General features: G+C 42.6%; 4 protein-coding genes and 1 pseudogene across 9 annotated transcripts; 1 reads left to right on the top strand and 4 right to left on the bottom strand.

Moving 5' to 3' along the window:
- The first annotated feature begins 320 nt into the window (after positions 1-320).
- LOC120066572 lies at positions 321-8,868 on the top strand (annotated as a pseudogene).
- Positions 8,869-22,669: 13,801 nt separating this feature from the next.
- On the bottom strand, positions 22,670-26,403 carry LOC120066122 (ras-related protein Rab-19-like). The gene is made up of 5 exons (XM_039017249.1): positions 26,338-26,403; positions 25,857-25,943; positions 24,896-25,084; positions 23,982-24,165; positions 22,670-23,740 (listed from the first exon to the last, which is right to left on the bottom strand). Exons 1-5 carry the CDS (start codon positions 26,347-26,349, stop codon positions 23,475-23,477), a joined length of 738 nt encoding a protein of 245 aa, XP_038873177.1. The 5' UTR covers positions 26,350-26,403; the 3' UTR covers positions 22,670-23,474.
- A 468-nt stretch (positions 26,404-26,871) lies between these two features.
- Positions 26,872-31,096, bottom strand: LOC120066121 (coiled-coil domain-containing protein 34-like). 2 transcript variants are annotated; one of them, XM_039017246.1, is made up of 7 exons: positions 31,031-31,096; positions 29,654-29,918; positions 29,234-29,375; positions 28,942-29,049; positions 28,641-28,799; positions 28,135-28,261; positions 26,872-27,950 (listed from the first exon to the last, which is right to left on the bottom strand). In XM_039017246.1, exons 2-7 carry the CDS (start codon positions 29,908-29,910, stop codon positions 27,742-27,744), a joined length of 1,002 nt encoding a protein of 333 aa, XP_038873174.1. In that variant the 5' UTR covers positions 29,911-29,918; positions 31,031-31,096; the 3' UTR covers positions 26,872-27,741. The 2 variants fall into 2 exon arrangements, with proteins under 2 accessions (XP_038873174.1, XP_038873175.1); XM_039017247.1 differs by having other exon boundaries at positions 31,047-31,075.
- A 10,882-nt stretch (positions 31,097-41,978) lies between these two features.
- LOC120066105 (tripartite motif-containing protein 16-like) lies at positions 41,979-47,697 on the bottom strand. Of its 3 annotated transcripts, none has more exons than XM_039017225.1 (6): positions 47,076-47,697; positions 46,217-46,312; positions 45,878-46,111; positions 45,612-45,759; positions 45,362-45,421; positions 41,979-42,887 (listed from the first exon to the last, which is right to left on the bottom strand). In XM_039017225.1, the coding sequence occupies exons 1-6, from the start codon at positions 47,556-47,558 to the stop codon at positions 42,337-42,339; spliced, it is 1,572 nt and encodes a 523-aa protein (XP_038873153.1). In that variant the 5' UTR covers positions 47,559-47,697; the 3' UTR covers positions 41,979-42,336. The 3 variants fall into 3 exon arrangements, 2 of the variants coding, with proteins under 2 accessions (XP_038873153.1, XP_038873154.1); XR_005478737.1 differs by having other exon boundaries at positions 42,864-42,887; positions 45,362-45,454; XM_039017226.1 differs by lacking the exon at positions 41,979-42,887 and having other exon boundaries at positions 45,383-45,500.
- A 2,049-nt stretch (positions 47,698-49,746) lies between these two features.
- On the bottom strand, positions 49,747-54,129 carry LOC120066113 (kxDL motif-containing protein 1-like). Of its 3 annotated transcripts, none has more exons than XM_039017236.1 (5): positions 53,933-54,129; positions 52,264-52,406; positions 51,581-51,733; positions 51,016-51,062; positions 49,747-50,630 (listed from the first exon to the last, which is right to left on the bottom strand). In XM_039017236.1, the coding sequence occupies exons 2-5, from the start codon at positions 52,392-52,394 to the stop codon at positions 50,368-50,370; spliced, it is 594 nt and encodes a 197-aa protein (XP_038873164.1). In that variant the 5' UTR covers positions 52,395-52,406; positions 53,933-54,129; the 3' UTR covers positions 49,747-50,367. The 3 variants fall into 3 exon arrangements, with proteins under 3 accessions (XP_038873164.1, XP_038873165.1, XP_038873166.1); XM_039017237.1 differs by having other exon boundaries at positions 52,264-52,362; XM_039017238.1 differs by having other exon boundaries at positions 52,264-52,345.
- Positions 54,130-55,983: the final 1,854 nt, after the last annotated feature.

Below are 55,983 nucleotides of genomic sequence, written 5' to 3'. Positions count from 1 at the left end.
ACAAAGACGTTGCCTCCGATCACCACTCTCCCTCGCTTGGGCAAGGGACATTGAAGGTACTGTGTACACTGGGATGTGACGATGTAAAACGTCATTCAAGGGCTGAGGGTTTAGGGCCGAGGGCTGTCTATTTTGAGTTTGAAACGCAGCCAAAGTATATTGAAAGCAGGTGCTTCCACACAGGTGTGGTTCCTTTGTTAATTAGGTAAGAATTGTGTTGCATTCCTCCAATAAAGTTCCAGACACTTGTAGTGTGGTGGCCCGAACGCCCTATTAATACACATGTATTACAACTAAATTTAAATCTGTTTAAGATCAACATGATGGAATCACCAACAAGAGACCATGTTTCAGACGGGTAAGGAAAGGCTACCTATTGTATAGCTAGCTATGTTGCCTCTACCACTGCCCCAGAGGACATCATTAGTGAACCACCTCCTAGTAACTTTAATCTCAGAATAATCACCATTGTTGTCTAATTCCCATACTACTCTAATCTGAATCTAAGGAATTGTTCCTAGATTGGGTTTATCTGTGTCAGTTTAGTGGGATAATTTCCTCCCTTCTGGGTTGTCTCCCCTTCCAGGCAGACGGGCTGCACCCCTGGGGTGGAGGACTCTCCCCAGCCCCCTATCACGGAACGCCTGGCGCAACTGTGTTCCTCCAGAGAGCTGCTGGAGTTCTACAGGGGGAAAGTCGCCCAGTTTGATGGAGTACACGAGGATCTGTTGGAGAAGTACATATGCACTACAGAGGACCAGGTAAACGGTGTGTATTCATCTGGAGAAGTACAGAGCAACCAGGAGGGGAGGGAGGTGTTATTGATAAACCGAAATCACACGGGGCTACGCCGTCAATGGGGTAAACATTTGGGCGCGAGAGTAGAACTTCCAAAACACATTTTTACATATATATATACTGACTTTAGCATTGGCAAATTGGCTTAGGCTCATAGTGAAAAGCCTATAAAACTTTGCTAGATTCATAAACACTTTTTTGCAATTCTGAAATGTGTTGAAATTAACTATAAAATTAGCTAGCTAGCTAAAGTTACCTGACAGGAGTGCCAGGTAGATACGTTAACTTACTAGGTACATTAATAACTTTAGGTTGGTTGTTTTTTAAACTCAACTTCAAGATTTCCACCAAGGATGTTGCCTCTCCAATCACCACTCTCCCTGGCTTGAGAGTTCCAGACACTTGTAGAGTATATGCCAAGGCGCATTGAAGCTGTTCTGGCAGCTCGTGGTGGCCCAATGCCCTATTAAGACACTTTATGTTGGTGTTTCCTTTATTTTGGCAGTTACCTGTAGATGGTTTCAAATTGAATAAAATATGTATTACAAGTCAGTTTAAATCTGTTTAAGGTCAACATGATGGACTCGCCTCCAAGAGACCATGTTTCAGACGGGTAAGGAAAGGCTACCTATTGTATAGCTAGCTATGTTGCCTCTACCGCTACCCCAGAGGACATCATTAGTGACCAACCTCCTTGTAACTTTAATCTCAGAATAATCACCATTGTTGTCTAATTTCCATACTGCTCTAATCTGAATCTAAGGAATTGTTCCTAGATTGGGTTTATCTGTCAGTTTAGTGGGCTAATTTCCTCCCTTCTGGGTTGTCTCCCATTCCAGGCAGACGGGCTGTACCCCTGGGGTGGAGGACTCTCCCCAGCCCCCTATCACGGAATGCCTGGCGCAACTGTGCGCCTCCAGAGAGCTGCTGGAGTTCTACAGGGGGAAAGTCGCCCAGTTTGATGGCGTACACGAGGATCTGTTGGAGAAGTACAGGTGCACTACAGAGGACCAGGTAAACGGTGTGTGTATTCATCTGGAGAAGTACAGAGCAACCAGGAGATTGTGTGTGTGTGTAAACGAAATCAGTGATATGCCTTCAACAGGGTAGAAATTTGGGTGTGAGAGTAGAGCATTTCAATTTACGTACACTGTGTAGCGTATACCAACTTAATTCTCATGAGAATTCATAAACCGTTGTATCAACAAAGGTAGGCTGCAGTTTTCAGGAATGTAGCATATTTGACTGATTAACCTTAGCTTACAGCCCTGTACACAGGTGCGTCAGGCGTTTAACTACATCTTTAGTCTACTTAGCATAGGGAAGATAATAACAATTCCTCTCATTACTTTTCTACAAACGACCCACACAATTTATCTGCTTATTTTACCAGCGTTGCTCCACATAGACGCGAGAGAAATGGGCTTGCTTTCGAATTTTCTACGCTATGATGCCGTTGATGCTCGCGGGTTTATCGCGTCTGTTTTCTCTCGTTCACTCCTGTGCCTTCTATACTGAACAAAAAAATATAAACGCAACAATTTCTAAGATTTTACTGACTTACAGTTCATATCAGGAAATCAGTTAATTGAAATAAATTCATTAGGCCCTAATCTATGGATTTCATATGACTGGGAATACAGATACCTTAAAATTGCCATCGATAAAATGCTATTGTGTTCATTGTCCGTCGCTTATGCTTGCCCATACCATAACCCCTCTGCCACGATGGGGCACTCTGTTCGCAACGGTGACATCAGCAAACCGCTCGCCCACATGACGCCATACACTTGGTTTGCGGTTGTGAGGCCGGTTGGACGTACTGACAAATTCTCTAAAATGATGTTGGAGGTGGCTTATTTTAGAGAAATGAACATTACATTCTCTGGCAACAGCTCTGGTGGACATTCCTGCAGTCCTCATGCCAATTGCATGCTCCCTCATCTTGAGCCTTCTGTGGCATTGTGTTGTGTGACGACAACTACACATTTGTGGCTGTTTATTGTCCCCATCAGAAAGGGCACCCGTGTAATGATCATGCTGTTAATCAGCTACTTGATATGTCACACCTGTCAGGTAAGCCGGATTATCTTGGCAAAGGAGAAATGCTCACTAACAGTGATATAAACAAATTTCTGCACAATTTGATAGAATTAAGCTTCAGGGATCTTTTATTTCAGCTGGTGAAACATTGGACCAAGACTTTACATGTTTATAGTTTTGTTCCGTGTAATTCCAGCCCGTTCACGCACGTAAAAAAAAAAAAAAAAAAGCTTTTTGTTTGCTTTGGGCTTTAATCCCCCTCTCTCCCTGCCCTCCAATAGAAGCTGCAGTGGGAGGTGGAGGTCTCTGAATTGCAGGAGGCTCTGAGAGAGAAGGAACAGGCACTGTGCCTGTACTCAGAGAACAACGTACTCCAGATCAGGTGAGCTCTCATTTGATTCACAATTACACTTAACCATTGCAATTGACATTTCCAGCTTTACATTTGAGACTTTTTCAAAATAATGTTTTTCTATTGTCTTTGTGTGCAGAGAGCGGGAGGACAGCAAGAGGATCCAGCACTTGTTAGCCCTGGTGGGGCCAGACATTGGGGGGATAACTTACTTCCACAGCGACCCTCCATACAAGGTGGGAGGTCAGTCTCCAGGATCTATTCTACCCCATTGTCTTATGTCACATTACATGACTTTGGACAGGGAGCGATATCTAGTTGGCCACTTGAAAGACTGTTGGCTGTCTGCTGTAGGTTACCATAGCCCAGAAGGAACTAGAGCCCAGGATTCTGGATCATCGGGAGACCACAAAATCAGGAACTGGATGTGAAAAAGGTTGGAGATATATCTCAAGTCATGAAAAATATTTTATGTTATGCTGTTGAAGGTTTTTAGGTCAAATCATTCTAGATGGCATTTGCTTAAAATGTTCTCAAACTACCTAGCTAAGAGTTACAAGATGTTGCTTACTTAAGATAAACTGAAGCCTAAGGAGGGGAGCTACTAAAGTCTCATTAAGTAGGATTACAGTGGGCTCTTAGCACAAATCAGTTTACAGGAATGTGGAATCTGTTTGGAGTGCAATATTTCTCTGTGCCGACTTCTGTCTGTGAGGAGAGGGTAACCAGAAATCTAGATCAGAGGAGGGAGTGGTGAATGGAGGAAGCCCAGAGCAGTACAGAAGAGACAACCAGACCTTAGTACTACAGGTAGTTACGCATACACACACACAAAAACAACTAATTAAGCTCTTTGAACACTTGCTGTAAGTTGAACTGGTGTAATGTGCCTACCTGTGCAGGTGGAGGCGCTGCCGGTTCAGATGGAGGAGCAGACAGGTCTGTCCAAAGAGAAGGTGGAGTCTCTGCTGGAGGACAGGAGGATCCACGTGGAGGAGGGACAGGTCCAGCACCAGAGAGACCAGGACCCCATTACTGCACTCACTGACAAGTATGTTCACTATCTACTATACTCTACTACATGCCACTTTTGCCTCATATTCCTCCTACTTTACCCCACACACCGCTAAACGCCAATGACAAGTGGTATTACATGCCACTAGGGCTTCAAAATTCTGAACTGTCAATAAATTCCCTGGTTTCCAAGAAATGATTGTTGAAGGATTCTGGATTTCCTGCTTATTCCCTCCTGATTCCGGGAATCAAATTCGATTTGTCACATGCGCCAAATACAACAGGTGTAGACCTTACAGTGAAATGCTTACTTAGAAGCCCTTGACCAACAATGCCGTTAAGAAAATAATACAAAAAATGTACAAATAATTAAAGAGCAGCAGTAAAATAATAATAGCGAGGCTATGTGCAGGGGGTACCGGTACAGAGTCAACGTGCGGGGGCACCGGTTAGTCGGGGTAATTTAGATAATATGTACATGTGGGTAGAGTTAGTGACTCTGCAAAGATCATAAGAGTAGCAGCAGTGTAAAAGGGGGGTCAATGAAAATAGTCGGGTAGCCATTTAATTAGCTGTTCAGGAGTCTTATGGCTTGGGGGTAGAAGCTGTTAAGAAGCCTCTTGGACTTGGCGTTCCAGTACCGCTTGCCGTGCGGTAGCAGAGAACAGTCTATGACCAGGGTAGCTGGAGTCTTTGAGGGGGGGTTCCTTGGGGGGGTTCCTTGGGGGGGGTTCCTCTGATACCGCCTGGTATAGAGGTCTTGGATGGCAGGAAGCTTGGCCCCAATGATGTACTGGGCCGTAACGCACTACCCTCTGTAGTACCTTGCGGTTGGGGGCTGAGCAGTTGCCATACCAGGCAGTGATGCAACCAGTCAGGATGCTCTCTGGTGCAGCTGTAGAACCTTTTAAGGATCTGAGAACCCATGCCAAATCTTTTCAGTCTCCTGAGGGGGAATAGGTTTTGGCATGCCCTCTTCACAACTGTCTTGGTGTGCTTGGACCATGTTAGTTTGTTGGTGATGTGGACACAAAAGAACTTGACGCTCTCAACCTGCTCCACCACAGCCCTGTCGATGAGAATGGGGGCGTGCTTGGTCCTCCTTTACCTGTAGTCCACAATCATCTCCTTTGTCTTGATCATGTTGAGGGAGAGGTTGTTGTCCTGGCACCACACGGACTGGTCTCTGACCTCCCTATAGGCTCTTGTCGGTGATCTGTAAACTTAATAATGGTGTTGTAGTCGTGCCTGGCTGTGCAGTCTTGAGTGAACAGGGAGTACAGGAGGGGACTGAGCATGCACCCCTGAGGGGCCCCTGTGTTGTGGATCAGCGTGGCGGCTGTTACCTACCCTTACCAGCTGGGTACGGCCCGTCAGGAAGTCTAGTTACAGAGGGAGGTGTTCAGTCCCAGGGTCCTTAGCTTAGTGATGAGCTTTTAAATGCTGAGCTGTAGTCAATGAATAGCTTTCTCGCATAGGTGTTCCTGTTGTCCATGTGTGAAAGGGCAGTGTGACGTGCAATAGAGATTGAATGATCAGTTGGGGAGGTATGCAAATTGGAGTGGGTCCAGGGTTTCTGGAATAATGGTGTTGATGGCCATGACCAGCCTTTCAAAGCACTTCATGGCTACAGATGTGAGTGCTATGGGTCGGTAGTCCATTTAGGCAGGTTACCTTAGTGTTCTTGGGCACAGGGACTATAGTGGTCTACTTGAAACATGTTGGTATTACAGACTCAGTCAGGGAGAAGTTGAAAATGTCAGTGAAGACACTTGCCAGTTGGTCAGCGCATGCTCGGAGTACACGTCCGGTAATCCGTCTAGCCTTGTGAATGTTGACCTGTTTAAAAGGTCTTACTCACCTCGGCTGCGGAGAGCGTGATCACAGTCGTCCGGAACAGCTGATGCGCTCATGCATGTTTCAGTGTTATTTGCCTCAACGCGAGCGTAGAAGTAATTTAGCTTGTCTGGTAGGCTCGTGTTACTGGGCAGCTCTCGGCTGTGCATCCCTTTGTAGTCTAATAGTTCGCAAGCCCTGCCACTTCCGAGTGTCGGAGCCGGTGTAGTACAATTCGATCTTAGTTGTGACGCTTTGCCTGTTTGATAATTCATCGGCGGGCATAGCGGGATTTCTTATAAGCTTCTGGTTTGGAGTCCTGCTCCTTGAAAGCGGCAGCTCTACCTTTTTAGCTCAGTGCGAATGTTGCCTGTAATCCATAGCTTCTGGTTGGGGTTTGTACACTGTGGGGACGATGTCATCAATGCACTTATTGATGAAGTCAGTGACTGATGTGGTGTACTCCTGAATGCCATCGGAATAATCCCAAAACATATTTCAGTCTGTGCTAGCAAAACAGTCCTGTAGCTTAGCATCTGCTTCATCTGACCACTTTTTTGTCACTGGTGCTTCCTGCTTTAATTTTAGCTTATAAGCAGTAATCAGAAGAATACAAATACTTTCAGATTTGCCAAATTGAGGGAGAGTTTTGTATGTGTAAAGGTGGTCTAGAGTTTATTTATCCCACCCTCCCTCTGGTTGCCCATGTAACGTTCTGGTAGAAATGAGGTAGAGTGGATTTAAGTTTCACTGCATTAAAGTCCCCGGCCACTAGAAGTGCCTCAACCAGGATTTTGGGGGAAAACGGGTAAGTTATTGAAAGTTCCAGGAATTTTGCAACCCTACATGCTACTATCTCTTACTCTGTCCCTTCTCCCTCAGGCTGGAGGGGACCCAGAACTTGACGGATGAGAGCTCCAGGGACTTCCTACAGCTGAAGTTTGAGACGCGGGCCGGCGAGATGGTGGAGAAGGACCGGCTGCTGCGGGAGCTGAACACGAACCAGGACCGACTGAGGGAGGCCAGGGACAGCCACGGGATGGAGCAGCCAGGATCCAGGGGACCCAGCAGCGTGGCCCTGCACTTGCAAAGGGAAGAGCTCCAGGTGGGTAGTGGTGCACACGCTTCAGATCAGGGGTCTTACAACATTGGAATCATACCCATCAAATCAAAGTTTATTTGTAACGTGCGCAGAATACAACAGGTGTAACCTTACAGTTAAATGCTTACTTTCAGGCTCTAAACAATAGTGCAAAAAAGGTATTAGGTGAACAATAGGTAGGTAAAGAAATAAAACGACAGTAAAAAGACAAGCTATATACAGTAGCGAGGCTATAAATGTAGTGAGGCTACATACAGACACCGGTTAGTCAGGCTGATTGAGGTAGTATGTACATCTAGATATGGTTAAAGTGACTATGCCTATATGATGAACAGAGAGTAGCAGTAGAGTCCGGGTAACCATTTGATTACCTGTTCAGGTGTCTTATGGCTTGGGGTAAAAACTGTTGAAGCCTTTTTGTCCTAGACTTGGCACTCCGCTACCGTTTGCCATGCGGAAGTAGAGAGAACAGTCTATGGCTGGGGTGGCTGGGGTCTTTGACAATTTTTAGGGCCTTCCTCTGACACCGCCTGGTGTAGAGGTCCTGGATGGCAGGCAGCTTAGCCCCAGTGATGTACTGGGCCGAGTGCCAGTAAAGTAACAGTTCTTCCTTGAAGTTTTTTGTTGTTGAATAAGTGGTGTTGAAAGCGTTGTTGTGCCCTGTTATTTCCCGCGCCTCAGTCATAGCAGGGGGCCTACCGCCTGGTTGAGATGTACAGGGACCAGTGTGTTACCCTGGAGACAGACCTGGCTCAGATCAGAGAGGGGGATGTGGGCAGGGAGATATTCAAGGAGCGTAGCCACATCCTTATCTGGGGAGGGATAATTCTGACTTTTGTGTATATTTGGCTAAATAAAAATTATTTTGTGTATTTATTAGGGATCACCATTAGCCAAGGCAGCAGCTACTCTTCCTGGGGTCCAAACACATTAAGGCACTTACATATAAGATAAGTGTGTTGGTATACCTTGTGTGTGTTGTATTTGTGTGCAAGTTTACGCCACTGTGTTTTGCTTACCTTTGTGTGTAGGACCGGTCTGACAAGATGGCAAAGCGTCTTCAGATGATGACCCAGCGGTACGAGGCCCTGAAGAAGAGGGCGGCCATGGAGGTGGAGGGCTTCAAGACTGACAACAAACATCTCAAACGGAAACTCAAAGACGTGGAGAAACAGCTCTTCAAGGTGAGCATGGGACAAATGTTGTACACCTGTGTTACCTGTTGTATGTTTTTACGTGTGTGTGTTAAAGGTGAATCTGAACGTGGGTCCTGACCATCCTACACGAGGTGCGTCAGACCAACATTCGGATCAGGAAGGTCCAGGGGGAGCTGAAGGTCAAGATCTACGGGCTGGAGAACGATCTCCGCTACAGCTGAGATGCAGCCCAGACTGGCCCACTGGAGACCTGGCTACCATTCAGTAGATGCCAAACTTGGAAATATAAAAATGGATCATTGTTATTGGAATTGCAACCTATTTAATGTCTACTGATCGCAACCCTGTATTCCCCTTTGACATGCTCTGTTTGAATTTCTGACACCTGATATATGAGAGACACATTTGCATATCTAGAATGTCTCACGAATCAGTTTTAGGACAAGAAGACCTGGGTGTGTATGGTCATTGACAGACAAGTTGTGTATGACAATGTCATTTTACATTGATTAGAGTATCAAACAGAACAACTTGAACAATGTGCATAAGTCATGCACATGCATCTTAGACACTTGTTTTCTACTACTGATTTGTCTGTTGCTGTGGAAAAAAATGGTTTCATTTTTATCAATAAAGATTTATCATTAATTAACTGGTCGTTGTAATAACTAGATATGAAATGCACAATTGCGTGGGCTAGTTATATAAATGTTTGTTTCCTCTGAACAGAAACGGACCCCAATCAAAATCTCTGTAAATCTAAAATATTGTTTAGAACGAGCCCATTGACTCAAATTGATGTAGACATCATCCCGTCCATAAAGTAGGTATTCTGTCTTTTGTACTTCAGCCATAGAGCAGCTGGACCCCAGGAAGATGCCAGCACGATGAATCCAGCAAGTCTCGACCACAGTGCTTAAGAAATATAACTTCCTCGCATCGAAGATTGTGTCTAAGGTCACTGTCCACCCGGAGGGTCAACTTGGCTGGGGAATTAAGTGCCACGTGTGAGTTGCGTAAATACCTGGAAGAGGTGAAGGTGGGGCATGTTCAGAGTCTCCCCTCCAGTTCTGGCAGACAAGGATGGTTTTATCCGAAGCTGTGCTCTGTGGCACTGGATCTGGTTTCTGCATCCCAAGTGTTCATTGAGAGAATGTTCTGTCTGGTCATCAGGCTTGAGAAACCGAACAACCACCTCTCTGGAATGCGGTCTTCTTGAAGATGAACAAGAAAATCTTGTTTGGTCGAATGTACGCTGGCTGTGGACTGATAGATTTGTGAAGTGTTGCATTGCTTAAGTTTTTGCTGTTTTTATTAACCTTATTTGAAGGGGTTAGTCAGTGATTTAATTTGAACAGTACGAAAAAGTATGCATCCAGTCGCTCTGGAAAAGAGTCTGCTAAATGTCTAATGTAAATAAACATGTAAAATGCCTGCATTACTCTCTGTCAGGTGAAAGTAATTGATTTGTCTTACATCTACTAAAGTTTTTTTTTAAACATTGGATTTGTTTAAACACAGGCAAGAGTTTCCTTCCATATTTTTGCACCAGTCTAGGTGCTTACCCTTTAAATCCAAGTGACATTAAGATTCAGTTATAATTGAAACCTAACCAAAACCTATGACCTGGCTATGGAGTTGTATAGAGTCCGCTAGTGGCCAAAAGACTAAGCATGGGCGATGCCATTGAGGACTTGGAAGCCCCACCCAGTTGACTAAAACAAAATTATACAAGGTCTCAATGGCATCGCCCATGTTTTAGTCAACTGGGTGGGGCTTCCAACTTCATTGGCTGATCTCTCCTGATGACCCGGTTGGCATGACCTGATTACCAGTTTGGCGTCTCGACAGCCAGGTCATCAGGAGGGATCAGCCAATGAATTTTACTGAAGAAGTAAAATTGACTATTTGGAGATGGCGATGTCCTCAATGGTGCAGCCCATGCTCACAGACACCATCTTTGATTTGATGAGGATCCCCATTAGCCGACGCCAATGGTGACAGCTAGTCTTACTGGGGTCCGACACATAACGAAAAAGACATTACGGACAAAAGACTTTACAATTTACATCCATTTAAAAACGTGTGCATACATGTCAGTACATACACAGAAGTAGGTCACATGCGGGAGAGGCATTGTGCCGTGAAGTGTTGCTTTTTTAGACCCCTGGTGGCATGTCTGGTGGAGTAAGTGTGTGTGTCAGTGCTGTGCGTAAGTTGACTATGCAAACAATTTGGAATTTCCAACACATTTCTTATAAAAACAAGAAGTGATGCAGTCAGTCTTTCCTCAACGCTTAGCCAAGAGAGACTGGCATGCATAGTATTAATATTAGCCCTCTGATTACAATAACGAGCAAGATGTGCCACTTCTGGGCCAGCTGCAGCTTAACTAGGTCTTTCTTTGCAGCACTTGACCATATGACTGGACAATAATCAAGATAAGATAAAACTAGAGCCTGCAGGACTTGCTTTGGGGAGTGTGGTGTCAAAAAAGCAGAGCATCTCTTTATTACGGACAGACCTCTCCCAATATTTACAACCATTGAATCTGTATGTTTTAACCATGAGTTTACAATCTAAGGTAACACCAAGTAATTTAGTCTCAATTTGTTTAACAGCCACACCATTCATTACCAGACTCAGCTGAGGTCTAGAACTTAGGGAATGATTTGTACCAAATACAATGCTCTTAGCTTAAGAGATCGTTCATTATTACACAGATACAGAGATGTTTTGTCTATCCAAGTCTATGGTCCTGGTCTATCACCTTGTGTATTACTGCCCCCCAGTGGAAAGAAGTGACATCCCAAAATAAACTAGGTCTACAACACATACAGGGCCTTCAGAAAGTATTTACACCCCTTGACTTTTTCCACATTTTGTTGTCTTACAGCCTGAATAAAATAGATTAAATGGAAATGTTGTGTCACTGGCAAAGAAACACATTTTATGTCCTGAATACAAAGTGTTATGTTTGGCGCAAACACAATACATCACTGAGTTCCACTCTTCATACATTGTTGGTGGCTACCTCATGTTGAGTAATGGTGACATGATGCTTGTCATCGGCAAGGAGTAGGGAGTTTTTTTTTTTAAATTAACGGAATAGAGCTAATCACAGGCAAAATCCTAGAGGAAAACCTACTTCAGTCTGCTTTCCAACAGACACTGGGAGGCAAATTCACCTATCAGCAGGACTATAACCTAAAAGACAAGGCCAAATTTACACTGGAGTTGCTTACCAAGAAGACATGTAATGTTCTTTAGTGGCCTAGTTACAGTTTTGACTTAAATTGGCTTCAAATCTATGGCAAGACTTGAAAATGCCTGTCTATCAATGATCAACAAACAACTTGACAGAGCTTGAATAATTTTTTAAGAACAATGTACAAATATTGTACAATCCAGGTGAGCAAAGCTTAGAGACTTATCCAGAAAGAATCACAGATTTAGTCGCTGCCAAAGGGGATTCTAACATGTATTGACTCAGGGGTGTGAATACTTATGTAAATGAGATATTTCTGTATTTCATTTTCAATAAATTTGCTAAAATGTCTAAAAACATGTTTTCACTTTGTCATTATGGGGTATTGTGTGTAGATAGGTGAGAAAAAACAAATATTGAATCCATTTTGAATTCAGGCTGTAACACAACAAAATGTGCAATAGGTCAAGGGGTATGAATACTTTCTGAAGGCCCTGTTAATGGCTTTCCACGCATAGGCTACTTTCTGTCCCTAAAACTAAAACTGAAACGAAATAATATAAAAACTAAGTATAAACGTTTTTATCAAACTGAAACTAAATAAAACTAGAAAAATCAAGTCTAAAACTGAAACTAAACTGATTATTATTATTTAATATCTAAAAACAAACAGAAATAAAAACTCACATTCAATCACAAAACTATAATAACCTTGATGTCACCTTTACACTTATCATTTACGCCTATCATTACTTAGCCACAGTCCCTGCCAAGGCTGTGCACTAAAATTACCAATGCCCACTGGCTGAAACTTGAAAGAGCTGGTTGGGTGTAGTTTGATAATGATTGACAGGGACAGAACATAGTGCATGTAGTAGACCATGATACCATATGCACTGTCTGTCTGTACCTTGGCTTGGACAAGACCCTCTACTCACACAGAATGGGACCAGTTCAAGGCATGACTGTTTGAGTTGTGTGACTGGTCAGGTCACTATCAATGCAGACTCATCCCACTACCTAACGCACCTTAACTTCTCTGCGCTACGGATCCCTTTAGCGGGATCATTTTCCTAAACAACCGCTGAATTGCAGGGCGCAAAATATTACTAAAAATATTTATAATCATGCAATCACAAGTGAAATATACCAAAACACAGTTTAGCTTGTTGTTAATCCACCTATCGTGTCAGACTTTGAAAATATGCTTTGCAGCGAAAGCAATCCAAGCTTTTGTGAGTGTATCAATCAATGCTAGAACAGCTAGCCCCAAATTAGCATGGTTACGAAAGTCAGAAAAGCAATAAAATTAATCGCTTACCTTTGATAATCTTCGGATGTTTGCACTCACGAGACTCCCAGTTACACAATAAATGTTATTTTTGTTCGATAAATATTACTTTTATAACAAAAACACGCCATTTGGGTTGTGCGTTATGTTCAGAAAACCAAAGCCTCGTTCCGTTCGACGAAAATTCCAAAAAGTATCCGTAATGTTCGTAGAAACATGTCAAATGTTTTTTATAATCAATCCTCAGGTTGTTTTTAACAAACATAATCGATAATATTTCAACCGGACCGTAACCTATTCAATAAAAGAGAGAAAGAAAACGGAGAGCTACCCCTCTCGCGCGCAGGAACTAATCAAAGGACACCTGACTACTTTTGAAAAATCTCGCTCATTTTTCAAAATAAAAGCCTGAAACTATGTCTAAAGCCTGGTCACAGCCGGAGGAAGCCATTGGAAAAGGAATCTGGTTGATACCCCTTTAAATGGAAGAAAGATGGGCAAGGAAACACAGATAAAAAAAATAAAAAATCACTTCCGGGTTAGATTTCCTCAGGTTTTCGCCTGCAGAATCAGTTTTGTTATACTCACAGAAAATATTTTGACAGTTTTGGAAACTTTGGAGTGTTAGTAGTATAGTCCGTTTACCTTGGGAACGTTATTTAAAAAAATTAAGGTTAACCTCTTGACGCTAGGGGTCAGATTCTTTTTTTGATGGAATCGACATTAACGGAAACAGTGTTTGTTGTTTAAAGTAACTTCACCAGCTTTAACGGCCCACCATAAAGAAAAGAAGGGTGGTCTGGCATGAAGGCCTACAGATATAAGGCCTACAGATATACATATTTTATGAATGTTAAAACAACCGTTTCACACAAAAAGTAGTGACATATTAGACAAATGCAATCTGTAACATGTTGCAATCTTGTTGCTAGCAAGTAGAAACTAACGTCAGCTAGCATAGCTAGCTAGCTAGCAATGTTTAGCCCAAAGTCAGCCAGCTATAACTTTAGCTTGCTATCAACTTGAAATCAACTAGCTAATCAAATGTACAGTTGAATTCGGAAGCTTGCAAGCCAAAGAACACTATCCCAACCGTGAAGCACGGGGGTGGCAGCATCATGTTGTGGGGGTGCTTTGCTGCAGGAGGGACTGGTGCACTTCACAAAATAGATGGCATCATGAAGATGGAAAATTATGTGGATATATTGAAGCAACATCTCAAGACATCAGTCAGGATGTTAAAGCTTGGTCGCAAATGGGTCTTCCAAATGGACAATGACCCAAGCATACTTCCAAAGTTGTGGCAAAATGGCTTAAGGACAACAAAGTCAAGGTATTGGAGTGGCCATCACAAAGCCCTGACCTCAATCCTATAGAAAATTTGTGGGCAGAACTGAAAAGCGTATGCGAGCAAGGAGGCCTACAAACCTGACTCAGTTACACCAGCTCTGTCAGGAGGAATGGGCCAAAATTCACCCAACTTATTGTGGGAAGCTTGTGGAAGGCTACCCGAAACGTTTGACCCAAGTTAAACAATTAAAGGCAATGCTACCAAATACACTCAATTAGTATGTAAACTTCTGACCCACTGGGAATGTGATGAAAGAAATAAAAGCTGGAATAAATCATTATCTACATTTATTCTGACATTTCACATTCAAGTGGTGATCCTAACTGACCTAAGACAGGGAATTTTTACTAGGATTAAATGTCAGGAATTGTGAAAAACTGAGTTTACATGTATTTGGCTAAGGTGTATGTGAACTTCCGACTTCAACTGTATGTTTTAGTCATACCACAGAGTATATAAGCAACATCTTGAGACTTCCGGGAACGCTTGTGAAACAGATCAAGCAGGCCAGGCCGGGGTTTGAGAAGTCAATTAGTGAAGTGAAAACTTCTTCCTTAGTTATTTATTTTCTCTAAATCTAAAGGAACAAACTACAATCGAGCCAATGTCTTAAGTTATTACTCCAACCTCTTGAAAACTGACAAACTGACAGGTTTTATTTTTTATTATTTTTTACCTCTTTTTTTCTCCCCAATTTCGTGATTACAATCTTGTTTCATCGCTGCAACTCCCCAACGGGCTCGGGAGAGTCGAAGGTCAAGTCGTTTTGGAGGACACATGACAAAACATGCCCAAACACCATTGTGTTGGAGGAAACACCATTCAACTGGCGACCGAAGTCAGCCTGCAGGCGAAACTGACACATTTTCATTAGAGTTAATAACAACTTCATAGCGAAGAAGTGACTTTGATTTGAAGGCCTGCATATGCGCAGTTAGGCGTTAGTCGACCGTTAGACCTGATCACTTTTTTTCGCATGAGCTTAGCTAGCCAAAGTCACCATGACATTGCCTACAAGTGTGATCGGGAATTTCTATTAGAGAAGCGGTTTCTGCCTATCGTTATACTGTTCTGTCTCTGGTTATACATTTACTAGTTAGCTTACTAGTTAGCTAATTATAGGCTGAACATTTCCTTACCCCACTGAATGTATTCATTTTCCTTCTTGGATTTTCCTTCTTGGATGTCCTCTGTTTACATAGAATACATGAGTGATTCACATTGTACGATCTACTACTGTAGCATGTGTCCTCCCTGCCCCCTCATTATGGCAATGCATGTCGTAACCTAAACATTAATAGATCATAGTCTGGCCCACAAAGATCAGACTACAGCAAGTATGACCAACAAAACCTAAATAGATATTTATCCTCTTTCATCAAGTCAACAACAAAAATTATATCTAATGCAACATTTACTAATGTAAATATAAAGAAAACAGAGAGCATATACAAAATTCACTTTATTTTACAGGATGATATAAGGCATGAAGCAAATGTGGAATGACTTTGTGAAATGTGAAGGGTTAGACTCGGTGAAGATGTAGAGTGAAGGTGTCTTTCAACCCTCTCTGTTCCCAGGTGCAGTGGAACAATTATTTTTCAGCCTCAGAGTAGCATGACTTTGGTTCTGAAATCACTCAGTGAGCTATGAGTTTTTCCAATTTGAGATTAGGGCTGTGGCAGTCATATCATTTTGTCAGCCGGTGATTGTTTAAGCAAATATCTGCTGGTCTCACAGGAATTGACATAATTTTTTTTAGCATCTCTTGGCTTCCACGCATAGACTACAAGCCACTGATGCAGACCTTAGGAACGTCTACATTTTAAAAAGTCTAATAAATCCACTTAATATAGCCTACACCTTCGCAATAAATGTTTTTTCACAATTTGACAAGCACTTGATAATATTCTCACTAGGCCTCTAATGTCCCGGCGGCATCCTCCTTGTGTGGCCATAATGTCCCCTAAAAAAAGTAATGCCTTTTGCGGCCAAAGTGGCCATTGTGTCCTTGGGCTGAATATAATAATTATAATTCCCTTCTCCAGGCTGCCAATTGCCGTGCTCTGAAGCACCTCACACTCACATGGCTCTCAGATACCTCAATTATTTTTAGCCAATGCCCTTCATGTGATCGGGTCCTTCTCACAGGCATCTCAGCTCTGAAGTAGGCGTGAAGTGAAGTGAAGACAGACACATCTGGGACGCAACTGCGCGCGTCCTTCTTGTCGAAGTCCGAGGTGCATATTGAAGATGTTAGAAGAACTATCCACATTTACTTTTCATCAGCCAACTAGATGAGCAGGCATACTGAACAGCAAAAACAAGAGCCTATGTCAGGTAGGCCTAACGAACAGCAAAAGCACGAGCCTATGTCGAGTAGGCCTAACGAACAGCGAAAGCACGAGTCTTTGTCAATCTACTATTTCCCATAGTACAAAAGTTGACCTATTCTACTGCTAAACTTGTCCCTGTTTGAGAAATAAATATTCCAAACATACTCTGGGACAGTTGTGGGATGTAATACATCCCAAATTAATACAACCTCTCGCGTCAAAAAAACTTTTAAAAAGCAATGAGGCTGATGCAACAGATCAGATCGTTTGCTTAAAATGTTAATAAACAATTTGGCTATTTCTTCACATTGTAAGCGCAGCAATGCGCACACGACAGTAGGCTATAAGTGTGAATGTTCCAAAATGCAATCAATAGCGGGAAAACACCATTCTCTAAAGTGACCACAAATGCGATTATGCATGTAATGCTTTATTATAAAGGTGCATTTTTATGGTGAAAATTATCTTCCCCAAACTTGAAACTCACACGCCGCCTATGTATGCCAGTTACACAGGTTGTAAAGTAGATAAATGTGCTTAATTTTAAGAAGTTATTTTGCCACTTTAGTTGTGACACAAACCTTATCAACATATAAGCCAATGGGCTGGGCTACATGAGGTGTGGGACTATGATTGGAAAAAGTCGCAAAAAAAGGCATGCACTGTTTCTTGCCTTACTGCACACGTTGGGCATCATTCACAAGTGATAATACACCATTCACAAGTGAAAGGCTAATATTGTCACCCATCACCCTATTCTTAATTGAATCTCATCTTTACTTTGCTCCCGAGTGGTGCAGCAGTCTAAGGCATTGCATCTCAGCGTCGCCCGGGTTTGCCGGGGTAGGCCGTCATTGTACATAAGAATTTGTTCTTAACTGACTTGCCTGGTTAAATCAAATAAAAAAATATGTACACTAAATAATATAGTGGGGCAAAAAAGTATTTAGTCAGCCACCAATTGTGCAAGTTCTCCCACTTAAAAAGATGAGAGAGGCCTGTAATTTTCATCATAGGTACACTTCAACTATGACAGACAGAATGAGAAAAAAAAATCCAGAAAATCACATTGTAGGATTTTTAATGAATTTATTTGCAAATTATGGTGGAAAATAAGTATTTGGTCAATAACAAAAGTTTATCTCAATACTTTGTTATATACCCTTTGTTGGCAATGACAGAGGTCAAACGTTTTCTGTAAGTCTTCACAAGGTTTTCACACACTGTTGCTGGTATTTTGGCCCGTTCCTCCATGCAGATCTCCTCTAGAGCAGTGATGTTTTGGGGCTGTTGCTGGGCAACACGGACTTTCAACTCCCTCCAAAGATTTTCTATGGGGTTGAGATCTGGAGACTGGCTAGGCCACTCCAGGACCTTGAAATGCTTCTTACGAAGCCACTCCTTCGTTGCCCGGGCGGTGTGTTTGGGATCATTGTCATGCTGAAAGACCCAGCCACGTTTCATCTTCAATGCCCTTGCTGATGGAAGGAGGTTTTCACTCAAAATCTCACGATACATGGCCCCATTCATTCTTTCCTTTACACGGATCAGTCGTCCTGGTCCCTTTGCAGAAAAACAGCCCCAAAGCATGATGTTTCCACCCCCATGCTTCACAGTAGGTATGGTGTTCTTTGGATGCAACTCAGCATTCTTTGTCCTCCAAACACGACGAGTTGAGTTTTTACCAAAAAGTTCTATTTTGGTTTCATCTGACCATATGACATACTCCCAATCTTCTTCTGGATCATCCAAATGCTCTCTAGCAAACTTCAGGGGGGCCTGGACATGTACTGGCTTAAGCAGGGGGACACGTCTGGCACTGCAGGATTTGAGTCCCTGGCGGCGTAGTGTGTTACTGATGGTAGGCTTTGTTACTTTGGTCCCAGCTCTCTGCAGGTCATTCACTAGGTCCCCCCGTGTGGTTCTGGGATTTTTGCTCACCGTTCTTGTGATGATTTTGACCCCACGGGGTGAGATCTTGCGTGGAGCCCCAGATCGAGGGAGATTATCAGTGGTCTTGTATGTCTTCCATTTCCTAATAATTGCTCCCACAGTTGATTTCTTCAAACCAAACTGCTTACCTATTGCAGATTCAGTCTTCCCAGCCTGGTGCAGGTCTACAATTTAGTTTCTGGTGTCCTTTGACAGCTCTTTGGTCTTGGCCATAGTGGAGTTTGGAGTGTGACTGTTTGAGGTTGTGGACAGGTGTCTTTTATACTGATAACAAGTTCAAACAGGTGCCATTAATACAGGTAACGAGTGGAGGACAGAGGAGCCTCTTAAAGAAGAAGTTACAGGTCTGTGAGAGCCAGAAATCTGGCACTAAGAAGACATCCTTTCCCAACAGTATCATATGTTGGCATTGGGAAATGACACAAAATGAATACCTCATTAACAAACCTAGAGCTTTTTTTTTTACATTGTGTTTCACTTTGAAGACTGTCTATGAGTGGCGATGGCCTCTAGTAAAGTAGACAGTCGACATGGGCTATAATATATTGTGTAGGTGATGCCTTCTCAACATGCCTCCTCATGTTTAACTCTCTCTGTCACTCAAATACTGTTGCATGATACCACTTTTGAACATCCTGTGCTCATAAACTCAGCAAAAAAAGAAACGTCCCTTTTTCAGGACCCTGTCTTTCAAAGATAATTCGTAAAAATCCAAATAACTTCACAGATCTTCATTGTAAAGGGTTTAAACACTGTTTAAACGCTGCGTGAATGTGCCTTGGGCATGCTGCAAGGAGGCATGAGGACTGCAGATGTGGCCAGGGCAATAAATTGCAATGTCCGTACTGTGAGCGCTACAGGGAGACAGTCCTCGCAGTAGCAGACCATGTGTAACAACACCTGCACAGGATCGGTACATCTGAACATCACACCTGCGGGACAGGTACAGGATGGCAACAACAACTGCCCGAGTTACACCAGGAACGCACAATCCCTCCATCAGTGCTCAGACTGTCCGCAATAGGCTGAGAGAGGCTGGACTGAGAGGTAGGCCTGTTGTAAGGCAGGTCCTCACCAGACATTACCGGCAACAACGTCACCTATGGGCACAAATCCACCGTCGCTGGACCAGACAGGACTGGCAAAAAGTGCTCTTCACTGACGAGTTGTGGTTTTGTCTTACCAGGGGTGATGGTCAGATTTGCGTTTATCGTCAAAGGAATGAGCGTTACACCGAGGCCTGTACTCTGGAGCGGGATCGATTTGGAGGTGGAGGGTACGTCATGGTCCTTGGGCGGTGTGTCACAGCATCATCAGACTGAGCTTGTTGTCATTGCAGGCAATCTCAACTCTGTACGTTACAGGGAAGACATCCTCCTCCCTCATGTGGTACCCTTCCTGCAGGCTCATCCTGACATGACCCTCCAGCATGACAATGCCACCAGCCATACTGCTCATTATGTGCGTGATTTCCTGCAAGACAGGAATGTCAGTGTTCTGTCATGGCCAGCAAAGAGCCCGGATCCCAATCCCATTGAGCACGTCTGGGACCTGTTGGATCGGAGGGTGAGGGCTAGGGCCATTGCCCCCAGAAATGTCCAGGAACTTGCAGGTGCCTTGATGGCAGAGTGGGGTAACATCTCACAGCAAGAACTGGCAAATCTGGTGCAATCCATGAGGAGGAGATGCACTGCAGTACTTAATGCAGCTGGTGGCCACACCAGATACTGACTGTTACTTTTGATTTTGACCCCCCCCCCCCCCCCCCCCCCCTTTGTTCAGGGACACATTATTAAATGTCTGTTAGTCACATGTCTGTGGAACTTGTTCAGTTTATGTCTCAGTTGTTGAATCTTATGTTCATACAAATATTTACACATGTTAAGTTTGCTGAAAATAAACGCAGTTGACAGTGGAGAGGACGTTTCTTTTTTTGCTGAGTTTATATAGTAATATCACCTTCTTTCACCAAAGAACGTAGTTCTCCAGGCTTGCTGAAACTCTCCCAAAAGGTAGGTGTTCATTTTGAGCCCTGACCCTTACAGAACGATGATAATGTCGTTAGAAAAGTAAACTAGAGATTCCTCATTCAGAATAAATGTAACATTGGTAACAATATAAAGATAGTAAAGCATTTGTGATTACTATTCTAGTAGTTCTTGCATAAGCAATGTGTGGGGTTCCTATAGTTTAATCCAGTACGAGTACTTTCTTTAGTGCCTCTTTCAGCCCTTATGCTGCCTGTCAGCCAATCATTTATGATGCAGTTCTATCACGTTATTTAGCCTACTCAATATCTTATAGGCCTATCATGCAAAAATGTTATGCAAACAAACACTTCTTACTAATTACGTTTGTACAAATACACAAATTTCAATCAATCATTCACTGATGTGTCATCACTATCATTTCCATTTCGGCCGTTTCATCCATCGCTATTGCCACCAGTGGCATTCTATACCATCGAAGTACAGTTCTAGGTCATTGTACAAACCATTTGTAGGCCATGTGGACTTCATCCGCAATGACTCTGACGATTTTGGATCTGTATAGGACTGAGGCCAAAACATCTTTCCTGGTTTTCTCCAACCAGCTCTCCGGACTTCCGAAGACAAGGTCACATGCACCCTCCAATATAACGTTCTTGTATTCCTTCACAACCACCGATCTGAGAGCCAGGGCTGTTGCCTCGTGGAGTTGGTAGTCCGTCCACCACAGCCTTTAACGTGGACACGACTGTCAGAATTGGAAGCTGTTTTCCTAGCTTCTTGAAGACTAGAACTAGCTAGCTGGTTAAATTAGGCTTTTCCCCAAATGCAATTGGCAAGACCATCAATATAGTTGCGCCTATCTTAATTCAGTCCCTAAATTGGCCGTTACTTTTCAGAATGCTCCACCCCTGAGTTTTTCTCCCCACGGCTTGGCTTGTTTATCTCGCTAGTGGGGAGTAGCAAATTGACGAGGAAATAGCGTGCATTTGAGAACCAATCAAAATGTTAGCTCAAATTCTGAGCAAATATTGAATTTTACACGGCCTCTTGTCCAGACCAAGTGGGTCACAGCTCTTTGCTGTGTAGTCACGTGGGTCGCGACAGCCAGGCTATCACATTTTAACTCAAGCCCGCTTAACTCTCTGCCTTCCCTCCCGTCTCTCTATCACAGTGACAACCCCATGGCAGATATTTATGGTGCCAACCTCTACAACCACTACCTACAGACCTGATGCCACGGCAGGGTTCAGATGCAGCTCAAGGGGATCGGTGGAGGGAAGCCCCAGAGCCTGGAGGACAACCACAAAATGATCCATGCCGAAATGGGATGGGTGTCAGGGGTGTACTAGGGGCGAGGACAATACTGTCCTGTCAAATCTTGTCCTGGCCTGTACCCTGTTCACTTCACTGCCTGCCTAGTCAGTTAACATCCCCTCATGGTCTGGGTCTCAAATTCTGATCTTTTGCCCAATAATTGCTCTTTTGACCAGTCAGATCAGAAGTTTTGCCAACAATTGGGTAAAAGATCAGAATTGTGATGCCTGTGTAAACATAGCCTAACAGCTACTCTTTGGTTAGGACAGAGTTTGAGAGTCCGCATAGACCTCTCTGTGACCAACAGATGTCTAAAATACAAGTTGACAGATGAAGGAGACTTCCTCCTTAACCCCCTCACTCTTGTATTGTCTTATACAAGTCTAGAATGTCCGTGCACATTTACCATACTGTTCTGCCATTGAGATTTCCGTAACTTTTACATTTCTGTTGCGTGATTGTAATGTTATGGTCATGTTATGGTCATCATGACTATGTTTTTGGCGACTAAAATTCTTCTTAGTTTACTTGAAACAGCCTTAGGGGTGGTTTGATAGGCCAGTGACTTCCAGGCTTATTACAGTATCAGAGTCATTTCTTTATGCAAGTGACTAATTTAAGTCAAGGAATGTTCATTGATGGTCTCCACAACTGATGCAAGGCTAGTTGTTCAATTTACCGTTAACTCAACAAATCCTACATATCCGGTTGTGTTCAATTAAGGGTTGGAGCATCTTAACAGAGCCAATAGTATGTGAAGACATGCTATTGGGGGGGTGTAAGTATTTTATAATGTTTTCTGAATTATGATTATTATTTTTATGGAATTTGTTATTGAATGTTTTATGCGGGGATGTCAGCATTTGTACAATTTGGCCAATGGTTTTAAGGGAAAGAAGTGTGAGACTGTGGAATTGTCAATGCAACACTATATTTGACAAGCTGGAAGACAATAAAAAAAAAGAAGGTAAAAGATCAAACAGTAGGAGTGTTCATTGAAACCAGTCATTTTGCCACATACAATAGACCACAGGTGGCCAGAGGATACTTTTACCACGTTTGGTTATTAAATACTGGTTACGTTTAGACAATAGTAGTAGGTTAAGTACGATAAGGACAGGTGACTACTGGCAGCCAAGTTTAAAACTACAGTTAAAGACCCACTCCAGCCTCCCTAGAACCTAATTTATCACCTGATTTACTTAACAAAATAGGTGGTCCATTGCTCCTCTATTGTTCCTGCAAGCAAAGGGAAAATCCGATGACCTCAGAGTGCACCATCAGACCAACTCCTTGATTTGGCAAACTCTTGAATTTCGCAATTGTGTAAATTTAAAAAAAGAAAACTATTTTGCTCAAAACATATTTTTTTTACCCCTGAATGTGTGTACTGTATTTATACTTGAAATATTGTTTTTCAATGGGAAAAGTTTAAAAAATACAGCTGGAGTGGGACTTTTCAGTGGCAGTGATAGTCTCAATCATCACTACATTACTTGTATCTATTCCATCCCCACCAACGCACAATATAGTAGACACACACATCCCCAACCCCTAGCCTCTATCCCAACACGCTTCTTGACAGCACCTTTAGATGTGGCAGTCTAAAACTAGCAGGCTTTGTGCCAACATTGATTCCAGACAATTATAGTTTATCTATAGGTTAATTATATAGTTATCAGCTCCATCAGCACAACAACCTCTTGTCCACCTTGCCCATCATTTCTCTCAACAACATGATTTCCTGTCCGTGGAATCGGAGCCATGGATAGGATGGGAGTTTGGGAAGGGTGGGGAGGCCTGTGAGTGTTCGTCTGTGATGGTCAGGCCGTTCCTAACCATCAGCTCCCGGGCCATTAGCACGAAGGCTGCTTCCACATTCTGGGCCTCCTTGGCTGAGGTTTCCAAGGCGGCCAGCGCACCCTTCCCCTCAGCCAGAGTACAGGCATCCTCAAACAGCACTTGTCTCTCCGACTGCAGATCCGACTTGTTCCCTAGGAGAAAAGAGCAGAGAATGGAAATTGTTCTTTCTATTTGAGTTTCTTTTGAGAAATAGATGAATGTTGGTTGCTTGGAAGAATCTATTTCCAAGCTCAAGGTAAGTGTCAGACAATTTTCTCTCACCCACCAGTAGCGATGAGCACCACATCTGTCATGTCATTATTACAACTGTTCAGTAGGCTTTATAACAGAGTTTGACTAAAGCCACGTGTTGCCTGTGTCTCTCCCACCCACCAATGAGGATGAGAACAACGCTAGCAGCCCCGTACTGCTCCACTTCCTGGATCCAGTGTGTCACAGATTCAAAAGTTGGACGCCGTGTGATGTCATAGGCCACTATAGCGCCGTGGGCGCTGCGGTAATAACTCTGGGTGATCGTGCGGAAACGCTCCTGTCCAGCCGTGTCCCACACCTGCAGCTGAGGAGACAAGAAACAACACCCACTTTAGCTGGAGAACACACACACACTACACCAATTTCCTATACACACACTCCCAGGCCAGGCTAAGGAACAAAGGGTCAGTTGAAACCCACCCATAGCCTTTTCCCCAACCCTTTGATAGAACAAGATAGGTGTAAAACATGGAGAGCGTTCCCCTAAGCACATTGAAAGGTTAACTGGAGACAGCACCACATGCTTACACCTATCCAGTCGCTTCGGCAAACACTAAAGGGGAAGGGACTGTGGGTTGGACGTCTTTGCATCCCTGTGGAGTAGAGACCGGTACAGGGAGGTTTTCGTTGATTTCATTTATGGATGAGACGTTTTTAAGGGTGGTCCAAGAACATCCAACCCGTCCTCCAAATACACAGACAAACATGTACCTAGGAAAACACACTTATATTGTCCATACAATTATACAGTCACTTGATACACACCCAGAAAACACACACACTCACAGCGGGGCGATCCAAAGTTACAGTTTGACCACTCCTGTTCCTTAAAACAAACAAAAAAGTGCTGAAGACTTCTTTGCTTTTGAGGACAGCAGAGGCAGAACCATTTACACTGTGTAAAAACACAATTAAGATAGCTAGGCCTATTGACAATAACGAAATACCGGACAGAACAAAGACAATATGTCCTGTACTTAACATAAAAAAATGTGATAAACAATCGTCCCAGAAATCTACACCTATTTCCTTACCTTGACCTTCCTGCCATCAATGTCCATGGTTCGTACGGTGAAGTCCACCCCGATAGTGTTTTGTTGTTTCTCCATGAAGACACCAGACTTAAAGCTCTGGACCACGCAGGTCTTCCCCACGTCTGAGTCTCCCACCAGGATGATCTTAAAGAGGAAGTCGAAGGAGTCGTCCTGCTCCGGCCCAGAGGACTGCATGGTTAGGGGTCGACACAGGGAGAGTCTGAGAGACAAAACTAAAATAGGGCCAGGCCGAGATGCCCTGCAGCAGCGATAGAACTGGTTCTCTACAGTGTAAGTTGTTAGCTGCGTCAATAACAGTTGAAACTGTTGACAGAGATGGTCACATCCTAGTCAGAAACACGAAGAGAACCCTTCCTCAAGAGGAGCTAAAAAGTACATGAACATTTCCTACTAAAACATTGTCCCTTCTATGCAGATTGTCTTGGGAAAACTCAGGAACTATATTTTTAAAAAACAGGTTGCTACGCAGAAAAATAATTGCTGGCCAAAACAAGAATATCACGCCTTGTTAGTCCCCTGTTTATAACCATAGCCTGTTTCTTCTTCATTCTTTTTCCTTGTCAGAAGTTGTATTGAAGATAAGGCTTCAATAGGCTATATCCTCTACCTCTACAGGTGTTCTCTACTCAGCCCCTCTTCGGGTATTTCCTCAGGTGTCCATCTCCCAAAGTGAGCTCATTCCACACACAAAAAAACGTCACATTCAAAACAATAACACAATTAAAGGTGTTCTGGAAAGCTTCCAAAAAGTCCACGTTTCAAGTCCTTACCCTTTTTGATAGGTTGTATACATCAAATCATTCCCATTCTTTGTGCTCAGACCTCCAACTGTTTCCCTGCACAGTTGGTGTCCTTATGCCCTTTATACCATATTACTCTCGCTACTCTGTTGTTCTCCCAGCTCTCATTCGTTCCCAGACAGCTAAGGTACACCCCTTACCTTTCCTGGCAGGTGTGATTTCCAGTTGCCTGCCCACCTGCACCACTGCATCTTGGGAATTGTTGTTTTCCAGGCAAGGTCCAGGGTCTGTGAGGAAAGGAAGGACGGATCAGTCGCAGCGGTCACATTTAAGACTTGTCTCTAGGTTCTTGCAAGGCTCACTGGGTACACATCCTTAAGTCAATAGAGGGAGCCACTCCTATAGTTAAGCTGCTCGTGGCGAAATGTAAACACAATAATTTTGTCTTGACAAGTGGCCTTTGGACCCCAGAGAGCTGCATACAAATACTCAGAAACACACAGATGGCTTCCCCTCTCTCACTATTCGCCACCTCCTGACTGCCGTCAACTAACACATTCCAGTGCATTCAACAGCTAAATATAGCACAGGCAAAAACACAAGACAACGCTTAAGCATTTCTCAGTAAACATCTTGTTAATGAGGGTTAATTTAATTTACTGTGTGATGAATCCATTTTACCTCAGGCGCCATACATTGACCTCGCAAGGAGATAAAGTGAAGTGATGAAGAGTACTGTTCTGGAAGTCAGAGACCCCCTCTTTTTTTCATTTCTCTCTCTCCACCCACACACTGGTTTGTCGTCATCTCAGCCCACAGAGGCACAAGGCACAGCTGGACACAGAACAATGCGTGCGAGTGTGAGGGGCGCTGTGCACCAGGGCTGGCCTATCTCTGGCCCCAGCCACCATGTTCTTCCTCTGAGTGTGTGGGTGTGTGGTCACATGATGGTTCCACATTAAGCCCTGCAGCCTGAGGAACGTTTATCTTTCACCCACTGACACCATATCTCCTATTATTGACTTATCTACAGCTGTCTACTGATCTACTCATGTTACGTTAGCATTTTTTTACTGTGTCTGAGAAATAGTTCAAGCATAAGAAATAACACTTATCAGTCTCCCTCTTTGTCTGCTATCCATTTAGGTTGATGAATCTAAAATGAATTAAAATATCCAGCCCATAGCCATAATATAAATAGCCACAACTAAACAGTACAATAAACAGGTTTTATTGACATCCTGAACTATGCAAAAATGTACATGTCATTAAAAAAATTGTTGTCAGTGAAAGTAACAGAATTTAAAAAAATTGTTTGCTTCACATGAATCATAAAATATTCTTTGAGAATTAAGAATCTATACAAATCTGGCATAAAAAAAAAACGCTACCACAACATGTCTTTTCGATAAGAAATACATAAAAACATACAGTCAATGGTGCAGCTGAGTCTACACAGTGCAGTCGGAAAGTATTCAAACCCCTTGACTTTTTCCACATTTTGTTACGTTACAGCCTTATTTTAAACTGGATTAAATACAGTTATTCCTCATCAATCTACACACAATGACAAAGCGAAAACAGGCTAAGATTTTTTTGCAAATGTATTAAAAATCAAAAACAGAAATACCTATACCATGGTTCACCAACTAGCAGCCCGCAGGTGATTTTATTATTGTTGGACATAAGACTGAAAACAATCAGCAAATCAGCTCCAAGTGATTTAAATTTTGGCAATCTGTTTCAAAATATTCACATGCATAAAAGAGAGATATACTGTATGTGATCTAATTCAAATGTAAGCAAGGTTTGAAATTATTATATTTTTAGTCAAATGTTATATCGGTTTGGGTTTCTTGCGGTCAGTTTGCGGTCTACAAATTATATTCCGGCCCCCTGATCATCCACTCAAGAAAGTTGATGATCCCTGGTATGTACATTAGCATGGTCACCTCCCCTGTGTCCTCTCACAGTACCATAAAGCTCCAAAACACTGATCTAAGGTCAGTTTTGTGGTTTCCCCGGAGGTTAGATCTGAGGATAGTACTCTAGATCTGTGTCCAAGGTGAACCTCTACTGGAGCTGTCATCTCCTCTGCAGGCGAGCTGCCGAGCTTAAAGTGTCTCTGAGTCTGAATGGGATCCTGGGGCTGTTCTGGTACTTGGGCTGACTTGGCTGTTTCCTGCGGGAAGTCTTCTTCCCTGGTGGTTTCTCTGGTGGCAGGACGTGGATGGGCTTCCATGGGATTGGGTTGTAGAAGCTGGGAGATGGGTACGTTACATTGTCATAGCCACCTGGGAGAAGAAACAAAATACAATTACTTTACAAAATCGAAACTTGCTTTAAATATACATGCACGACTGTATAACGACATGTGTGTGACAATAAAACATCTTATTGTTAAATTTTTTATTGACATTTTCCAGGGGTGAATATGAGATTGAACAACCCTAAACCAGGTGTAGACCGTTATGATACCTCGCGGGCAGCCGGGTGCATTGGGACTGGGTCGGCTCTTGTCCTGGGCACGAAGCCATTCCTTAAAGTTTTCGTCTGCTCTCTGTCTGCGCTCCCTCTCCTGAGCCTCTCTGCAGGCTGCCTCCTCCTGTTACAACACAATTGCCCCAATCTCAGCACCTCACAACTAATTTCCAGGGAAACCAAAGCAGTCGTGGTCAGAAACATTGAAACGCATGTTGAAATGGACATTTCCAGGAATTTGCCACATGAACTTGTATTCAGAGTAACAAACTACTGTATAATTCAATTACATGGTTTAGTTCTGTGTTGCTGCTGATTAGTTAGCAATGACAGAAGAGAGAGAGCACAGGAATATTTAGAAAATGGCTAATATGTCGATCTATTCCAACAACTCTCTACTAATGTAGAGAGCAAAGCAACAAAACATTTCAGAGATTTGAATTTGTTTACTGTCCTGAATACATCTCTGAATAATTCCACAAGGCCACTGTGAAAGAACCTACCTTCGCTCTCCTCTCTCTCTCCATTTTCTCCAGGTTCTTCCTCCGTAGCCACTCTCTGTACTTCTCCTCTGCTTTCTGTTCAATCTCCCTCTGCTTCTGCCGCTGCCTCTGCATCTCCTCCTGCTCCTTGCTCTCCTTCAGAAATTTCTCCTGCTTCTCCTGGAGATGACAAACAATCACAAAAACATGACTTACCCCTTTAGGTGCAGATATAACGTATGCATGAGAAAGCATACAAACTGCATGGTTCCTCTCTGGGACTTTTGTTAATAACCGAGTCAAAAGAAGGAGAGTTCTTAACCTGTTCTTTCTTCATCTGCAGCCACTCCTGGATCTTCTCCTCCACCACCATCTTTTTCTTCTGCTGCTCTCTCTCCTGTTCCTCCTTCCTCTCCCTCAGTAGGCGCTCCTAACAAATAACACTTGTCAGTCCCACAGTCATACTCAATTGCTTCACGTGTAGACATTTGCAACCCTAATTTACCGAAAGGAAAATATAAAATGTTAGAAAAACATAAATGATCACGTTCTGACTCAAATGCTAACAGGAGTTGCCAAACAGAAGAAGAAACTAAAAAGATACGGCAGCGTACCTCTTCTGCTTTCTTTTCTATTCTGAGTCTCTCCTCTTTGGCTTTGCAGACCAGCCACCTCTCCCAGGCAGAGAGAGATGCCTCTGGATCCTCCGCCTCAGTTACTGCTCTCCTCTCTGGGGGCTTCTGTTGTGGATCATATCTGAAACACACATGCTCAACTCTGAGCATAACTTTGAGCACAAACCCTTCAGTTAAGCCTACTAGAGCTAATTCTGTGTACCCTTCATTCATATATTTTATTTTGTCTGTGGCACTTCCATTGAAACAGTCTAATCAGATTGTTTAGCTTCATCAACCCTTTTTAATTGCTTGTTGATGAGGGGGACCCTCACTAAAGAGCAAGTGGCGCTAACAAAAATGTTGCTCACGGTCTGCTGAATCCAGTTGGGTAACACTGCTCGTGTACACCAACCATACCTGATGGGTGAGAGGGGTCTGGCGTCATCACTCTGTGTGGCTGAGGTGTCTATCTGATGTACGTGGTGAGCTGCAGCCAGGTCCTCATCACTCTCATAGCTGTCATGGTAGATGGGGGAGAGCAGAGAGTAGGTGGAGTCGCCTGTTGAGTCATAGTCCACACTCTTGGATCGGTGCAGTTCCCTGCCGCTGTCCTGGTAAGTCTTCAGAGGAGTCGAGCTGAAACTCTTGGAGGCGGAGGCAGGAAAGCTTGACATCTTTCCCCCTGTTATCATACAAACATGTGAAAAACATTGTTTTTAAAGGAGCACAAACCATTTTCTTTTTTGTGTGGATACTCACTCTAATGTATTGTGCAGTCACAAATAAGGAATGGAGACAGAGTTAAACTGGAGCAGCTATGTAGCGAGCATTATGACGAGCGAGCATTATGACGAGCGAGCATTATGACGAGCGAGCATTATGATAAACACGCATGGCTACTAAACGTCTGACTCCAGTCAGCCAAAGCAGAGCTGCGAAGACCCACCAGCTTGCCCACATATTACTAAAGTTATCGTGAACCAGTATATGTGCATTAGATACCTCTCTAACGCCCATGAAGCTCCGATTCGAACCCCCATTCACCAGTTCTGCCAGCGTTATAACGTCAAAATACGTTCGTTGATCACCATATATGGAGTTGAGCTAAGCAACCATCTTCATTTACTCTCGTATCGCCCAGTATGTACTTCCAATAAAGGTATAAATAAAAATGTACAAGTAACCGGAAAATTCCTCTTCGGCACCTCCAATGTACTGTATTGAGCTGTTGTAGACTTCTTACCTGTGCGTGGTAGTAATTATTGATTTCCATTGGGATTGTTGGAGGTGCCGAATAATATTTTTTTTCAGTTACTTGTAAATGTTGTATTTAGACCTTTTTGGGGAAGTACATACCAGCCGTAACGGGACTAAATTACGATAGTTGCTAAGCGAAGCGATATTTCGTGATTAACGAACGTATTTTGACATTATAACGCTTGCAGAGTTGGTGAATGGGAATTTGAATCGGAGCGATCTGGGCGTTAGATACTGGTTCAAAGTTATCGTAGCTATTTGCAGGGCCGAGCAGCCCTAGCAGACTGTTATTGCAGCTCAGATTAATTATGTTAAAAGGCCCAGACAGCTAGCTAATCCTCTAGCTAACGCGTTACGTAGCACTGTATGAAGTAGCTACTTACTTACTGACAGTTAGCAAATTAGCTAGTTACTAGCTTGTTTGCATGCTAGCTAACGTTAGAATCCATACAATTATCTGCTTTGCTTATCATTAGCAATGCAATAGCATCAAGCTAGACTATCCAATAAACATTTGGCTTATATTAATATTTTTACCTAGGTCTCCACGCACCTCTTCCCTTCTGTTTACTTGGTTGTGATTGCAAACAACTTAATTTTCCCATGATACACCACACAATATCTCACCAATCACCAACGCCGAACGCGACGCTCCTAGTAGACGCTGAGCGGTATCCATGGCGACATCACGGAGAAGAGGGTAGTCACCGTCATGGCTAAAAGAGATCCAGTTTTTCTGATATGAACGTTAGATTTGACTTGTCGTGGTAGGTTACAACTTCCGCAGCAAGCTAGGAGAATTAACGTAGCATTTCAGGAAAATTAGGTTAAGGTTTAGGGCTATCTAAAATGCAAAAAAATATCTAATTTTAATTTGAAAAAAGCTGGATCACTTCTAGCCATGACCGTTCATAACTATATAGTTAAATTCAAAGGGGCTTAATTGGTATGGGAAACATGTTTACATTGCTAAAGCAAGTGAAATAAACAAGAAACAAAAAACAACATCAACAAAATAACAATTATAAATTAACAGTAAACATTGCACTCAAAAAGGTTTCAAAAAAGTAGACATTTCAAGTGTTATATTGTCAGCTACGGTGTTTTTAACAATGCAAATAGTTGTAGTACGAATAGTAGGGGAAGATAAGTAAACAGATTAATATTGGTTGTATTTACAATGTTGTTTGTGCTCCACTGGTTGCCCTGTTTTCATGGCACCGGGGCAGGGTTGGGTAGGTTACTTTCTAAATGTAATCCAAAACAGTTACTAGTTACCTGTCCAAAATTGTAATCAGTAACATAACTTTTGCATTACCCAAACTCAGTAAAGTAATCTGATTGCTTTCACCTTAAGAGGCATTAGAAGACAAAAATGTATGTTACCAATTGAACAACATCTATTGCAGGATAAATTCATGTTAAAGTTTACACAGCTGGCCATATATGGATGTTCAATTTTACTTTATGAGTTGGTTATGTAGGCTTCTTCTAACCCATCGCTTTCTACTACATATAATATGATTAAATTATATCTTTACATTAAAAACCAAAGTCAATCAGAATTCCAGTCATTCCAATACATTCTTGGTCTTCAAGAATAGGACTTGGAAATATGGAAGTACAGATTATACAAATTGTTTTACCTGAGCATGACCTCAAAACTAAACTTATTAGCCAGCCCTACTCTGTTGTTCATGGAGGACTGATTGGGCTCATTGATTCGAGTTGAAAAATAAATGCTGCGCTCATGGAATGGTATGCTTTGATCACTACTGAAAGCGCTATTTACATGTGAAACGTGAATGCCATATGCTGCATTTGCTATAGGCCTATTGTTGACCTTTTCGTTGGTGACACTTTGATATCTTGATAATATGCAGCTGTTTAAAGGGCAAATCCACAGATTAAACAATAATTAAACGGTCGCCCCGTCTCTGTTTTGGTAAAAAACTGAGGGATGGGCCTGGAGAAAAATACCACTCTCAGATTAATAGACAGAGCTATGGACTGACCATCCATATCATCAAAATTGTTGTTTTAACCATGTTATGAGGCTATACAGTGTTTGTTTACTTTTACAATGTTTAAAAACATTGGGAAAAAACAGGCCTATATTTTGGGTTCTCCCAGAGTGTGACAGTTGAACTAAGCTCATGAGGCATTTATAAGTTGTTTTAGAACACCTACTCATTCAAGGGTTTTTCTTTATTTTTACTATTTTCTACATTGTAGAATAATAGTGAAGACATCAAAACTTTGAAATAACACATATGGAATCATGTAGTAATCAATTTTTTTTTTAACATATCAGAATATGTTTTATATTTGAAATTCTTCAAAGTAGCCACCCTTTGCCTTGATGACAGCTTTGCACAGCCTTGCACATAGAGTGTATGTGCTTGACAGGGTAGAGGTGAACAAAAATATAAACGCAACATAAAGTGTTGGTCCCAGGTTTCATGAGCTGAAATAAAAGAGCCCAGAAATGTTGTATACACACAAAACGGTAATTTCTCTCAAATGTTGTGCACAAATTTGTTTACGTCCCTGTTAGTGAGCATTTCTCCTTTGCCAAGATAATCCATCCACCTGACAAGTGTGGTATATCAAGAAGCTGATTAAACAGCATGATCATTACACAGGTGCGACTTGTGCTGGTGACAATAAAAGGGCACTAAAATTTGCAGTTTTGTCACACTTTTATTTTTCAAATTATATCACGGTAGCTGAACATTTTTAAATAAATAAAATATGAAACATATTCCTTAAAGTATTTATTTAGACAGTACTAATCTTCCCAAAATGTTATTGAAATACTGTAGAATTCTATTCATTCATATGGGAGACTGCTCCTTCTGGGGAGTACCAATATGGCGGCCGGTGGCTTCAAAGTCTCTAATTGGCCAATAAATAACATCAGCAATCCAGGGTTTATACACTGAGTATACTAAACATTAGAAACACCTTCCTGATATTGAGTAGCAACCCCCTCCCCTCAGAACACCCTCAATTCGTCGGGGCATGGACTCCACAAGGTGCCACGTGTTCCACAGGGATGTTGGCCCATGTTGACACCAATGCTTCCCATAGTTGTGTCAAGTTGGCTGTATGTTCCTTGGGAGGTGGACCATTCTTGAAACACACAGGCAACTGTTGAGCGTGAAAAACCAAGCAGCATTGTAGTTCCTGACACAAATTGGTGCATCTGGCACCTACTACCCCGTTCAAAGGCACTTATCTTGCCCATTCGCCCTCTGAATAGCACACATACACAATCCATGTCTCAATTGTATCAAGGCTTAAAAATCCTTCTTTAACTCTGCAGAGCTACCTCCAGAACAAGATTCATGACAGAAAACACTAACCTGCAAGCGTGGGGTAGTGATTTTGATACGAGACAGCCACATCAACGATGCCCCCATTCCACTCTACCTCCCAGTAGCAGGTTTCAGACAGAGCCACTTTGCACAGATCCTGGTGATAGTAGGTGAACCTGTCTGGATGGTCCGAATAGGCCTGGACCTTGTCACTCCATGCTATCTCCTTGTTTTTGTTTTTTATATGATTTTATTTGATTTATTACTCAAACAATAACAACCAAACATAAATAAAAAACAATAAACAGACACACAAATTTCAACAAAATGACATCACACCTTCTCAGACCCACCCACATGTTCCCACCGCAACCATACATGCCATATGTGACTTCAAATTGCACTGTTCTATTTTTCTCCGTAGCCCACACCTTTTCAATACTTAAATGTTGGATAGAGAGACATGCTGTGTTGGGATCCACATCCATGCTAGGATAGCAGGAGTCTGTGAAAGAGGTCGTAGAAGATACTGGGTCAGTGCAGCGTGTGTGTGAGTGAGAGAAAGATGGGAGGAGGGAAAGAGAGCGAGAGAGAAGAGAGAGGGAGAAAGGGGAAGGTTGAGAGAGAGAGAGGGAGGGAGATAGATGAAGAGGGACGGGGAGAGTCCTTGTAAAATACAAAGAGAGAGATAAATGCACACCTGTCGTAGAAGACGGATCAGATAATCAACATTAACTTTTTTTAACTTTACTCCAAAAGTTTGAAGATGTATTGTCCTAAAGGTGGAGGAGGGAGACATCCATTCAAAGACAGGATGAGGTGGGATGAATGAGTACTCACCCTGGTCAGTGAGCAGAGGCAGCAGGTCAGTGGAGTAGCTGAACTCTAGGAAGGCAGTGTGAGGGCCACCTTCACAGGCTGCAGGGTCATGGAGAGGTCCAGAGAGAGGAAGGGAAGGAGGGAGAAAGAGGAAGGGACAAAATGGAGAAGGGGAGAGATCAGATCAATTGGAAAATATGATTATGAACAATAAGAAGTATTTAAAACGTTTTATACCAGACAGTGAGAAGAAATTAACTGTGTACTTACTGTGCATCCTGGAGGTAATGGCCAATGGTCCTGGGTCATCATGGCAATGCGGGTAAGCGCCTCCCTATCTAGCTGTAAGTCCTCCATCCCTCCACTTTGTGGATAGATTACTCAGTTTTCTCACTCCCTCTGACACACACACACACACACACACACACACACACACACACACACACACACACACACACACACACACACACACACACACACACACACACGAGCCGACAGGTGAAAGGTGAAAACAACTTCAGGAAATAAAAGAAGGACTTGAACCCCAGCCTTCTAGTACCTGTGAAGTAGAAAACACGCAGAGCAACCACTTCTTCCCAGGGGCTTTGTCAGGATGCGATCAGGCTCGCTGCCAGTTCGGTTGATTGCGTCAATGGTTGTGCCTGTTTTCAATCTTTCCGCAAGGTGGCTCAAACTCTCCGTGTTTGGTAAATGCTCAGTACAATGCTCATGTGCTTTCAAATTGGTCCTGATATTCTTCCAGAAACTAACAACATCACTGCTCAAATGAGAGTCTCTTTTTCCAAAAATGCGACAACAAAAACAAAAAAGATGCATCAGCTCTACTTGAATACACAAGCCATGTCCGTGTAAGATGGTGCCGACAGAAATGCTGCAAATTCGCAGTATTTTGTGTTTTTGTGTGTTTTTTCTTACATTATTAGCCTCCCAAAAATGTTATTACATACAGCCGGAAATAACTTTTGGATATCAGAGCGGTGGTGACTCACCAGCATTACATCCAGGAATACGACTTTCCCGAGTTGGATCCTTTGTTCGTACCACCCAGAGCAATTTAACTTATTCCAGAGGCTGCTCCAAAACACTGCTGGCGGAGAAGAGGTATTCGGAGTGGACTCCTAGTTCTACTCAGGAGGCGTGCACACCATCCACCACTTTGGAGTATATTACTTGCTAATCTTCAGTCTCTGGATAATGAAGTAGACGAGCTAAGGGCGAGAATCTCCTTCCAAAGAGACATCGGGGATTGCAACATACTCTGTTTCACGGAAACATGGCTCTCTTGGGATATACTGTCCCCGTCCATACAGCCATCTGGGTTCTCAGTACATCGCACAGACAGGAATAAAGAACTCTCCGGGAAGAAGAAAGCCAGGGGTGTATGTTTCATGATTAACTACTCATGGTGTGATTGTGATAACATACAGAAACTCAAGTCATTTTCTTCACCGCCCGAGAATATCTCACAAACAAATGCCGACCGTATTACCTCCCAAGAGAATTCTCTTCGGTTATAGTCACAGCCGTGTATTTCCCCCCTCAAGCCGATACCACGACGGCCCTCAAAAAACTACACTGGACTTTATGCAAACTGGAAACCACATATCCTGAGTCTGCATTTATTATAGCTGGGGATTGTGACAATGTCAATTTGAGGAAAACACTACCGAAGTTCTACCAACACATTGACTGTAGTACTCGCGCTGGTAAAACATTGGACCACTGCTAGTTGGTTGTGTTAGCTGGGGCAAAACTGAGACCAATCAGGCCCTCGAGGACTGGAATTGCCCACCCCTGCCCTAGACCCTCTTCAATTTGCTTACCGCCCCAAAAGATCCACAGACAATACAATCACCATCACACTGCCCTATCCCATCTGGACAAGAGGAAAACCTATGTAAGAATGCTGCCCTGTGCAACTGGGTCCTGGACTTTCTGACAGGCCGCCCCCAGGTGGTGAAGGAAGGAAACAACACTTCCACTTCGCTGATCCTCAACATAGGGGCCCCACAAGGGTGCATGCTCAACCCCCTCCTGTACTCCCTGTTCACCCATGACTGCGTGGCCACGCACGCCTCCAACTCAATCATCAAGTTTGCAGATGACACAACAGTAGTAGGCCTGATTTCCAACAATGTCCGAGAGAGATTTACACTGTTATCAAAATCTCACGCCAGAATCATGAAACATACACCCCTGGCTTTCACCAAAATCACACCCCTGGCTTTCTTCTTCCCGGAGAGTTCTTATTTTAAGTGTTTCTAAAATCCCCTGTGGGAAAAATTTATGGTGGAGAAATGATTGGAACACAATCACTTTTTACGTCCTCACTATTCATGTTAATAAATTAGTCTGTCAATTTAAACTAAGCAAACTGCTAAATCGTTCAGTTTACATCTTGCCTAGGCTACTGTGGGCTATCTGAAATTAGATGTAGGCCTATCAGGGGCTATAGGCTACCTGCATCTAGTTAAGATTCTAATTAAGCAAAGTTTAATTAGAATCATAAACCCAGATTTTAGTCTATAGCCTATGTATATTTGTCCTTGTGTTTTAGGTCATTCTGAATTGTGAATTTGTCTCCCAGTGTCTGTTGGAAAGCCGACTGAACCATGTTTTCCTCTAGGATTCTGCCTGTGGCTGCCTGTGTTTATTTTTATCCTCCCCCCAAAAAAACTCCCTAGTCCTTGCTGATGATTAGCATATCCATAACATGATGTAGCCACCAACATGCTTGAAAATATGAAGAATGGTACTCAGTGATGTGTTTGATTTGCCCCAAACATTAGGATAACTAGTCAGTTGCACAACTGAATGCATTCAACCGAAATGTGTCTTCTGCATTTGAACCAACCCCTCTAAATCAGAGAGGTGCGGGGGGCTGCCTTAATCAACGTCCATGGCACCCGGGGAATAGTTGTTGTTGGGGGTTAACTACCTTGCTTATGGGCAAAATGGGAGATTTTGTCACATTGCCTGCTCGGGAATTAGATTCAGCAACCTTTCAGTTACTGGCCCAATGCTATAAACCACTAGGCTACCTGCCGCCCATACGCTTTGTATTCAGGACAAAGTAATTTTCTTTGACACATTTTTTGCAGTATTACTTTAGTGCCTTATTACAAACATGATGCATGCTTTGGAATATTTTTATTCTGTACAGGCTTCCTCCTTTCACTCTGTCATTTATGCTAGTATTGTGGAGTAATGTTGGTCAATTTCTTCAAAAGACGATCAGGTCTATATAATTATCAAACGTATATATTGGTAGTAGAAAGGAAACACAAACTCTTTGTTTAAGTATTAGGATTCTCCTTTAGTAGTACAATTGTATGGCAGAAGTTGGTAGAGTACGGTATATGATAGCTTTCCCCAGGGTCTGCGAGGTGTCTAAGACATCCTGCAGCTTATATAGGTATAGGTTCATAACAAGGTGACATTTCACAACAGATAAGTCTAAGCATCTTCTGCCAGGTGATGGTTTCCGTAAGACCTGCAGTGGCCTTGTGTTCTCAGAAAACCAGTCGTATTCTCAGAACCTCAGACAGTCACGGTGGGACCCAGACAGGAGGAGTATGAGCGTAGGCAGTTTCCACCTTCTGATAGTGTCTGCAGGGCATATCACTCAAATCAGGTTTTAACACACACACAGAGGTCTCCTGAGAGGCGACCTTACAGTTCATCATAACACAATTTATTAAGCCTTTAAAAGGTATGAGTGTCACGCCCTGACCTTAGAGATCCTTTTTATGTCTCTATTTTGGTTTGGTCAGGGCGTGAGTTGGGGTGGGTATTCTATGTTCTATGATTTGTATTTCTTTGTGTTTGGCCGGGTGTGGTTCTCAATCAGAGGCAGTTGTCTATCGTTGTCTCTGATTGAGAACCATACTTAGGTAGCCATTTTTCCACCTGTCTTTGTGGGAAGTTGACTTTGTTTAGGGCACATAGCCTGTAGCTTCACGGTTTGTTTTTGTAGTGTTTATTGTTTTGTTCGGCGTCTTTTCAAATAAAGAGAAAATGTATGCTCACCATGCTGCACCTTGGTCCTCTTTTGTCGACAGCCGTGACAATGAGGCCTTGGTTTAACCCCTTCAGTAACTACAATATTTTTGATCCATCCTTAGTTATCTCCTGTCACGGCCATTAAACTGGTGAAATTCCTGAGTGGTTTCCTTCCTCTCCGGCAACTGAGTTAGGATGGACACCTGTATATCTTAGTGACTGGGAGTAATTCAAAGTGTAGTTAATAACTTCACCATGCTCGAAGGGATATTCAACTTTTTTTTTTCATCTACCAATAGGTGCCCTTCTTTGCGAACCATTGGAAAACCTCCCTAGTCTTTGTGGTTGAATCTGTGCTTGAAATTCATTGCTCGACTGAGGGACCTTGCAGAAAATTGTATGTGTGGGGTAGACTGGGCAGTTAAACATTATTATTGCATACAGAATAAGCCCATGCAACTTATGTGACTTGTTATGCACATTTTTATTCCTGAACTTATTTAGACGTGTGTCGTGGAAAATTGCAAGATTATGTTATAATGCTTGTATTACATTATAATAGTTGTTACATTCGACAGAATAGAGTATTGTGTGTTCCACTGAGGATGGGCCTCTATGAGATAGCACTGACAGAGGAGATTTACAATGTCTTTGGGTGATAAAACCTAAAGAGCATTCCAGATAACATGAGGTTCTGTGCTATGAAGTACCAGGAACGAGATTAGAACCTCGTTTTAGAGACCAAACTGAGCGATAATTTATAGCAAATGCTATCTGGCTAAGGGATACTCCTTTCTCAAGTAAAAGTTCCTTTGTGAAGAGTTCCTAAGATCTGTGGTTCGTCATGTAGGTTGAGAGGGGTGTATCTTGGCTATAAAAGATCTTTGTAATTTTCTGTAGTCACTTTTCAATGGTTCATTAGGGATAGCGCATCATTGAAAGTCAAAAAAGGCTATTGCAAAGCTCTTATTATTATTAAAGATGTCATTTAAATATAACTCTGACTGGTGTGTAGTTTGTAACTCTCCTCATTTGGTAAAGCAGAAAAATGCCACCACATTTCCCATAACAAAAGTGTTGAATACTCATTGACTCATGGCTTTTCATTTATTTATTTATTTACATTTCTTAAATATAATTCCACTTGGACATCAGTGACACAAAATATAAATGTAATCTTTTTAAAATTCAGTCTGTTACACAACAAAATGTGGAAAAAGCCAAGGCATGTGAATACTTTCTGAAGACACTGTATATTTACCATTTGTGAGTGTGTGATATGGGGGTTGGAGACATGTTTATTTTGACATTACAAAGAAACTTTTATAAACAATAGCAACACTGTCATGTTGCACTGAGCCTTGCTGTTGGAAAACCACATCAGTGTCAAACTTTCGGCTTTCTCAGAATCACCGCCTCTGATTTCACTCCTCGACTTTCGTCTACACTCGGTTGCTTTTGCCTTACCACTCAAACGAGCCCATGGTGAAAGTTGATGGGAGATTGTGGAGGGGGGTTGAAAATAAAGGAGAGCCGCACACTCTAAGAGCTCAGATGCAAAAATGTAATGTCCAAAGCTTCGACAGGCAAGCTGTCTTCATCAGGGTATAATCACAAACACTGCAGGGTGACTCGTTTATATAGTGTCAAAAGACACACACACACACACACACACACACACACACACACACACACACACACACACACACACACACACACACACACACACACACACACACACACACACACACACACACACACACACACACAGGTGTCTGTAATCATGGCCAAGTATGGCCTAATATCATTGGTTAGGCCACACTTGGCCATGATTACAGACACCTGTGTGTGTGTGTGTGTGTGTGTGTGTGTGTGTGTGTCTTTTGACACTATATAAACGAGTCACCCTGCAGTGTTTGTGATTATACCCTGATGAAGACAGCTTGCCTGTCGAAACGTTGGACATTAAATTTTTGCATCTGAGCTCTTAGAGTGTGCGGCTCTCATTTATTTTCAAGTTTTCCACTCCGCTAGCCAGCACCTCGCCTAAATAGGTGTGAGTTTCTTTTTCCTCTAGATTGTGGGGGGTACCTTAAAAAGAGCTGGTTGGATAGAGAGTTATTTCATGCTAATTTATTAAATTATGCCCATATGTATATGCAAATTAGTTGTTTTCAAACATTATTATTCTATCAATATAATAACAGAACATATAAAAGGGCCATATATGGTTTAAAAACGTTGGCAAGTATTTTTGATATTTCACATTCAGTCCCACCAATGTCTGAATTCCACTGATTTTCTGTCTCTCATACAAATATTTATTTGCTATAATAGTCAATATCTGACCGATTTTTTTTTCTCATTAAAAATGGTTAAGTATCTTACTCCATTATGTAGCTGTTACATTTATCAGAACTGTATTTTGGACCTTTTTATCCATTTTGACGACCGTTGCTGATGTTGGTAGGGGGTCTGTCTGCATTATGGGGATTCAGTTCTATGGCCAATGAAAGCACTGTTTCCTGTCCAACTTCAGGTAACTTCTACCCAAATACACTGCATGAAGGGAATCTGGAGCGTTTCTTCTTCACATTAATGGCCACAAATACTCTGGTGTTCTGGTGGATATCTTACAGGTACAATATGAGAACCTCTCTTCAGCAGTCTAATAGTCAAATTTGAGAATTGCTTTAACCCCGTTTACCCCATCTCATTTGAATGGGTATCAATCTAGTCATTGCAAAGGAGAAGACGAGAGTTCTTTCAATCTTAGCATTCAAGATTTTCAGTGATTTTTGTGACCATAAAAGTGAAAGTTCATTACATTCATATTATGGATAAATAGTGATTGCTGTGTCTAATTTCACTCTGCCAGTAATGGAGACCACACTGAGAGAAGAATAAACATTTACTGATATAAGCCGAACTCATCTTTGGTATAGGGCTCAGGGGCAATTTAGACCTGTAAAAAACAACTTTAGTAACAGGGGCTCATAAACATATTTCCCAGAGTTCTATTGATGGTGTCTTCCACTATTAGTGCGATTTCTGTATCAGTTAGGAGTATGATTTATGGGCACTCGTATGAGGAGCATTCTATAAAGCTTCAGTGTAATAATGGATAATCATATTGGAAAACAAATTATCTCTGTAAAAACAAAGCCTTGGTTCTATGAACTAGTTGGACAGTAAAAGAGAAGTTTCCTTCACTTTTTACTGTTTGTGCTGAGGTATAAGGTACCAGGCCTGGCCAGAAGAGGGCAGAAGTGATGTCACTGGACAGAATAGAGACAGACAACTCCCAACAAATCATTCTCACTTTTAATGAACTAATATAGTAGAGTAGAGCATAGTATACATACATTATTATAATATGATAACTCAAAGTTATGGCTAGTTATGGTTAGTACAAAGGGACCGGTATACTACCCTACTTACATCACAAAGTCTAAACACATTGTCTTACGGTTTGCATTGAATATGTTGAACAGCAGCTGAACTTATTGTTCACTGTACACACAGGGAGATGCCAATCAACAGGGCTTTTTCAAAGTTTTCAAAAAGTACAAAAATAACCGTCCCACTTTACAATGTCTTCCTAAAACTTTTCCATTTGCACAGTAGTTCCATAGGGAAGTATTGTAATCTAGGTTCACATTTTACACAGTACATATTAAGTTAGTTACTACTCAAAAATGGTGTCACTATCCTCACAGATGAACCAACCCCAAACCCAGGGTAGAGGGGCTGAGTGAATATGGTCTTGACTCCGTGAAGGAGGGTCATGGTGTCTGAGACGGTCACGCTGTAAAAGGACAGAGTTCCTGCCCCGTGGTCCAAGTACACTCCGACTCTGGAATCTGAGCGGATGGCAGGGATAGAAGTCTCTTTACCATTATGGTAGAAACAGCATCTAGATGCAGAGCAGTACAACCTCCAGGACTGGTCATTAGCACCAAACCAACACTCACAACCACTTCCTCTCCTGCTGATCCCTTTATATGAGACAGCTACATCAACCTCCACCCCGGTCCACTCTACCTCCCAGTAGCAGGGTTCAGACACCCTCCAGACACCCTCTCTACACAACACCTGTTTCCAGTGGCTAAATCTATGTTCATGGTTGGGATAGGCCTGGATCTTATGATTCCTGGTCACCTTTCTGTTCCCCTCAGACAGACACAGGAGTTGATGTGCTGTCTTGGGATCCAATGTCAGCGGGCAGCAGTCTAGGAAGAGGAGAAATAGTGTCAAATTATTATATATACATATATATATATATATAAGACCCTGTGAATTTAAGGTTATTTTATTGACAAACCAGTCAACCAATATCTGCTCCCATATGTTGGCCAATCACCTTCTTGGCGCTCTTCCCTTGGGTGTTAGGGGAGTTTTATTTTCTCTAAAAGAGCGGGAAATGGGCATACAGGAGAAGAGATGACCTAGTCAAGTTGATAAGTGCATCCACTAAACTGTGTAGGCTTAGTGTTTGAATAATGTTTGCTATGCTAACATATTCATGCTACTGTTTGGTTTTCGCCTTCTATTCATTGCTTAATAAAATGTTAACAATGTAGAAATATATGTTTTTCTTTCTGAACTATAGTTAACTATGCTTTGTTGAAAGTAAAACAATTTCCGGGGGGGAACAAAAACGGTTACTTTGGAGGTGACTACAAGTATTTGAATAAAGATCTGAGAAAGCAACTACTTTTTCAAAATATTTGAATACAGATCTCAGGAAGTGACTACTTTTCTGAAACCATTGGATTGGCTGCCTTCAACTAATGGCAGGGCTGTATCTGGAACTGCATGTTGAAGATGGAAATAGAATGAGTAGAGCACACACAATCTACTATACTATTCCAAGACATGCATCTGTTGGTCACACTGTTGGTACCTTTACAAAAAAAAGGTAGGGGCGTGGATCAGAATACCAGTCGGTATCTGGTGTGACCACCATTTGCCTCATGCAGTGTGACATCTCCTTCGCATAGAGTTGATCATGCTGTTGATTGTGGCCTGTGGAATGTTGTCCCACTCCAAATGGCTGTGCGAAGTTGCTGGATATTGGCGGAAAATGGAACACGCTGTCATACACGTCAATCCGGGGCATCCCAAAACGTGCTCAATGGGTGACATGTCTGGTGAGTATGCAGGCCATGGAAGAACTGGGACATTTTCAGCTCCTAGGAATTGAGTACAGTTTCTTGCAACATGGGGCCATGCATTATCATGCTGAAACATGAGGTGATGACAGTGGATGAATTGCAGGACAATGGGCCTCAGGATCTCGTCATGGTATCTCTGTGCATTAAAATTGCAGTCGTTAAAATGCAATTGTGTTCGTTTTCCGTAGCTTATGCCTGCCCATACCATAACCCCACCGTCACCACGGGGCACTCTGTTCACAATGTTTATCAGCAATCTGCTCACCCACGTGGTCTGCAGTTGTGAAGACGGTTGGATGTACTGGAAAATTCTTTAAAGCGATTTTGGAGGCAGGCTTATGGCAAATAAATTAACAAATTCTCTGGTAACAGAGCTGGTGGACATTCCTGCATTCAGCATGCCAATTGCACTGCCTCAATTTGGGACATCTCACCAGGAGGGATGTAAACACATTTGTGCACATTTTAGAAATAAGCTTTTTGTGCATATGGAACATTTCTGGGATATTTTATTTCAGCTCATGAAACATGGGACCAACACTTTACATAATGCGTTTATATTTTTGTTCAGTGTATACATACGCAGTACCAGTCAAAAGTTGACACACCTACTCATTCAAGGGTTTCTTTATTTTTACTATTTTCTACATTGTAGAATAGTGAAGACATAATTATGAAATAACACATATGGAATCAAGTAGTAACCAAAAAGGTGTTAAACAAATCAAATAGCCACCCTTTGCCTTGATGACAGCTTTGCACACTCGTGGCATTCTCCAAACCAGCTTCATGAGGAATGCTTTTCCAACAGTCTTGAAGGAGTTCCCACATATGCTGAGCACTTGTTGGCTGCTTTTCCTTCACTCTGCGGTCCAACTCATCCCAAACCATCTCAATTGGGTTGAGGTCAGGTGATTGTGTAGGCTAGGTCATCTGATGCAGCACTCCATTACGCTCCTTAGTCAAATAGCCCATACACAGCCTGGAGGTGTGTTGGGTCAATGTCCTGTATGTATGTATGTATGTATGTATGTATGTATGTATGTATGTATGTATGTATGTATGTATGTATGTATGTATGCATGTATGTATGTATGTATGTATGTATGTATGCATGTATGTGCTTAGTTTTACCCTAATACAAGGGCCTGAAACTCATACAATCCACATCAAATTGAACCAAATCCACATCCATCATTACCATATTTCCCAGCATGCTCTATATAAACCATATTCGACTACCTCAAGTATTTGTAAAGTTGGTATCTTCAAATAAACTACAAAAAAACGATTTTCTGCCCAGGTCTGGTTGGAGAAACATTTTAAGCATCTGTTTGGTTCTTATTGGACCACTTGTGGTGGGTCAGATCCCTAACAATCAGTGTTCTATAGCAGTCAGTGCTGTATGAGTATATAGCAAGTGAGGTCTCAGAAGCTGACCGCTCAGAATGGTTTAAGCTAGCTGTTCTTTTTTTTTTTTTTTTTTACAAAGTGAGTGAACATGCATTGTGTGCGTGTGCTTTACTTACATTCTAAGAACTCCTCTCTGGTCTCGGGCTTAGAAGGGCGAACGTTTGGAACTTTAGCCACTATAGGACACAGGCACACCCGTCATTAGGAGGCTATGCAACAAGTTTCAGGAGGGCAACGTCACTCAGCGATGCTAACCTAGCCATCAACGGTACAAACACCGCAAATCATACTGCATGAATCTCTACAGAAGGCACAATAGCAAACATACAAGAGCACTTATGAGCTTGAAATATGGCTTCTACCAACCTTTCCCGTATATTCTGTCCATTTCCTCCTTGCAGATGTCTTGTAGTCGCTCTTTCAGTTCAGCGAGAAATTTCTTCACATGCTTAAACGTGACAATGATGCTGGGTGTGCCCTCAGATCCAAGAGGGACACAGAGTGACTGGAAATGCTACGACATTGAGAAAGGCTACGGTTATTTTATTTCAGCACATTTCACTTGTTTAAGAGTTCTAGACCTAGTCATTGAAAAGTCATTCGTGAGTGACATTTAAGTTAAGAGATGTCACCTGGAGGAAATGGATGTGATCTTCTGTGTGTGACAGGTGCTTTAGCTCAGCATCTCTCCACCTCAGTCCAGCGACCTCTTGCTCCAGTTGCTTCAGATGCCTTTTAGCTCGACTCACTTGAGCCTTCTCTTGGGCGCTGATCAGCTCCTTCACCTCAGAGCGCCTTTTCTCAACGGAGTGGATGAGCTCAGTCAAGGTCCTCTCACTGTCAAACAATTCCGCTTGTGCAGAGCGCTGTTAGGACACAAAGAGGGGATCCATTTCAACCATCCTATTCACTTAGCTCTCATCAGAACCCCAGACTGCCTGAACGTAATTAAACATGTTCCCAACGCTCACCTTCAGAGAGTCCACAGCCTGTCTCAGCTCCTGCATCTCCTTCTCTCTCTCCTGGATTCTCTGCTGGGATTTCAGATTATTTTCCCCCAACTGCTTCTGCAGAGAATATTATCATATGCATAAAACAAATAGTTTACTATCAGGTAGGCCACTGTGCATCTGACAAGATACCCTGATTTTTTTTTTTGAAAAGGCGTTTTTGTCTGACGTTGAAGCCATCTACACTTTTAGTTCTGAAGGAACGGAACCTGAAACTGGAAAATAAGTAATTTTTCAAGGAATCGAAACAGAACCGGGCCGAAGTAATCTCTAGCGTTCCGGAAGTGGAACTGTTATTTTCACATCTTAAGAGCAGCATAATGTTATTTTTTGTTTCTAATGTCTAGCATATAATTCTGTAATTCAGTGAAATGTATGATGCTAGTAATGGCAAAAGCACATGTCTATTCACACCATGATGTTCAGCACTTCAAGCCAAGCCCCCTTCGTGTCCACGCCTCTGGCTCTCTCACTCCTTTGAAATGTCAGCTGCATCTCCCGCTCAAACATCTGACTCATCAAGTGTGCAACCACTAGCTTAATGGTCTGAAAACTATTGTCAGCTCAAATGGGTTGGTCTTCGCACTGATTGGATGACCCCTTTTCAAATTGAACCTCATCATTCTGTTTTGTATGAGGAACCAGAGACATCAACCTATCAGATGAAACATGTTAAAACAGATTATGTAAAAATCATTTTTGCTAGTTAAACTACGTGTCTCTACCCTGCTTCTTACGCCTATTCTCACTCGCTGGCCAGGATGCCAGGCTAAAAGAGATGAACAAATGTATTGTGTGATTTGACTGTTCTCATCTTTACCTGTTTTTCAGTCCTTTCTTCTGCAGCGGCGACTATATCATGGCCTTTATGATCATCCATCACACACAGCAGACAGATACACTGCTGATCTGTACGGCAGTAAACCTCCAGCAGTTTGTCATGGCGAGTGCAAATCTTCTCCTGTAGACAAGTGGCATCAATCAACTTGTGGTTTTTTCCTTGGTTGAGGTCATTGTGAAGTTTTAGGTGAGTCTCACAGTAAGAGGCAAGACACAGCAGACAGGACTTGGCAGCTTTGAGGTTTCTCCCAGCACAGATGTCACACCCCACATCTAAAGGTCCAGCATAACAGCAAGCAGGAGGAGCAGCTTGGAGTCCGGTCTTCTTCAGTTTCTCCACCAATTCGTTCAGTAGAGTATTTTTCCCCAGAACAGGTCTTGGGGTGAAGGTCTGCCTGCACTGGGGACAGCTGTAGACACCTTTCCGATCATCCTGATCCCAGCTTTCGTTAATGCAGCCCATACAGTAACTGTGTCCACAGGCAGTAGTCACTGGATCCAGACAGATTGAACAGGTAATCAAATCCTTATCAAAAACAGCTTCTGCCGGCCTCCCGGGTGGCGCAGTGGTCTAGGGCACTGCATCGCAGTGCTAACTGCGCCACCAGAGTCTCTGGGTTCGCGCCCAGGCTCTGTCGCAGCCGGCCGCGACCGGGAGGTCCGTGGGGCGACGCACAATTGGCATAGCGTCGTCCGGGTTAAGGAGGGTTTGGCCGGTAGGGATATCCTTGTCTCATCGCGCTCCAGCGACTCCTGTGGCGGGCCGGGCGCAGTGCGCGCCAACCAAGGGGGCCAGGTACACGGTGTTTCCTCCGACACATTGGTGCGGCTGGCTTCCGGGTTGGAGGCGCGCTGTGTTAAGAAGCAGTACGGCTGGTTGGGTTGTGCTTCGGAGGACGCATGGCTTTCGACCTTTGTCTCTCCCGAGCCCGTACGGGAGTTGTAGCGATGAGACAAGGTAGTAATTACTAGCGATTGGATACCACGAAAATTGGGGAGAAAATGGGATAAAATTTATTTTAAATTTTTTTTAAAAAAAAAACAGCTTCTGCCATGGTGAAACACACTATCAGACTGAGCAGCAGAGTCAGAGATACGTTTGTAACCGGTTTAACGGTTTGTTCTGAGCAGTAGGTGTGGCTTCCACTGAATTCGAAACTTGGCTTTAGGCCTGGATCTGTGAGTGATCCATAAGATCAGTGTCTGGCCTGCAGAGGGCATCAGAATCCCTATTCGTCAAGTACAGTACATTGACTTGGTGAGTAGGCGCTGCCAGCAATAGACAATGTACTAACAGAATACAGACACAGTCAATATACTTACAGTAAACATAACATTCTGGAGTAGATGATTTACAGTGAGGATATACAATTTACAGAGGGGATATGCAGAGGAAGGGATGTGGACTTAATAAATATATACAGTACATATACAGTGTAGTGCAAACGCAGTATAGTGCCGATTAGTATTGCGGGTTATTGATGGCAAGGTGCAGTGTTCAGCTCAAATACAAAGTCTCTTAATCCCCATAATATGAGGTCTGTCAGAAGTTGAGTTTCCATTAGAACCTGACCAATACATCGCATCACCGACATTATCGGCCGATATTGGCATTTTAACGCTATATCGGTCGATAATTCCACCAATAACTGATATTCAATAAATAGCTGATTTGAATGCTTGTGGCCATTCTCATGTCATTCTTGTCACAATGTAAGAAATCAACATTGATTCACAACCAGAAAATAAATCCCGATGAAGGTCGATTAGGGTCGTTTCTTTTCATTACAACCAGAGATAATTGTCTGCTCAGAATGATCACTTGGGGCTACTAATCTAACCCTTTTCAATGTGGCAAGGGAGCACGTTTTATTCTGTTTTGGCAGAGTGGCTGCATGACCTCTCTCTGGACACCTCTTCCCAATAGCTAAAACCCGGTACCTTCTGTGCATGTGCTACGGAACGACGCTCAGCTAGTCTCGAAAATCCCATACCTATGGCTGGAACATTGGTCCACTGTGGGAGGCAACCCGTCTGATGCTCCGCCTCTTCTAAAAGTTACATTAAAAGCTGGAGGGTTTTATTTGTTGGGGGGGGCGGTCATGTTTCAAGTATTTGAATTGTTAAACAAACCAATTAATATAATTTAGCATTCAAGTTGTTACGTAACATTTACCGTAATCATGATACAGATAAAGACTTAGAAAGCTTAAGTTAGCCACTTCACCGAGAGGTCATTTACAATGTAGCCTAGTACTCGAGCTCAAGTCATCCCAACAAAATAAAATGCATATCTGAGAAACAATATATATTGCGATATATTGCGTCGCCGAAATGATCTGCTGATATTGTCATTTTAACGCTTTATTGGTATCAGCCGATAATTCCACGATAACTAATATTCAATAAATAGGATGGGGGAAAAAGGGTATCTCAAGCTGATCTGAATGTTTGCGGACATTCTCATCATGTCACAATGTAAGAAATCAACATTAGCAGCATATTTCTTGGAAAACTGCTCTTCTGAATGGCAATTTAGGAGAATTCAATGTGGAAAATGACACTTTAATTTCCCTGCTGTAAAACAGTATATCAGCAGATATATCCGTATCGGTAGGTTTTGTCCCTCAAAAATCAGACCCAAATAACCATATCGGTCAGGCTCTAGTTTTAATAGGGTAAATAACACTGAGGTGTGTTAGTAAAAAATTTAACCATATTTTGGTAGGCCGTACTATTGCGATTAGCTGGCTTGCAATAGGCTTACCCATGACCAACAAAGCTCACTACCTCTTTAAATGAGTGAATATTTCCAAGCTCAACCATTATTAATGAGAGACTCCTGTGAACACAAACAAATGACTAGCTGGGTGCAGTCCTCCTGTGGTCAGTAATTAAGGATTCAGTACTTGAACACAGATTCAAGTATCTTCTTCATTGTTAGTGGCGAGTGATGGACAAGCGTGTCTACAAAAGGGATCTTTGGACACAGTCTTGGCGGTTACAGGTGAACAGTAGTCAGTGTGCTGGTTTAAATCCTGACCATCAAATCAGCTTCTGATTCAGAACCGACAAACCAGATAACTGGTCAAAACTCCAAAAGCCAAATCAATCACATTGACCTGCTGCTGCTTCTATCTACTCTACGGGTACTGAGTAGAGCTCTAGGCCTGGGTTACGGAGGCTCTACTCTGCCAGCACTAAGTAGAACCCTAGGCCTGGGTTACAAAGGCTCTACTCTTCAGGTACTGAGTAGAGCCCTAAGCCTGGGCTTACTCTGCAGGCACTGAGTCCGGGCCCTCGTCCCTCAGCATGTCCGTTTCAGGGCTAGGCAGGCCTTGGTCAGAGGTGGGCGTGTCAGCCTGCTCCTGGGAGAGGTCTTCGGAAAACCGGCTTACATTCGGGGAAATGACGTCGGGGCTCGTGTCACATGACTCGGTGCTCTGCCCCGACATGGTGGCGGCGATCATCGTGGCGACACTGGGCGGGATGGGATCAAACTCGTCGTCCTCCAGGACCGGCGACTCGTGGACGTCTGTGAGGGAGAGACTCAGGGTGACTCTCGATAGTCTAAAGTAGCCTCCATTCTACATTAATTGGAGAGAAAAAACATCACAGGGGAAAGCAAGTCACCACTAATTTCTTTCCCCATTGTGCAGATGGAGGAAGAAAGAACAGGACTTAATAATATTAAGATGCACCCTCAGAGGCACTGAGGAGACAGACTTACTGAATATGGCATCAAAACATTGAATTACGTTGCGTCAAATACTTTCGAAAATGTCGGATATGTGTAGGTCTAATTAACAAGACGAATAAACTACTGCACTGTGAAAAATGCCTGAATGTGCAACTATTTACAGTAAACAACTTGTCTGTCTGCCAATGTTGCCGTCATGACTGTAAAATGTCAAACTCACTGCTGAAGGCCTCTGGGTACTGCTTGGCGATCTTAACCTTTAAAGTCCTGCGTGGACAGATAAAACCATGAATATGTGGATTATGTTCACAAGACAGAAAGAAAGCACGAGCTAGAGTGAAAATTGGACAAGAGACAGTATGTGACTGATCGTCACAGTCAGATGAAAGTTTCCATTCGTAGTTAGTATAATATGTACTTGGAGGAAGTATACAATCCACCAAGAAAATAGTTATTAAACAACCCCTTGCCACTTCCCCTAAACACTTTGCGTAGATCTGAAAATTTGATAGGTATGAAAGTAGTTCCCATCTTGTCCCCTGATAGGCTGGGTGGAGACATTACCATATTGCTTACACTTATCCAACCCGTGTCAGAACTACAGAAAGGATTTCGGGGTAAGGCTTGGGGATGTTTTTGTATGTAGGGTATAAGGGGTCTAGAGGCCGGGTCTAGGGGTAGCCTCATTGTCTTACGTCAGATAGCGTGACGGCAACGGCGTGTCATGTCAGAATGACGCCATCTGTCAGAAGACAATGGGGGTAGTATTAGGATGGGTCCATCACCTGATTCTCCTAAAGATGCTGTCCAAGTCCTTCTTCATCTCCACCAGGGTGCGCGTGTGAAGCAGGAAGTGTTCGTTCATCTGCTGCAGCCGCACGTTGGAAAGTCCATTGAAGTTGATCAGCATCTCATTGGTCTTCTCAAAGCGGTCCAGCCTGGGAGAGGAGCCAATGTGACGAGCAAGATAAAATAGGCTCTATTATATGGATAATATGAAATTAATGGTGTCCCATTTGTGTTAGTCTTTGGCAAAGCTGTGCCTGTTTTGCCAGTCTGCACAAGCTGACTAACAGGATTGAGTGTCAAGGAAATGAGTAGGTCTAGACTGTTTTGTTGGTGTAAAAAAATCACCTCAGATCTGATTGACCCAAAATGAACCAATGTTGTGCTGTATTTGACTATTGTAACATATCACAGTGAGTGCAAGGCCATCCATCAAGACCCCATGCAGCCAGCTAGTCTGCTCTCTATGTTAGTGTTTCCCAACTCCAGTCCTCAAATAGCCCCAACAGTACAACTTTTTATTGTAGCCCTGGACAAGCACACGAGTTGAATGAGGTATGTTTGTTCGGAGCAATAACAAAAATTTGCGCTGAAGTTGGGAAACATTGCTCTGTGTGAGAAATAGCAATGCTCCCAGCAGATATAGGATGTTCTCCGTGCAGCATTCCGTACTGTTACTCACATGTGCCTCTGGGCTTGGATAATGGCGTTGACATCCTCAGAGTTTACCATGCTAAGCATTCTGTTACAGAACATTCCAGAAGCTGTGGGTTCCATGGTGCTGATGATTAATGGAAAGCATTTGGAAAACATACACCATCAACACTGTGAATACATGAATGTCAAACAGCCAAGCGTTTGCATTACAAAGTGCAACAAATAGCTAACAAATATGAGCCTGCTAGGGAGCAGGCCTATCAGAGTCAAGAAATGCTATGAAGCAGTTACCTTGTTAGCACTGGCAAGATACAAGGCTTATTATGCGTTCGGTTAGTTTGCTTAACAACACTGAACAAAAATATAAATGCAACAATTTCAAAGATTTTACTGAGTTACAGTTCATATAAGGAAATCACTCAATTAAAATAAAATTAATCATGCCCTAATCCATGGATTTCACATGAGTGGGAATACAGATATGCATCGGTTGGTCACAGATGTCTTAAAAAAAGGTATGGGTGTGGATCAGAAAACCAGTCAGTATCTGGTGTGGCCACCATTTGTCTCATGCAGTGTGACACATCTCCTTCACATAGAGTTGATCAGGGTGTTGATTGTGGACAGTGGAATGTTGTCCCACTCCTCTTCAATGGCTGTGCAAAGTTGATGGATATTGGCGGGAACTGGAACACACTGTCGTACACATCGATCCAGAACATCCAAACATGCTCAATGGGTGATATGTCTGGTGAGTATGCAGGCCATTGAAGAAGTGGGACATTTTCATCTTCCAGGAATTGTGTAGAAATCCTTGTAACATGGGGCAGTGCATTCTCGTCACTATGTCTGTGCAAATTTCCATCGATAAAATGCAATGGTGTTTGTTGTCCATAGCTTATACCTGCCCATACCATAACCCCACCGCCACCATAGGGCACTCTGTTCAAAGTTGACATCAGCAAACCACTGCCCAGTACAGTCGAAATCGAGATTAATACGTGAAGAGCACACTTCTCCAACGTGTCAGTGGCCATTGAAGGTGAGCAGGTGAAGTCGGTTACGACGCCAAACTGCAGTCAGGTCAAGACCCTGGTGAGGACGACGAGCACGCAGATGAGCATCCCTGAGACAGTTTCTGACAGTTTGTGCCAAAATTCTTAGGTAGTGCAAACCCACAGTTCCATCAGCTGTTCAGGTGGCTGGTCTCAGACAATCCCACAGGTGAAGAAGCCGGATGTGGAGGTCCTTGGCTGGCATGGTTACAAGTTTAAGGCTGGTTGGACGTACTGCCAAACAACGTTTGTTAATGGTAGGGAAATTAACATTCAATTATCTGGCAACAGCCCTGGTGGACATTCCTGCAGTCTGCATGCCAATTGCACGCACCCTCAAAACGTGAGTCAGCTGTGGCATGTGTTGTGTGACAAAATTGCACATTTTTGAGTGACAAAGTTGTTTACAATTTGAGAGAGACGTTTTTGTGCGTATGGAAAATGTGTGGGATCTTTTATTTCAGCTCATGAACGTTGCGTTTATATTATTGTTCAGTGTGCTAAAGCTAGCTGCCTAGCATACTAACGTTACCTAACTATGACGGACTAGACTATAGACAGTACACGTAACGTCACCGAGAACAAGCTTAGTTATACAAATATTTGGTAACGGTAAGCAGGCTAGACTAACATACTTACGATTAGATATGTCCCAAACTCGTTAAATCCGTGAATTTTCTTTAACACTTGAATGGCAATATACACTCTTACATTAAGCTACTGACATTCACTTTCATAACTGGAGCTAGATGTAATTTAGCAGTCTGTGGCAAAGAGAAACATTTATTTCTGGAGAAACTGAACGCTGCACCGCACTTCCGTGTTGTGGAAATGTTGATCAGGTGACAAAGGAAAGGAAAACTGTCATTTCCGGTGGCTTTATGCCAATCACAGCAAACCAAAAGTAGTTATTATAATTATTTTTACCTTTTTTAGAACTCTAGGCAGGGTTGGGGGGTAACGGATTACGTGTAATTACCGTTTTTTTTTTTTTTTTTTTACATGTAATACGTTAACAGTAACTGTAGTCTTTACATTACTTGCAAAAATATTCTAAACAGATTACAGATACTTTGAAAAAATAGATTACTTCGAGGATTACTTTTAAATTCAGAAAAGTGAAAAAAATATTTGACAATTTTCTGTTTTCTCAATGACATTCAAATCAGCATTGAAAAAAGGCGCAAGTTTAAATTTGTTCCACCTGAGCGAGTCTGACCACAAATCAGAGACTACCATGATGACACACCAAATGTGTTTGATGGATCGCAGGAAAAGAGCAAGAATAGGCTTTGGTAGGCTACAGTCCAAGAAATGTCTTCCAATGGTGGGACTGCTGTCGTCATCCAAAGATTACCAATTTGAATAAACGCTTGGATGTAAGGATGACAGCAGTTGTGTAGTCTACGGCGATACAGATATCACTTATTATTGATATCTACATAGCGCATTGATGTGAATCACACTGATGCTCTCTCATTTAGCTATTTGCGCCTTACGGATTGTGGTTGTTGTGGATGGCTGTTCACAAATCTAAATGTGTATTTGAACCCAATAATGGTTGAATTCAAGACGTTTAAACTGCCTATCTATCATTGTTTTGGAAACCAGTGGACAGCCTGTGAAAAATGCGCTCTTGCTACATCTGCATAGTGCGGATCCAAACCCATGGAATAAAAGTGGGGCTTTTATTGCTCAATCTAATTCATGCTGATAAAAAAAACACATAGGCCTAAGGGACACATGCTCACACTTGCACACTTTTGATAGACTTAAAGGGGCAATCAGTAGTTGCTACATCCGTTTTTGGATTTATCAATCATTTTTATATCATGGATGGTCAGTCCTTGCATCCATAGCTCTGTCTATTAATCTGAGAGTGGTTACATTTCTCCAGGCCCATCCCTCAGTTTTTTCCTAAAACAGAGGCGGGGTGTCGGTTTGTTATTGTTTCATCTGTGGATTTGCCCTTTAAACAGCTGAATATTATTAAGATTTCAAAGTGTCACCAACAAAAAGGTTAACAGCATATGGCATTCATTTTTTCACATGTAAATAGCACTTTTCAGTACTGCTCAAAGCATGCCATTCCATGAGTGCAGCATTTATTTTTCAACTCGAATCAATGAGCCCAATCAGTCCTCCATGACAACAAAATCATGAACAACAGAGTAGGGCTAGCTAATAAGTCCTTAGTTTTGGGGTCATGCTCAGGTGTAACAATTTGGCTAATCTGTACTTCCATATTTCCAAGTCCTATTCTTGAAGATCAAGTGGAATAACATTTACTGTAATGACTGGAATTCTGATAGACTTTGGTTTTTATAATAATAGGGCACAATATACCATATTACAGAATAAAATAAAACAGAGAAGTGGCCACTGGTTTGGGTGTCCTCTGCAAAACGGCGTCGTCTTTAAGCAAGTGGTCACATATCGTTCTGGGTTCCACGTATCGTTCTGGGTTCCACTGCACAAGAGGGGTCCATGGAGTTTTAGGCAGACACAGTGATTTGTTTTTGTATTGATTTTTTACCTACCACCATTTACCTACCTTAGGCTGCTATACATAAGGTATATTGTGCCCACATGTTCAACCTAGTCAAATCAAATCTTATTTATGATACAGCTTGTAAGCTACACAATACAATGAAATGCCTACTTGCAATAAAGCTCTCCTTGCAAACAGT

This window comes from Salvelinus namaycush, chromosome 21 (genome assembly GCF_016432855.1).
Source record: "Salvelinus namaycush isolate Seneca chromosome 21, SaNama_1.0, whole genome shotgun sequence".
Lineage (NCBI taxonomy): Eukaryota > Metazoa > Chordata > Actinopteri > Salmoniformes > Salmonidae > Salvelinus > Salvelinus namaycush.
This window is presented reverse-complemented; position numbering and strand designations above follow the sequence as displayed.

Excerpts from the sequence above, each read along its gene's own strand:
- LOC120066105 (XM_039017225.1), bottom strand. The coding sequence starts at position 47,558 with ATGGGCTGCATTAACGAAAGCTGGGATCAGGATGATCGGAAAGGTGTC. Across the intron at positions 46,313-47,075 it reads AAGAAAGGACTGAAAAACAG|AAGCAGTTGGGGGAAAATAA; the intron begins GTAAAGATGAGA and ends TATTCTCTGCAG. Across the intron at positions 45,760-45,877 it reads ATCACATCCATTTCCTCCAG|CATTTCCAGTCACTCTGTGT; the intron begins GTGACATCTCTT and ends TCAATGTCGTAG.
- LOC120066113 (XM_039017236.1), bottom strand. The coding sequence starts at position 52,394 with ATGTTTTCCAAATGCTTTCCATTAATCATCAGCACCATGGAACCCACA. Across the intron at positions 51,063-51,580 it reads AGCATCTTTAGGAGAATCAG|GACTTTAAAGGTTAAGATCG; the intron begins GTGATGGACCCA and ends CTGTCCACGCAG. Across the intron at positions 50,631-51,015 it reads GTACCCAGAGGCCTTCAGCA|ACGTCCACGAGTCGCCGGTC; the intron begins GTGAGTTTGACA and ends TCTCCCTCACAG.
- LOC120066122 (XM_039017249.1), bottom strand. Across the intron at positions 25,085-25,856 it reads AATCACACCTGCCAGGAAAG|TCCTCTGGGCCGGAGCAGGA; the intron begins GTAAGGGGTGTA and ends CTAACCATGCAG. Across the intron at positions 23,741-23,981 it reads CGTTGTTCTCATCCTCATTG|GGAACAAGTCGGATCTGCAG; the intron begins GTGGGTGGGAGA and ends CTTTTCTCCTAG.
- LOC120066121 (XM_039017246.1), bottom strand. The coding sequence starts at position 29,910 with ATGTCAAGCTTTCCTGCCTCCGCCTCCAAGAGTTTCAGCTCGACTCCT. Across the intron at positions 29,050-29,233 it reads TAGAAAAGAAAGCAGAAGAG|GAGCGCCTACTGAGGGAGAG; the intron begins GTACGCTGCCGT and ends GTTATTTGTTAG. Across the intron at positions 28,800-28,941 it reads TGCAGATGAAGAAAGAACAG|GAGAAGCAGGAGAAATTTCT; the intron begins GTTAAGAACTCT and ends TGTCATCTCCAG.